Here is a 72089-nt window from a genome sequence, read left to right on the forward strand (position 1 = left end):
GACAGTATCTTCTTTTGTCACGTGAAAGTTTCCGCAGTCTTGTCAACTCTACCGACCACTGTAGTTAGTTTCCACCTGGTATTCTCTCGTGGAATGCCTGCTGACTGCGCCGTTTGCAGCAAGCCTGTTAAAACATGTATTTCGTAGTCTGTGTACCTTGGATTGCGTGTAGGGGAAAATCTTCTACTATGCCTCTAATATTCTCCCTGTTAGCCCTATCTAAAATGAATCACTGATGTTCTGCGGTCGTGATGTGTGTTAAGTGTGAATGATTATGGCGTCATGGTAGCATTGATTTGTGTATGCTAGTCAGTTTTTGTTTGCTATTGGTATGTCTACAAAGCGTGACCCAGTTCCATCAGGACTGTGGCTATGAAAAATAAACGTAATGCATTTTAGAATGAAAATTTCACTCTACAGCGGAGTGTGCGTTGATATGAAACTTCCTAGCAAATTAAAACTGTGTGCCGGACCGAGACTCGAACCATTTGCCTTTCACAGGCAAGTGCTCTACCGACTGAGCTACCCAAGCACGACTCACGCACCCTCCTCACAGCTGTACTTCCGCAAAAGGCAATGGTCCCGAGTTCGAGTCTCGGTCCGGCACACAGTTTTAATCTGCCAGGAAGTTTCGTAATGCATTTTGTTCACAAAGTCACTTTACTTATCCAAAATAGTCTCCCCCTGAATAAAACATTACTGAAATCATTTTAAAGTACTTTAAAAACCACTGTAGTCCTTTTTCGATGATGCATTTAGTACTACAGTACAATTTCTTGGATGTCCTTAATAGCGTCATAATCATGTTCTTTCAGTGCCAACTTCAATTTGGGAAACAAACAGAAGTCGGCTGGGGCGTAATTCGGCGAATACGATGTGTGATCCAGGACTGTGATCCATTTGGTAGCTAAAAACTCGCGCACAGTCTTCGCTTTGTCGTCTGTGGTGTTGTCATGGAGCAGCAAGCACGAATCCACATCTCGGTATTCGAGTCTACTTCTACGAACTCAAAAACGCTGGAGGACTCGAAAAACTTGGTACTTATATGAATATGGTGTCTGTTCTTTCGGACATGTGTTGGGGTGGTACACTACGAATGTAGTGTGTGGACATACAAGGTGAGAATGTGGGTCTCGCAGGAGGCGTGCACCAGATAGTCCCTGCAGTGGCGCTATTCTCTGTGTCCTCGGTGGCTCAGGTGGACAGAGCGTCTGCCATGTGAGCAGGAGATCCCGGGTTGGAGTCCCGGTCGGGGCACACATTTTCACCTAACGACCGTTAGCAGCTGAAGTTATTAATATAATTCTAATTTCGAAAAACTTGGTGTTGCCTCACTGCGCCACTGGAATTTTCCGACGAGTGTCGGAGACACGGCTAGGATACTTAATGCAGCAGCACACAGCTGTTTTTGAAACTTCAAGGATCGTAACGCTGCAGTTCGCCACGAGATAGCATTGCAGTTTCCAATTTCACACAAGCAGTCCTATGGAACTGGGACAAACTATGTATGTTACTCTCTCCTCCAGGGTTACCACAATGTGTTGGTGCTTTTCCTGCCTTGTTTAGTAAAAAGAGGTTGTACTGATTTATAATGTCGTGACGTTATGCTGGCTGCGGAAGAAATTAGTGCCGCACCATCTCACCGTGCAAACTATCGAGGGTAAGATGTTTGCGTAGTAGAGAGCTCTCGCGTAGTTCGTGGCTGGCGGCCAGAGGCTGTGTCGCCTGGTTAAGGGCATCGTCGGGACATTCCACGTGCCTATGGTGGAGGTCTGTGGCAGGAATGCCAGCCGGGATTAGCCGGCAGGGTGGGGGCGGCTGATGCTGTTGCGGCGGCGGCGGCGGCGGCGGCGGCGGCGGGTCGCGAGTTTTTATGGGACTGCGGGAAGAGGAAGGGAAGAGGAAGGCGTAATTAACGGCTGCCTAGCGGGACGCACGGAATGCTGGGAGCGCAGCGAGGCATGCGCCGCCACAGGCGCCCACGTACAGCCACTGACGGGGGTGCTCGCCTTAAACACACGCCACAGCTGCCAGGAGAGCAACCGCGGCGGTTTCAGTCGCAGTGTCAAGGTTTCACTAGCTTTCTGTGTAACGGATCTGCTACTTCATAAATTAACTTCTGAGTGCCTATTAAAGAAAGGAAACGTGGATGACAGCTTGAGGTGACAAAAGTCAAGGGATACCTTCTAACATCGTGTCGGACCTCTTTTTGCCCGGCGTATCGCAGCAACTCGATGTGATATAGACTGCACAAGTTCCTGGAACTTACTCCCTTAGAGAAATATTGAGCCGTGCTACCTCTATAGTCGACCATAATTGCGAAAGTATTGTCGGTGCAGGATTTTGTGCAGGAACTGACCTCTCGATTACGTCCCCTGAATGTTCGATGAATTGAACAACTGTCGCCCGCTGACATGGCGCACTGCCATCCATAAAAATTTCATCGTTCTTTGGGAACATGAAGGCCCTGAATAATTGCAAATGGGCTGCAAAAAGCCAAATATAACCATTTCCAGTCAAAGATTGGTTCAGCTGGGCCAGAGAACCCAGTCCATTCCACGAAAACACAGCCTACACCATTATGAAGTCACCGCCAACTTGCATAGTCCATGACTTCGAGGGTCTTACCAACTGAAATTTGGACTCATGGGACCAGACCAAGGTTTCCCAGTCGTCAGGATCGAACCGATATGGTCACGAGACCAGGACAGGCGCTGCACACGACGCCGTGTTGTTAGCAAAGACACTCGTATCGATCGTCTTCTGCCGTAGTCCATTAACGTCACATTTCGCCGCGCTGTCCTAATGCATACGTCCCACGTTGCTTTCGGAGGTTATTTCAAGCTGTGTTACTTGCCTGTTAGTACTGATAACTCTGCGCAAACACCGCTGCTCTCGATCGTTAAGTTAAGGCCATCGTCCACTGCCTTGTCCGTGGTAAGAGGTAATACTTGAAATTTGGTATTCCAGTATTGACACTACGGTTCTCAGATTACGCATATGAAGTCTGGTAATTCCCGCCGCGCTGCCATAATCGCGTCAGAAGCCTTTTGACGTGAATCACCTGAGTATAAATGACAACTCCGCTAACGCACTGCGTTGTGTACGCGATACGATCATCATCTGTATATGTCCATGTCGCTGTCCCATGATTTTTGTCACCTCAGTGTACGCAGCACGTAAATTTTCGCCACATGCATGTTTCATTAACTATAAAATCAACTCATGTACAGAACTGCGAAGTACAAAAACATAGGAACATGTCTCGAACGTTTACCTTATTTTGAACAAAAATATTTTATTTCTTTTAGTGCGCAGAACCAGTAATGACTATAAAAGGAGGCTACAGCAGGTAAGCAAGGAAATATTAAGGAGGCGTCTCAAATTAGTACTGGTTTGATTTAATAAACTTTTTTAGATAATGCTCGTAGCTGGTTGCTGTTTGAAATCAACAGCCTCATAATAAAGGCTCTCACGAATGGATGTCTTGTGTTCCGCGTTGTATGCTGATGATCAGTGTAACATTTCCGCCCCCAACGTTTCGTCCAGAGCTGTGGTGGACGTCATCAGAGGTGCTCTTACTTCCGCCGAGTCTTTCTCTGACTGACGAGTTGGTCGTTGGAGACCGACATAAATACTGAGACAAATGAGGTTGGTAGTTCACTTGTGATCGGCAGAGATAATCCTCGTCAGAGATAAAACATAGCTATCGACAGTCGTCTGTCAAAGAAAAAACAAAACATGTCGATACTGTACTGATACTGTGCATACATCGTTAGTTTAATCGCTTAGTATCCTCTGTTAAAATTATCCCCACGTTTATATAAATTATTTCGGTGGCTTTTCTATATAGCTGTGGATAATAGCTCGCGAATGCAAATAAAATTTTGGTTTCCGAAAACTTCAGTTGATGATTTCCCAACTGAAAAGCATGCTCTCCGAAAGCTGCTTTTTCTTCTTTTCCCTAGTGACAAAGGCTTTTATGTTCCTTGAACCGCGTATTCACCCTTCTACTGGTAGTTCAGGTGCAGGCTTTCTGCATGTACATGGAATCCGATCTATGAAGGATAAACGCCCTCCACAGTCAGACTGCAAGATATATCAAATTCTGTGTGTGTCAGGTACCCATCGCTAAAGCGCAGTGTCCTCTGGTTACCTGTTATCTGCCTCTGAAGGGGAACTACGCTGCAACAACGTATCTAGAGTTGTTAAGTCTTGCTCCAAAGCTGATATACTGGGAGTCTCTCCCAAGAGTCGGCAAGCGCATTTTCTTTGGCAGATATTTACAATTTCGTTTTGCAATCAGTAGCTGGAGTCAGCCTCTTTCATTCAACGCCCACTGTCGACGGCAAGCGTCGCTTTGTTCACAGTTGCAATCAAAATGATTTTTAAAGTGGGATTTCATGTGCTCATTCGATTAAGCGGCCTCAAATTTTTTTATGTCGATACGTATTAGTAGGGACGGTAAAACACAAAGAATAACCAGTACTCTAACAACGATAGCACCACCTTGGCCCATGCTGGCTGCTACGGACATGCAGCAGCGCTCCACACTCGCTGGTGGAGTACTGGTTATTTGTCGTGTTTTATCGTGCCTGTTAACACATACCGATAAAACGAATATCTCATTAGACTAATGTAGGACGGCTCTGTCAAGTGGGACCCTAAAATTCCGTTTTAAGAACAATTTTGTTTGTAACGGGAATCAAACCGACTCTTTCCGTCGACCCTGGGTGTCGCATGAAAGATGTGATGAGTAGTATTTGCTTGGGCTGACTCCAGCTACTGATTGCAAAAACTAAATTGCAAATATCTCCTAAAACACGGGATGAAATGTGCCTGACGACTTTTCGGAGAGACACCAAATCTGCTATACGAAACTTGTGATATACAACGCGAAAGAAAACTATGTATACAAAATTTTAGAACCTTTTGAGGAAATAAAAAGAAACATTTCTCTATGTTACAAAATGTTACGTGTCAACCATTTCCCCGGTATATCCATGAAGATTTTACGCTGGTGAAGTTCAGGGACCGTGTTCTAAATGTCATGCGAGTAATATTATTTTAGAGATGTTATCCACCTCCTATGGATATGCTTTTTGTGGGGAGGGGGGCTGGGGTCAGCAATACTTTAAGCGCCTGTAATCTAAAACAGGAGCAAATGAATTAATACATGACATTACACGAACTCGAAGCAAACAGCAGACAACAGTGTACTGCGGCAACATTAGGAAATGCAGCACGGTCTGCGGTAATCGTGTGGCGCGATTGGTAGCGCTCAAGTACATGGAAAACCCTCGAATTTAGTATGAGAGAGGACTTAAAGAGAAAAAGAAGACATTGTATGTCATTTGTGCCTGTTTCGTTGACAGCGCGTGTAAAGCAAGGCATGTCAGGAGCCAATAACATTCACTGTTTACACATCCAGGTTTCCGTGAATTACTTCGAAGATCTTGGTTTGGAAACTGGGATATTTCAGACCCGACCTTTTGTTAGTGCCAACGACACAATAATCCCATTCGCGACAGCTTTCAATTCGTTTGGCAGATATTCTGGTATAAACTTTCCTGATCTATGTACATTACTCTGGATGAAATCCAGGGTTGTTACTGAAACAGATTCAAAGCTAGAAATTTCCTGAACGATCGTAGTAATAGCCAAATGGAAATTGGTTATTTGCAGCGTTGGTAAATGTGTGCCACAGAACCACATACTGTTTCCTGAAAGCCTAATTATGTTATGGAAAACCCTTCACTTACCATAAGCACACTATCATAACTACCGGTCGATTTGGGTCAAAAATGTAACTGGTACTGTTGAATCTTGTCCACTCGTCGCTTATAGGGTGCCTAAAGGATACAGCGTTCTCGGAATGCTATACAGCAACTCAAAAAAAATAACATTAGTCGTTTTATTTGCATGAAGCAATTGACGATACTTTACTTTGGAGATACATCGGTGTCACAAGTAACATGCAAGCAGTAATAGTCCTCGCTATAGACAAAGTCCAGAGAAGTAACTGATAAGGATCGCAAGTTGTTGTTCTTGTAGCACGCTCCGCAAATACGTTCCACTAATGTCAGCCGGCCACTGTGACCGAGCGGCTCTAGGCGCTTCAGTCCGGAACCGCGCTGCTGCTACGGTTGCAGGTTCGAATCCTGCCTCAGGCATGGATGTGTGTGATGTCCTTAGGTTAGTTAGGTTTAAGTAGTTCTAAGTCTAAGGGACTGATGATCTCAGATGTTAAGTTCCATAGTGCTTGGAGCCATTTGAACCATTTGAACTAATGTCAGTACACAGAGGCGATCTGAGCGGCCAAGGCTGGCAGGAGCGGCGCTTATGTTCACTTCTTTCAGATATCGCTCCTCGTGCGGCGCGGTCCATTTCCACACACCATTGGCCGACGTTTCCTCGACGTCTTCTCTGGTCTTACGTTCGTCGTCTTCGTTCCGCCGCTTGTGGTTGCGCCAGAACAGGTACAGACCCCAAAATGCTTCGTAACGGTTTCGCCTGCATCTCATCTCAGCAGCTACAGCTTTTGCATACTGAAAGCTATTCATCCATTTGCTGAAAAACACGTACAAACGGAAAGTCATGTGTATTATCAAGTGGGCTTCGTCGTTAAACCAAACCATACTAATTCCCATCATACCTTGAGCCCAACCCCGCAGTTTGAACGTTCTAACGCACACCGTTCACAACCATTTCATACGGTTCAATAATTGTCACCCTGGATGAGATCACAAAAGTTCAAACAATGTCGTCGCCATTTACGTCGTGACTGAATTGGAACAGCGTATGTTAATTGATATTCTCAGGCAGACAGATACAAATACTTTAATGTAAGTCATATTGCATACAGTTATTCACAGCACGGCATTTACACTGTTAAGCCAAAACATTATGAGCACTGCCCACCACGACTTCGGATCCCGGTGGCGTTGCGGGCATGTGACGCGGTAACAAAATTATGTAAGCGGAGCAGACACGGATGGGGAATCACCCTAGCGAAGATATGGACTGCAGATGGGAAAATCCATTGAGATTAGCGACTTTGACAAAGCGCACATTATTATTACACAGAGCCTGTGATCGAGTATCTCGAAACGGGCGAAGCTGGTTGGATGTTCACGTGCTGCCTTCGTGAGCATTTATGGAAAGAACTAAAACTACCACTAGGCGTCAATGGCTGGATGTCCACGACTCTTCACAGAACGCACGGTTCGGAGGTTTGCCTACTCTGTAAAGTAGGATAGATGGTGATCTGCGGCATTTATGGTGAAAGAGCACAATGCTGGTGAACCCACAAGTGTTTCGGAGCACATCGTTCATCCTTTATTGTTGGATATGGAGCTCTGCAGACCACCCCTACGTGTTCACATGTTGACCCAATGACATCATCAATTACGATTGTAGTGAGCACAGGACAATCGGGATTCGACCGTCTGTCAATGGAAACGTGTTGGCTCATCGGGTGAATTATATTTTTGCTGCACCAAGTCGATGGAGCCGCCCGGGGTGGCCGAGCGGTTCTAGGCGCTACAGTCTGGAATCGCGCGACCACTACAGTCGCAGGTTCGAATCCTGCCTAGGACATGGATGTGTGTGAAGTCCTTAGATTATTTAGGTTTAGGTAGTTCTAAGTTGTAGGGGACTGATGACCTCAGAAGTTAAGTCCCATAGTGCTCAGAGCCATTTGAAACACTTTTGAAGTCGATGATCGTCTCCACAAACGCTGTCATTGAGGTGAACGGCGGCTCGAAACGTGCAGCGCACCACCGACGTAGGCTGGTAGAAGCACTATTGTTCTATGGGAGACATTCTCCTGTGCTTGCATGTCACCTGTGGTAGTAAGCGAAGCACCCTGACAGCGAACCATCTGCACTCCTTCATGCTTGATGGCTTCCCCGACGGCGATGTCATCTTTCAGCAGGATAACTGTCCGTGTGTCGGAGCCAGAACCGTCCTTCAGTGGTTTGAGGAGCACTGTAGTGAACTCACATTGATGTCTCGGTGACCGAATGTATATTCTGTGAAACCCATCTGGGTGGTACCGGGTGCGATCAATGCGTATGCAAATCTGCGGCCCCCTTATTTACACGAATTACATGAGCTGTGCGTAGATAATCAGACTGTCGGATACCTGATACGCAGAGTCAGTGATATGTTTTGTTCCGAAGCCTGATAAACGAACTGTTAAGCAGGTGGTCAGAATGTTTTGGCTATTCAGTGTAGTTTGGATTCAGGTCCACAGAACTAAAAATGATTCGCTTAAGAATTAATCTTTTCAATAGAGTTCAAAAGAAGAAACAAATGTTCAGTCAAGGGTGAATGAACAGTTAATTAATCATTGAGACTAAGTCAAATAGAAAGTTTATCAAAAATGGTTCAAATGGCTCTGAGCACTGTGGGACTTAACAGCTATGGTCATCAGTCCCCTAGAACTTAGAACTACTTAAATCTAACTAACCTAAGGACATCACACAACACCCAGCCATCACGAGGCAGAGAAAATCCCTGACCCCGCCGGGAATCGAACCCGGGAACCTGGGCGTGGGAAGCGAGAACGCTACCGCACGACCACGAGATGCGGGCAGAAAGTTTATCACTGAGGCTAACTTCAGCTAGGAAGTCCACCTGCAAGTTTACTGTACATTAGTTCAACGAGAAGAAGTCATTGTTGAGAGCAACGGCTTCACGCTTGTAGATGGCTGGGCTGCTTGCTGAACGTACTGGAGTTAAGGTTATCCCAGGACTGCTCCGCAACTGGCTGTCTGGGTGCAGTGTGGGCACTTGAATACTCGCTGTGTGGAAGGTTATTCGTTCCGTTCCTAAACGCGCCTGTGACTGGCTTAGTCAAATAATCGTGCGGAGTCTTTCGCAAGACAGCTAGTAAACATATTGATTTTTACTGGTGATGGAGGCCAGCTGGTGTTACTTGACGCATGCTGCTGGGACAACTCATCAGTTCAAAATGGTTCAAATGGCTCTGAGCACTATGGGACTTAAGTTCTGAGGTCATCAGTCCCCTAGAACGTAGAACCACTTAAACCTAACTAACCCAAGGACTTCACACACATCCATGCCCAAGGCAGGATTTGAACCTGCGACCATAGCGGTAGCGCGGTTCGAGAGTGTAGCGCCTAGAACCGCTCGGCCACCCCGGCCGGCTCAACCCATCAGTCATTGCGGTATTACAGCGTAGGCTTCTGCTGTTTAAGTACTCAGCCAGCTATCGAAAAACTTGTGTTCTGCTGTCATACGTCTCAGCAAATTTTTCTTTAGTAAAATGAGCAGTTGCGTTTCTTTTATGGCATGGTAGTATGCCTATCAGTGATGAGACGTGGTCTTTATGAGGGGCCTAAGAACTTTATTTACCAGTATGCGTGTGTGGCCATTTTCCCCAGTAACTGTGCAGCTTTTTGTTATACCAATTCCAAAGCATTTTTCCTCCTGTGCAGCAAAACCGTCAAAGTGTTTCGCACTACGAAGCATACTTTCCAATGTCACTTATGTGTTATCTTTCCTTGTCCTACGCCTTATGCTGTCGGCACACGGACCGTGCATCAGAACGTTGAACGTTGAGCGTCACTTAGCCGGCACGGTAGCTCAGCGTGTTCGGTCAGAGAGCCGGTTGGCCTCTGTATAAAAAAACTGTGTGGTACGATCAACCACCGAACTTGAACAGGATGTCTTGTGACGTCCGCAAGGACCAAACACAACGATCATAGCGTGGAATAACACGTTCGGGAGGCTTTCCGAACGTGCAGAGCAGTATCTGACATATCAGATGTTCTGAGCGAGGGTCTGAGCGTTGACCAATGAGATGGCACAACGCCACCTACGTCGCACGCACGTCGTCTCCCTTCAGTACAGAGTTGTGAGGCGCCATATTGGCATTCATTTCAAGCTTATATGTATATATGCCGTTTCTGAGCACCAGCAAATTCAGAATCATTGGAAAACCATTTGTTAACTGTGTGATTCGTTCCAATAAAATAACGGTAAACATCATATTCATGGTAAAAGAATTATTGCAACTTGCGTATTATGAGAGTAGGCTATTTGAAGGCAGTGACACCCGGAAGATCCATCGAAAACGCATTGTTCTTGAAGCCGGCACAGTAACTCAGCGTGTTCGGTCAGCTAGCCCTCTGTAATAAAAAAAAAAATTGAGTTAATGGATCAACAACGAACTGAAACGGGTGTCTCGACATCCGCCCCGAGCAGATACAAAAAACGAAAACGACCAAAATGAGATTAGAAAAAAAAGTTGCGTCACTGTTTCGTATTGATTTGTTAGATGGGGCGGAGGTTCGCGTCTTGACACTCCTAAATTTTATTTCCTAAAATTATCGTTTGTATTAGGTTCTGATACTTTATTATTAGTTTAATATAAGTATATACTATGATATTTGATGTTATGTAAATATATGTTTTAAGGGGTGACTTTATTCGATTGGCTTAATCTACAGGACAGCTTGCGCTACTTGTATAAAGATATTTTGCTCCTTTTTCTTTTACGCTTCGTAATTCACATGTAGCAAAGATTCTGCTATTGGGTAGGAACAGTGATTACGTAAGACTGACCTTGGGGTTTTAATAAAATGTGGGAATGATGATATAATGTTTATCATATGCGGAGAAGTATTCTAAATTTGTACCGCACTGTTTGTAATGGAACTTTTATATGTCTCTGTCCTTATTGATTGGACATGGTACTTTCCTTTTCGTGGACTATGGAGGAAATGTGCGTTTTAATAGAGCTAACGTGGGAATTTTACGCGCGCGCGTTGAGCAAACAGTGTGATTTACGAACTAGAAACATCCCTCAACTGCCGCTGGAGTGCGTTGCGATCGCGTATACCACGTTGGGGCCCACGTACCGTATGCACAAGTCGCATCTTTTCTGAGCGTTCGGCAGCACGTTGAACTTGGCACGCTCAACGTTAACGTTCGGCAGCACGGTCCGTGTGCCGACGGCTTTACAATCCTGTCGGATAACTGGCAGTGCTGGGTTAAATGCACATTTCTGCTTCTGACACTCCTTATAAATACGTATATGCTCGGAAAACTACCACTGTCATGAAGTTGTACTTGTGGTCTCTATTGTATGACTTTCATAATGAACACTGCTTTGTCTAAATGCAGTCATTATACTTAATTTAAAACGGAAATCTGCGCTACATGTTCCATGTGGACCCCACAAACGCACTCTAAAAACAGACTCGATCAAATGACATTGGCGGGCGTGTTCGTGGTACACTGCTCCTTGCCATTGCGCATCGTCCCGCCACTGTAATCTGCTATCATCCGAGAGCAAACGGAGATGATGAGAGGAGAGACAGATACATGACAAAGTCATTGAATATGAAAGGTGAAATGCTTCTGGAAATTATATTGCAGCAACAAATGGGCATTTTAATTTGTACAACGAATACTTTACGTTCTTTCTCATTCCTATCGCTGACAGAGGGAAAGGTCTGGAATAATCCTAGGATGCTGATTGCAGATTGTATTTCGCCTCCAGAACGTCTTTCAGGTGTGTTACAGTTTACTGCGATCCGGACAGCTTTCTGGTCTGTCGTTTCAGTGGATTCTTTCACCTGCAAACACTTCGACACGGTCGGGTGTTGTTATATAGGTACGTGAATAGGAAGCGTGGGCCAACGGATTGTTTGGAAAGCTTAATCGGTATTGGCAGTATCTCAGTTCTAGGTCACTGCAGGCTTTCGACTGTCAACGAAAATGCGAAACCAACATGAAGCGTCCTCCCACTGCTACCAAACTGGTATTGCGAAGTGAAGTAGCATTCATATGTGATGAACACTTCGAGTTTATTCATGTACTCCACAATATTAGTACATGCGCCCATCTCACCGATGCTCTGAGCGGGACACACATTTGTCCATTTGTGGCGTTGGGGTCGGTGTCCTGAACCTCCAGTAAGCAATTATTTTTGATACTGAAATTTCTGAGCAACTATAAGTTCTCCAAATGAAATAACAGAGTTAATTTGGTCGTACAGTTGAAACAGACTTCAGTCCTGTTGTGTGGTCGTCCCTCTTGGTCGTTGTGTTACTCATAGAACGTCGCCGAGACTGTGTTCAATGTCACACATCTCTCTGGAATCTACGTTGTGAATTAATTTCACCAAAGGAAACTCTGCTCTGAACAAAGGGCAAACACGACTGGCGTGTTACCTCCGAATCAGATGTCTATGCGATGTAGTAAGTACTTGTTTGGAACACAGACGACACACCTTTGGTCTTTGGCGAAACCATTATGGTCATTTTCCGGTCGCACCAATTATGGCTGACATTTGTACAGTACTTCATTGTTAATACTGCATAGATCATGTTCCAGTCCCTCACAGATAATTGTGAGTACGTAGATCGGCGAATTTTTTCTGCATTAATTGTGACGTGTTTTTCGCTCGTGATAGTTACACCATTTTTAAGTCTCGTAGGAAATAGATCTGTGAGTCCATTCGTTTTAAGGTTTGAAAAATAGATGTATTGAAATGAAAATAAATTCTACTCAAAGGAACGTGTATTAAATGAGAACAAAAACGAAGGAAAATTAGTGTTCCGCGTCCCACCGCCAAAGAGGCTGTTAGAGACGGAGCGAAGGGACGAAAATCGTCTGAGTTCGGAGCCCTGCAAACTGTGATTGTTATCGTGTTCAAAGCAATTAAAGTAAGCGCCGACGTGAAATGACAAAATGTTAAATGAGAAGGCAGCGTAGCGTAGTAGCTCCGAAGCGACACCGCTTCTCTAAAGGAAAATATTTCACCAGTTCACACAGGAAACAATGACGTGAAGCGGACATCACATGTTCGTAACAGCCGTCGGGCTTTGTAATTAAAAGTAACAGCTAATTAGAGGGAGAGAGGAAATGTCGTGAGTGGGCATCCTCCACACACCTACCACGGTATCCCCGCTTCACTCTGACATTTTTTATTTTTTTTTTACCGACGCCATACCAAACAGTCGCTGGTACACAAGGATGAAATATCTACCGTCATTTTCAGAAACTGCTGTTTGAGACAGCAAGTCATTTCTGGGATGCTTACGCATTTTTGAAAGTCTTTTGTCTTGGAAGAACATGTAGGGAGATGTGTATGAGTTTCCTTTACTACCAAGCACTACGTATTTCCGTGGTTTTAGAAAGCTGTAATTGGTTGCTTGTGTAGATACTTCAGCCTATTCTGCAGCCGGCGTCGCTATCGCATACTTCAGCAATTTCTTCCACTCGAATGTTGTCGGTTCGAATCCTCGTGGTGAGAAAAAACTTCGCGGCCGTTATTTGGCCGGAAAATGGAGGACAGGTGATGGTGACAAGATTCAGGACTCCAGACTAAGCGATAACCTCCTTGATTGAGTTCCTAATCTCTCCACAGTGTCTCGTAGGGTGGGGGCTGGTGGCTCTGATGTTGGTGATGTTTCGTCGGACGGGGACGTTGAGCTCGACGGCTCCCCTGTTGCTATTGGAGAGGAGCAGTCTCTGTACTGGCCCATGGTTTCATCGTCTTCCTTCCCTTATCTACAACACACTGACCCATGTGACCTGGTTACACACATGACATTTCACAACAGATCGGCGGAAGACATCGGGAAACCACCCCGATTAGAATTTCTCGAATATGAGTTCGACCTTGTCTTTGGACATTCTCAGCAACGTGCAAGAAGAGAACTGTAACTTTACTTGCTCAATTATTTCCACTGGTCGTTCCTCGAAGAGAACCGCTCTACAATTGCAACATCAAAAGCACTATTCCACCTGCCTACGTAGACCAAGTCTCTAACCCAGGTAGTGTAGTGGACTGGTCGGAAACCTGTTTGGTTCAAATGGCTCTGAGCACAATGGGACGTAACATCTGAGGTCATCAGTCCCCTACAACTTAGAACTAGTTAAAGATAACTAACCTAAGGACATCACACACATCCATGCCCGAGGCAGGATTCGAACCTGCGACTATAGCGGTCGCGCGGTTACAGACTGAAGCGCCTAGAACCACTCGGTCACAGCATCCGGCAGGAAACCGGTTTAAATCATAAAGTAAGAGGGAGAAAATGGTAGTGACATGGCATTCCTAACCACCGGGCATTGCACAAATACTTCTGTCAAATCGCAGTAACCGTAGTATCAGGAAATGTAGCTCTACGGTGAGTACATCTGATGAAGCTTTTAGCTCGGCGGCTCCCTTTGTATTATTGCAGAGTGAGCAGGTTATTAGAAGGACTCGTGATTCGTCATCTCCCTTTTTTCATTGCGTTATCATCTTGGTTAACACAATCAATACATTATAATTTACGAACACTACTAGTCATCCACATGACACTGATATGCACTTACGCCTTTAAATGTCTTGGTAAAGAAACAACGGTAATTCGCCTGCACCAGGTCGTTCCTCTAAATAACTGTGCCTGACCATAACACTGATTTTGGTAGCTCTTGCATTTCTTAGCATCTCACAGAAGCTAAAGTGGACTGTCCAGAAGGTAAGAGAACCATTGCTCTGTGGAACGAAAGGGCTAAATGTGCACATGCTACCTCTTGGAACTGTTGAGTTCAACGACGATAGAGGTTACACCAGTGGTAAGGAAACCGGTGAAGAATCTTCCACTTATTTTTTTGTAGTGATGTTAAGAATAAAAATACAAGCGTTGAAAGCATAGCGGTATAAGTAAAATAAAATTTATTTTTATGTTGCTCATAGAAATAGAAACGTCCTCTTGGAAAAATTTATGAATTACTATGCTGGTAAACCCCTTACGTTATTTGATTTTGCCGGCCTGAGTGGCCGTGCGGTTCTAGGCGCTACAGTCTGGAGCCGAGCGACCGCTACGGTCGCAGGTTCGAATCCTGCCTCGGGCATGGATGTGTGTGATGTCCTTAGGTTAGTTAGGTTTAATTAGTTCTAAGTTCTAGGCGACTGATGACCTCAGAAGCTTAGTCGTATAGTGCTCAGAGCCATTTGAACCATTTATTTGATTTTCAAACAGCTGAGCAAAACTGAACGTACTCAGACATTTCTCTCTTTCCTTATCCTGATCATCACTAAACTGACACACAATATTTTTAGCGCCACGCAATCTGATTTTCAATAATCCCTACAAAAGAATGGCCCTGACTAACAATAACCTATACCTTTCATGAATCACTTACCTCACAAAAATCTTCGTTACTCGAACTACTACAATACAGCGAGCGCCAATACCGCCAGATAAATAAAGGATTCTGACTACTGAAGGCATAGTTGGCAAATGAAAGATTTGATTAGGAACAAAAAATGTGTTTACCTTAATAGTGTTCAAAAGTCATGAACCATGGACCTTGCCGTTTGTGGGGAGGCTTGCGTGCCTCAACGATACAGATAGCCGTACTGTAGGTGCAACCACAACGGAGGGGTATCTGTTGAGAGGCCAGACAAACGTGTAGTTCCTGAAGAGGGGCAGCAGCCTTTTCAGTAGTTGCAGGGGCAACAGTCTGGATGATTGACTGACCTGGCCTTGTAACACTAACCAAATCAGCCTTGCTGTGTAGGTACTGCGAACGGCTGAAAGCAAGGGGAAACTACATCCGTAATTTTTCCCGAGGGCATGCAGCTTTACTATATGATTAAATGACGATGGCGTCCTCTTGGGTAAAATATTCCGGAGGTAAAATAGTCCCCCATTCGGATCTCCGGGCGGGGACTACTCAAGAGGACGTCGTTATCAGGAGAAAGAAAACTGGCATTCTACGGATCGGACCGTGGAATGTCAGATCACTTAATCGGGCCGGTAGGTTAGAAAATTTAAAAAGGGAAATGGATAGGTTAAAGTTAGATATAGCGGGAATTAGTAAAGTTCAGTGGCAGGAGGAACAAGACTTCTGGTCAGGTGAATACAGGGTTATAAACACAAAATCAAATAGGGGTAATGCAGCAGTAAGTTTAATAATGAATAAAAAAATAGGAGTGCGGGTAAGCTACTACAAACAGCATAGTGAACGCATTATTGTGGCCAAGATAAACACGAAGCCCACGCCTACTACAGTAGTACAAGTTTATATGCCAACTAGCTCTGCTGATAGTGATGAAATTGATGAAATGTATGATGAGATAAAAGAAATTATTCAGGTAGTGAAGGGAGACGAAAATTTTATAGTCATTGGTGACTGGAATGCGACAGTAGCAAAAGGAAGAGAAGGAAACGTAGTATGTGAATATAGATTGGGGCTAAGAAATGCAAGAGGAAGCTGCCTGGTAGAATTTTGCACAGAGCATAACTTAATCATAGCTAACACTTGGTTCAAGAATCATGAAAAAAGGATGATTCACGGAAGAACCATGGAGGTACTAGAAGGTTTCAGATAGATTATATAATGGTAAGACAGAGATTTAGGAACCAGATTTTAAATTGTAAGACATTCCCAAAAGCAGATGTGGACTCTGAACACAATCTATTGCTTATGAACTGTAGATTAAAACTGAAGAAACTGCAAAAAGGTGGGAATTTAAGGAGATGGGATCTGGATAAACTGAAAGAATCAGAGGTTGGACAGAGTTTCAGGGAGAGCATAAGGGAACAATTGACAGGAATGGGGGAAAGAAATACAGTAGAAGAAGAATGGGTAGCTTTGAGGAATGAAATAGTGAAGTCGGCAGAGGATCATGTAGGTAAACAGACGAGGGCTAGTAGAAATCATTGGGTAACAGAAGAGATACTGAATTTAATTGATGAAAGGAGAAAATATAAAAATGCAGTAAGTGAAGCAGGCAAAAAGGAATACAAACGTCTCAAAAATGAGATCGACAGGAAGTGCAAAATGGCTAAGCAGGGATGGCTAGAGGACAAATGTAAGGATGTAGAGGCTTATCTCACTAGGGGTAAGATAGATACCGCCTACAGGAAAATTAAAGAGTCCTTTGGAGAAAAGGGAACCACTTGCATGAATATCAAGAGCTCAGATGGAAACCAAGTTCTAAGGAAAGAAGGGAAAGCAGAAAGGTGGAAGGAGTATATAGAGGGTCTATACAGGGTGTTACAAAAAGATACGGCCAAACTTTAAGGAAACATTCCTCACACACAATTAAAGAAAAGATGTTACGTGGACGTGTGTCCGGAAACGCTTAATTTCCATGTTAGAGCTCATTTTAGTTTCGTCCACCTACGCTCAATGGAGCACGTTATCATGATTTCATACGGGATACTCTACCTGTGCTGCTAGAACATGTGCCTTTACAAGTACGACACAACATGTGGTTCATGCACGATGGAGCTCCTGCACATTTCAGTCGAAGTGTTCGTACGCTTCTCAACAATAGATTCGGTGACCGATGGATTGGTAGAGGCGGACCAATTCCATGGCCTCCACGCTCTCCTGACCTCAACCCTCTTGACTTTCATTCATGGGGGCATTTGAAAGCATTTGTCTACGCAACCCCGGTACCAAATGTACAGACTCTTCGTGCTCGTATTGTGGACGGCTGTGATACAATACGCCATTCTCCAGGGCTGCATCAGCGCATCAGGGATTCTATGCGACGGTGGGTGGATGTATGTATCCTCGCTAACGGAGGACATTTTGAACATTTCCTGTAACAAAGTGTTTGAAGTCACGCTGGTACGTTCTGTTGCTGTGTGTTTCCTTTCCATGATTAATGTGATTTGAAGAGAAGTAATAAAATGAGCTCTAACATGGAAAGTAAGCGTTTCCGGACACATGTCCACATAACATACTGTATTTTCTTTCTTTGTGTGTGAGGAATGTTTCCTGAAAGTCTGGCAGTGCCTTTTTGTAACACCCTGTACAGGGGCGATGTTCTTGAGGACAATATTATGGAAATGGAAAGGGAGGTAGATGAAAATGAAATGGGACATATGATACTGCGTGAAAAGTTTGACAGAGCACTGAAAGACCTGAGTCGAAACAAGGCCCCGGGAGTAGACAACATTCCATTAGAACTACTGACAGCCTTGGGAGAGCCAGTCCTGACAAAAGTCTATCATCTGATGAGCAAGATGTATGAGGCAGGTGAAATTGCCTCAGACTTCAAGAAGAATATAATAATTCCAATCCCAAAGAAAGAAAGTGTTGACAGGTGTGAAAATTACCAAACTATCAGTTTAATAAGTCACAGCTGCAAAATACTAACGCGAATTCTTTACAGACGAATGGAAAAACTGGTAGAAGCCGACCTCAGGGAAGATCAGATTGGATTCCGTAGAAATGTTGGAACACGTGAGGCAATACTGACCCTACGACTTATCTTAGAAGAAAGATTAAGGAAAGGCAAACCTACGTTTCTAGCATTTGTAGACTTAGAGAAAACTTTTGACAATGTTGACTGGAATACTCTCTTTCAAATTCTGAAGGTGGCTGGGGTAAAATACAGGGAGTGAAAGGCCATTTACAATTTGTACAGAAACCAGATGGCAGTTATAAGAGTTGAGGGACATGAAAGGGAAGCAGTGGTTGGGAAGGGAGTGAGACAGGGTTTTAGCCTCTCCCCGATGCTATTCTATCTGTATATTGAGCAAGCAGTAAAGGAAACAAAAGAAAAGTTCAGAGTAGGTATTAAAATCCATGGAGAATAAATAAAAACTTGGAGGTTCGCTGATGACATTGTAATTCTGTCAGAGACAGCAAAGGACTTGGAAGAGCAGTTGAACGGAATATACAGCGTCTTGTAAGGAGGGTATAAGATGAACATCAACAGAAGCAAAACAAGGATAATGGAATGTCTACATCTACATCTACATTTATACTCCGCAAGCCACCCAACGGTGTGTGGCGGAGGGCATTTTAAGTGCCACTGTCATTACCTCCCTTTCCTGTTGCAGACGCGTATGGTTCGCCGGAAGAACGACTGTCTGAAAGCCTCCGTGCGCGCTCTAATCTCTCTAATTTTACATTCGTGATCTCTTCGGGAGGTATAAGTAGGGGGAAGCAATATATTCGATACCTCATCCAGAAACGCACCCTCTCGAAACCTGGCGAGCAAGCTACACCGCGATGCAGAGCGCCTCTCTTGCAGAGTCTGCCACTTGAGTTTATTAAATATCTCCGTAATGCTATCACGGTTACCCTGTGACGAAACGCGCCGCTCTTCTTTGGATCTTCTCTATCTCCTCCGTCAACCCGATCTGGTACGGATCCCACACTGATGAGCAATACTCAAGTATAGGTTGAACGAGTGTTTTGTAAGCCACCTCCTTTGTTGATGGACTACATTTTCTAAGCACTCTCCCAATGAATCTCAACCTGGTACCCGCCTTTCCAACAATTAATTTTATATGATCATTCCACTTCAAATCGTTCCGCACGCATACTCCCAGATATTTTACAGAAGTAACTGCTACCAGTGTTTGTTCCGCTATCATATAATCATACAATAACGGATCCTTCTTTCTATGTAATCGCAATACATTACATTTGTCTATGTTAAGGGACAGTTGCCACTCCCTGCACCAAGTGCCTATCCGCTGCAGATCTTCCTGCATTTCGCCACAATTTTCTAATGCTGCAACTTCTCTGTATACTACAGCATCATCCGCGAAAAGCCGCATGGAACTTCCGACACTATCTACCAGGTCATTTATATATATTGTGAAAAGCAATGGTCCCATAACACTCCCCTGTGGCACGCCAGAGGTTACTTTAACGTCTGTAGACGTCTCTGCATTGATAACAACATGCTGTGTTCTGTTTGCTAAAAACTCTTCAATCCAGCCACACAGCTGGTCTGATATTCCATAGGCTCTTACTTTGTTTATCAGGCGACAGTGCGGAATTGCATCGAACGCCTTCCGGAAGTCAAGAAAAATAGCATCTACCTGGGAGCCTGTATCTAATATTTTCTGGGTCTCATGAACAAATAAAGCGAGTTGAGTCTCACACGATCGCTGTTTCCGGAATCCATGTTGATTCCTACATAGTAGATTCTGGGTTTCCAAAAACGACATGATACTCGAGCAAAAAACATGTTCTAAAATTCTACAACAGATCGACGTCAGAGATATAGGTCTATAGTTTTGCGCATCTGCTCGACGACCCTTCTTGAAGACTGGGACTACCTGTGCTCTTTTCCAATCATTTGGAACCCTCCGTTCCTCTAGAGACTTGCGGTACACGGCTGTTAGAAGGGGGGCAAGTTCTTTCGCGTAGTCGAATTAAGTCGGGTGATGCTGAGGGAATAAGCGTTTCTGAAGAAGAGAAATTTGGTAACATCGAGTATAGATTTAAGTGTCAGGAAGTCGTTTCTGAAAGTATTTGTATGGTGTGTAGCCATGTAAGGAAGTGAAACATTGACGACAAATCGTTTAGACAAGAAGAGAATAGAAGCTTTTGAAATGTGGTGCTACAGAAGAATGCTGAAGATTAGATGGGTAGATCACATAACTAATGAGGAGGTATTGATTAGAATTGGGGAGACGAGGAGTTTGTGGCACAACTTGACCAGAGGAAGGGATCGGTTGGTAGGACATGTTCTGAGGCATCAAGGGATCACCAATTTAGTACTGGAGGGCAGCGTGGAGGGTAAAAATCGTAGAGGTAGACCAAGAGATCAATACACTAAGCAGATTCAGAAGTCAATGTTAAAAAATATATCGGCTCAACCACATGTTTATAATGTAAAACACTAAGATTGACGCGTTTCGGAAGTCAAGCTTCCATCATCAGAATAATAAAAAGTAAAAGAACCTGTTAAAACTCGCTAAAATGGAACATGCACCAGGCACAATAAAATTGATAATAAAATTTAAACATCGTGGCTACTTCCCTAATTTTATTATCAGTTTTATTGTGCCTGGTGCATGTACCATTGTAGCGAGTTTTAACAGGTTCTTTTACTTTTTATTATTCTGATGATGGAAGCTTGACTTCTGAAACTCGTCAATCTTAGTGTTTTACACTATAAGCAAGTGGTTGAGCTGATATATTTTTTAACATCGACATTCACAACCACGACCTCTCATCCAGTATGGATAAAATCAGATTCAGAAGGATGTAGGCTGCAGTAGGTCTGGGAGATGAAGAAGCTTGCACAGGATAGAGTAGCATGGAGTGCTGCATCAAACATCAAACCAGTCTCAGGACTGAAGACTGATGATGGAAGCTTGACTTCTGAAACTCGTCAAACTTAGTGTTTTACACTATAAGCAAGTGGTTGAGCTGATATATTTTTTAACATCGACATTCACAACCACGACCTCTCATCCAGTATGGATAAAATCAGATTCAGAAGGATGTAGGCTGCAGTAGGTCTGGGAGACGAAGAAGCTTGCACAGGATAGAGTAGCATGGAGTGCTGCATCAAACATCAAACCAGTCTCAGGACTGAAGACCACAACAACAAAGGTGGATGTGGGGCGAGAGATGGCAGGATTTTGAGAACGGACGATCTGGACGAGTGTCCGTTCCGTCAGGAAAACTAAATTTGTAATACTGGATGTCATGACTGAATATATATTGTAACCTCCCCGCAAAAAATTGAAGAATCATAATGGAGCCAAGTGTAAACTCCCCACACAAAAATTAATGAATGAAAATTTACCATGAACCACACAATACCAAATGTAACCTCCCAACAGAAATAATAATATCTGGTAAATTTTAATAAGGACAGCAGCACTGACCTTCGGCCCTGTATTCTGAATAAAAAAGCAAAAATTCTTACCCCAATAAAAACTGCAATTATATCTGCTCTTAATTATACATTCTTCGACACAGCTTCGTGCAATGCTGGCGTATATTTTTTTTTATTATTATTCTTGGAAGCAATGGTAATGCATTGGAAAAAGTCTTTAAATTGAAATGAATGCTTTTTTTTTTAAAAGAATGACTTTATATTATAAAACTTATTATTGGGCCATTTTTTCTGAACAAATTAAATTACAATTAACATACATTATTAATTATGCGCAAGGCTGCTTCTTTACCTTCTACAACAATACTCATCCTCCAGAGTCCTGACCAGAGTCGCGAGCAGAGCACACAGCCGACGCATGCCGACTCCCGCAGACTACTACTGTCCACTCGCTACTACTGTCGACTCGCGCAGACAAGCGCAGACTCGCGACAAGCAACAACTAACATTAAACTACTCTCTGGTCAGAGATTGTCATGCCTCGCCCATCGCTGGCAAAGCATACGTCTTACATAACCCTCCACTGGGGGGGCAAAAATTTGGCAACGATGGTGAGTCAATTGGACTTGCCATGAGCAGCAAATTTTTCGTAATTAACTAAGTTTACAATCACAAAATATTTACATATATATAAGTGCAGAACATGAAATAAAATGTAGTGCACATGCACTGACTACAGAACATATCAGGCAATCACAAATGTATAGGCAACGAGTACAAATCATATTGAGAAATGACACAAGTGCACACGCACTGTAGTTCAGAACATATCAGCAAATCACAAAATGTATAAGCAATGAATACAAATCATGTTAACAAAATGACGAAAGTGCACACGCACTGCAGTAAAGAACATATCTGGGAATCACAAAATGTATACGTAATGAGTACAAATCATATTAACAAATGGCATAAAGTGCACACGCACTATAAAACTCTCTAATATTTTTACAACAAATAAACATATCAAGGAGTGAAATAAAGTGCACACGCACTATAGTACAGAACATATCAGGAAATCACAAAATGTATACGTAATGAATACAAATGGCATAAAGTGCACACGCACTGTAAAACTCTCTAGCATTCTTACATAACATATCATGGAATGAAATAAAGTGCACACGAACTGTACTACAGAACATATCACAAAATGTATACGTAATGAGTACAAATGGCATAAAGTGCACACGCACTGAAAAACTCTCTAATATTTTTAGGACAACTGATCTTGTTAACAAATGAAATGAAGTGCGCACGCACTGTATATGTCTTTATCATTTTACAAGAATTAGGAAAGGAATGGGAAGGATTGCGTCATGGTTGTAGCACTTTAGGTTGCATGCAGCTGCACTGAAAGTCCATATCTTTCTACAGAAGCACAACACCAAGTGAGACAATCTGAAGTTTTTTTCCTTGAAGTGTAGCCAAGACACTGAAATGTCGTAATAATATTCCATGCTATCATTTTGGTAGTACACTAGGCACACCAAACAGTGGGACCATAATAACATCTCCATAGTTCAAGGTGGTGGACAGCATGATGTGTCAACACCACACTCTTGTAGAATCCATACTCTTTCACCAACGTAGACTTAGTGCAAAATCCAAATATAGTGCTCCATGATCATGAGGATGGACAGGACAAACGGATATTGCAGTAATGTCTGGTAATTAGGTCAGAAGGTGAAGGACATTAAGTCTTATGCTAGTCATCATTGAGAATTACACTAGTCTAACAACTGATTTGAGTAATTGGTGGCACTCATCGCCCAGTTACTGAACATTTCTGTACCATGTATGTAGTATTACAGAATAATTAAACTTCCTGGCAGATTAAAACTGTGTGCCCGACCGAGACTCGAACTCGGGACCTTGGAGTCTCGGTCGGGCACACAGTTTTAATCTGCCAGGAAGTTTCATATCAGCGCACACTCCGCTGCAGAGTGAAAATCTCATTCTGGAATTACAGAATAATGTTCATAAATTATCTGAATATAGTAATTAGTGGCACTCATTGCCCAGTTACAAACCATCAGAAGTCATCATTCAAAACAGAAGCTAATGAATGGCATAGTATTAACATAATTCACTTAATTATAGTAATCATTGGCATCAAAGATCATCTTATTACAGTAATCAGTGGCATTCATTGGCCAGCTACAAAGCATTTTTTTTTGCATTTTTCAGAAGTCATTATTCAAAATGAATTAATTATTCGCATAGCATTCATACGTAATTAATCTAATTATAGTAATCATTGGCATCATAGGTCATCTTATTACAATAATCAATGGCATTCATTGGCCAGTTACAAAGCATTTTTTTTTGCATTATTCAGAAGTCATTACTCAAAATGAGTTAATTATTGTCATAGCATTTATACATAATTAATCTAATTATAGTAATCATTGGCATCAAAGGTCATCTTATTACAATAATCAGTGGCATTCATTGACCAGTTACAAAGCATTTTTATGCATTATTCAGAAGTCATTATTGAAGTGACATACTATTCAGAGCTGATCAGTATTACTCAGAACTCTCTTAAACTAGTAGCATTATTTGGGATTGGTAATTCCTTTGTTTGCTTTTGAGTTATTGCTGCAAATGAAGATGTGTAACGTCGTTCGTCATGAGTCAGCTGTAGCAAGGTTATGAAACAAGTAGAGTATATGTGATCACATTCATAAACGACATGGGTTTAATAAACAACTGCTTATAGCACATTAATTTCATGAATAATTTCTCCTGCAAAATATACAAAATCGATTATTAAACTGAAAGAAGAAACGCATATTATGCTGAAAAGTAGTGAACTTCGAATTAACAGGTAGTGAAATGTGTATAAAAAATATATATGTTCTCTAGCTGTCGTTTCCAAAATCTTCAGTCATCGTACCATGCGATATAAGACATACTGTCAAAATGAACTGCAACAAATACTTAAATAACTACATAGCATCTCTTAACTAACAGCAAATATATAAACTTCATCATTATTTTCATCTGCAAAGAAAAGCTTCACTATCCATATCACCATAACTCCATTATTATCATCACCTGTAAAGAAAAACTTCATTATCCATAGTAGCATATTCTTCATCATTATTCATCACCATTCATTATCATCTGCAAAAAAATCACTTCATTACTCATTATACAACTATTCCTTATTTCTAGCGTATTTCATCACTAATACTAAGATGTGTAGTTCTGTCTGACAGCCTGCATCAATCGCCTCGTATTCTGAAAGAAAAAATTAGTTAAGACTGCTATTCTACGATGTGTATAGTATATTCTTGTTAATGCTTGTTAATTCTGATTCATTTACTCTTCATCACGAGGTATTGCATCCTCTTTCGTTCATTCCGAAGGTGAAATTCCCATTTCTGTTTAATTTATTTCGTTTGCACGTTATTTCTTTCTGAAAATGATGAACAAAGATTAATGTCTTGCATTTAATTCATATACCCATTAGATAAAAACTGGTTTATAGTAACATAATTGAGCATACAGCATAGCATGACAGAAAACGTAATATGTCAAAAACATCGACAGTGTTCAGAAGCAAAAATGTACACAGTGTATCACAATGTAGCAGCAAAAAAAAAGTAAAATAGTCACGATGTTTAGCTATCATAAGGCAAAATCTTAAAGTCAACTGGTGTTTGTTATATCTTAAATATTTCATAGTGAATACAAACAAAACAGGAAAACAATCATACATACATGAAAAATGGAAAATATGCACGGTCTGATGTGTAACGACAAGAAAAGCGACCTGCTAACCTTACCTTGCCGGACACTTGCCAAGAAAAAACACGATAATCATCAGTAAGTAGTCACATAAATATAATTGCATAAGTGGTCAAAAAAAATTAGGAAATGGCATTACAGTGTGATAAATCATAAACTATGTTCATTCAATAAAAGGTTTGATGTTGGATACGTGGTGGTTCCCTTTGGTTTTTCTGGTTCTCAAAGTTTCGACGTGTACTACATTGGGGTGAGGAATGCTGCGAATTCGATATGGACCTGCGTATAGATACTCAAATTTACTGCATCTACTCTTTCCTTTTTTTGGATAAATAGTGTGTACGTACTAATATCTTCTGTCCAATGTGAAAGTCACGGCATGTACAAAACTGTTTTTGCTGTCTTCTCCGGCGCTCTGCGGCACGTTTGATGTTGTTCAGCGCAATGTCAATTATTTCATGGCGTCGAAGTCGACGAGATGTAGGAAAGGTTACTAATTCCTTAATTTTGTTAGGTGGTTCAACATTTTTCAGTATAACAGACGGAGATAGCATAATAGATTCATTTGGTATGGTATTAATTACATCCTGGAATGAGAGTATGTGTGTGTCCCGGTCAATATGTTTTTTATGGCAGTATATTCTACACAGTTTACCAATTTCTTTCATTAATCGTTCACAAGGGTTCGAAGAAGCATGGTACCTGGATAATAGATCGGAGAAATGTTTCTAGCTCGTAACATACGTGTCCATATAGCAGATTGAAACTGTGATCCATTGTCGGAAATTACTTTCAACACATGCCCTACATGAAATAGAAAATGTTTTATAAATGCTTTCGAAACAGTTTTAGCAGTAGGTTTGCGTAACGGAGTGAAGGTAGCAAATTTTGAAGTGAGTTCAACAGCGACAAAGATGTAGCAAAAACCTCTATTAGTTCTGGGAATCGGACCAAAAATGTCTACAGCGGCCATATGTCTCAATTTAACAGGTATGTAATGGAGGAATATGTGAAGTCGTGTCTGATTTAGCTTTCTGGCAGATTTTACATTACGCTAAAACACGTCGTATACGTTTCTCCATGTTGGTAAAATAACAGTTCTGTCTCAGTATAAGAAAACATTTTCTGGCCCCGTAATGTGCGTAACATAAATGAGTATACCAGATTAATTTGTTAACAAGTTCGTAAGGAATGTATAATAACCAACTGTTGCTGTCAGGATGAGAGCGGCGAAACAGAATGTCATTGCGTACAGTGTAATGGTTTCTAATGGTAACATTATTCCTATCTTGCCAAAGGTGTTTAATTTCTTTCCACACGTTGTCTTTACTCTGCTCTTGTGCTATGTCTTGTAATGACGACGAAATAAAATTTTCAAATGCAACTTGTTGAATGTACGTGACGCTGAAATTTGCTTTGCAGAAGTTGGTTGCGATGTCTTGCTGATTGTTGCTGAGAGAACGGGATAGTGCGTCTGCTACAACATCCTGTGTGCCGGGGATGTGAACAATTGTAAAATCGAATTCCTGTAAATAAAGTTTCCATCTGCTTAATCTGTCGTGTGTAAATTTAGCCGAAAGTAAAAACTGTGTTGCTCTATGGTCTGTGTAAACGGTGGTATGTCTTCCATAAAGAAAATGCCGAAATCTCGTAAATGCCCATACAACACATAATGTTTCAAGTTCTATGACAGAATAATTGCGTTCAGCAGGTGACAGAATGCGACTCGCAAAGGCTATGTTTTTAATTACTGTAGTCCCATCTTCTTCAATTTCCTGAAAAATGTGTACGCCTAAAGCGGTGTTAGAACTGTCGGTGGCAATGGAAAAATTTCTAGTAAGATCTGGGTGCGATAAAAGTGGTGCATTCAACAAAGCATGTTTCAAATAACACTTTCGTGAACAAGATTCTGCGTGTCAAAAGTATTGCTTGTGTTACTGGAGGATGCAACCTGTACTGTATTTAGTCAAATTCTATCTGACGTGCTATTATTCTCAGGAGGAATGTGTGGCATTTCCACTATTTGTACTGTTCTATTATTTCTTCCTGATGTATTACGTTTGGGATGATATCTACTGTCTGGTTCATTCATGATAATATGTTGTTATGGATGTTCTTGCTGCTGATAAGACCGACTGTTATTAAACGTACGCTGAAAATTGTGCTCATTATTTTTACGTCTGTCATGATAGTCATTTCCATACGGCGCGTTGCGATACGAGTTAAAATGATGTGTTTTCTGTACGTACTGATTTCCTTGTTGCTGTGCGTTACTATTTGTTGAAGCTGACGCTATACGTGCAGGCGGCGAAACATTAAAGCTTGGTTGACCTTGTACATTACATTGTTGGTTAGGTATGCTAACCGGCTGGCTTTCATGCTGTTGCGGTGAAAAACGTCTATTGTTACCAAAATGTGTTTGCTGTTGCTGATAATTTTACACAAAATTATGATTAAATTTTTGTCTGATATTAAAGTTCTCATGGTTGTCATTTCTGGAGCGTCTAATGAAAAATGTCACTTTCGGTAAAACTTGTCGTATCAGGTTTTCTTTATTCATTCTTAATTCTAGGTAGAGCGCTAGTTGAAGAGCTGTTTCAATAGATGTAAAGGATAGTAGAAGAGAAGGCAGCAGTGCAGAAAACTAAAGATGAAACAGCACTACTACGGCTCGGGGCCTTGTGCACACTACGGCACACACTCATTAAAGAGTAATGAATCCCCTGAGGTCGATTACGCGCTGCAAATAAATTTTAGCTTTTGCGTTACAGGCAGTGCCGGCGAAAATTCAAAAGCAAATTGCTGTATCCATGCTAATTCTAATTTCTGCATTACAGGCAATGGCGGTGAAAGTACAAAAATAAATCGACGTATCCAGTTCAAAGCGTGTACCTGTGCTCTGTCATTTTCAAATACCTTAGATTTTTTTACAGATACAAAGTGCTTATAGTCAACGTTCTCGTCACTGAATGTGTGAACAGGTTCACGATTACATAAGAATCTGTTTGTCTGTGACTGTTCGAAATCTAGGTCACGTACTCTCTGCAAATTACCTAATTTATACTGGCTGTGTGAGTCTGACAAATGTTCACAAAGTGGCGTCTGCTGTGATGTATTAAACGCTGAAACATTTTTCATCTCTGTTACCTCTTGCTGTAAAGTTGACAATTTTCTACGTAATGTATTATGAGACGAATCTATCTCACTGATCGTCTGCTGTAAATTTTGGAATTCAGGTGTTTGATTAAACGAATTCGGTGAAGTATCGTCTGATTTGCTGTCATTATTACTTTCAATAACTTCAATACGACTGGCCAATTCATCATATTTTTCAGTCAGTATTTTTACCTGATCATTGTTTTTAGTGTCAGAAGCATTAATCTGTTTTTGTAATTTACGTGTGGTTTCATTCAATTTTTTAATGTCAGCTTTGATGACATCGGGATCCTGAATTAGTTCTAATTGTTCAAGTCTGTCGATCACTGTCTGAAAATCTACTGCGTATGTGTCTGTTTTTGTTTTAAGATCGGAAATTTCATCACGCAATTCTGTGTTCAACTGTTTGATAGTATTAATTTCGTCTGATACTGTAGCAATATTGTTGTCTACGTATGTTTTTGCTTTTGTAAACAATTTACGTTTATCTTCCTGTCTCTGTGCGGTAATTGTTTCCATGACTTGTCGTTTTACTTTATTTTGTTCCTGTATGAACTTACAGTAACGCGTTTCACTGTTTTGTAGGTGGTGATTAATACGTTCGTCAATTTGACTGTTCTGTTGGTCGAATTTCGCGTCTACTTTGGCATCCAGTGTGCGCGAAAGTTCTGCTGACATTAATTTAAACTCCTCGCGTAACTGTGTTGCGTTTTCAGAGCATTGTTTACCGATTGCACTAATTTCGCCGCTAAGTGATTCTGTTGTAGCTGTTTGCATATCCCTTAATTCTTGAGCAACAGATCTAATTTCTTCACTACTTTTCCTAGCGCAAGCCTCAATTTCCTCACGTAATTGTTCTTTAGTATCATGACACTGCGTGGCAACGGCTGTAATCTGTTCACTAAGCAGTCTGGAATTGTTGTCTAATTTTTCATTAAGGTTATCATGTTTTTCATTAAGTTGTTTGAAATTTTCATTAAGGTTGTCTTGTTTTTCATTAAGCTGTTTGATCTGTTCACTAAGTTGTTTGGAATTGTTGTCTAATTTTTCATTAAGTTGTTTGTGATTGTTCTCTTGTCTTTCATTCTGTTGTATGGAATTGTTGTCTAATTTTTCATTCAACGGTTTGGAATTTTCGTCTTGTTTTTTAATACGTTCATTGATTTGTAGCAACAATGCCATAATTTTATCCGAGCCAAAATTAGCAACTCTATTCTCTGTACTGTCTGATGGTGTATCTGCTTTTGTCGTGCTTTCTGTAACCATTTGGTCATTCTGTAATTCTTGAAAAGGTTTGCCAATCGGATGTACACTGTTGGTCACTACACCGGAATTAAATAAAGCTGTCGTACTTTGAGTACACTGTTCATTGCCGTTAGAAAAAATTATCTGTTCATTACGTAAATTTTGCAAATTGGATGTGTCAAGCTGGGCAGCGTTCATTGTAACAGAACGTCCCGCGTCATCAATTGTCGTCAAATTAACAGAGGACACAATTGAATTTGTTTCCTCATCATTAGTAATAAAATCATTACCGGTGATCAGTACGCACTGATTGTCTGTAAATGGGGAACTGTCATTATTACACTGCGTGTCGCAAGTACTATCGGTGAAGTTATTTGAGTTGGCTATTTCACTCATAGTACATCGCAATGTACTATTAACAGTTTTTCACGGCATTTTTACACAAATCAAAATTATTCACAAATGTAACAAAGACAATGCAAAAATGCAACAAACACAATTATAACAAAGAACAACAAATTGCCGATGATCTCTGGAAGAAAGAGTGACAAATTAGTAAATGCGTTGCGCCAAATGCTAATTACATTTAAGTAAATAAGAGCAGATATATGACTACTTATCAGAAGATTCACAAAGAAATACGATCCTGGCCGGATGTTGCCAAGTGTAACCTCCCCGCAAAAAATTGAAGAATGATAATGCAGCCAAGTGTAAACTTCCCACACAAAAATTAATGAATGAAAATTTACCATGAACCACACAATACCAAATGTAACCTTTCAACAGAAATAATAATTATCTGGTAAATTTTATAAGGACAGCAGCACTGACCTTCGGCCCTGTATTCTGAATAAAAAAGCAAAAATTCTTACCTCAATAAAAACTGCAATTATATCTGCTCTTAATTATACATTCTTCGACACAGCTTCGTGCAATGCTGGCGTATATTTTTTTTTATTATTATTCTTGGAAGCAATGGTAATGCATTGGAAAAATTCTTTAAATTGAAATGAATGCTTTTTTTTAAAGAATGACTTTATATTATAAAAATTATTATTGGGGCATTTTTGCTGAACAAATTAAATTACAATTAACATACATTATTAATTATGCGCAAGGCTGCTTCTTTACCTTCTACAACAATACTCATCCTCCAGAGTCCTGACCAGAGTCGCGAGCAGAGCACACAGCCGACGCATGCCGACTCCCGCAGACTACTACTGTCCACTCGCTACTGCTGTCGACTCGCGCAGACAACCGCAGACTCGCGACAAGCAACAACTAACAATAAACTACTCTCTGGTCAGAGATTCTGTCATGCCTCGCCCATCGCCGGCAAAGCATACGTCTTACAATATATATATATATATATATATATATATATATATATATATATATATATATATATATATATATACGAACCACACAACACCAAATGTAACCTCCCAACACAAATAATAATATCTGGTAAATTTTATAAGGACAGCAGCGATGACCTTCGGCCCTGCATTCTGAATAAAAAAGCAAAAATATATAGGACTGATAAGTTCTGAGAGCAAACGCTCCTAGAACAATCCACAAACATCTTGCTTTCTCATTTGAGTAACTCGCGAAAAGACCAAGAACATAAAATTAGAGAGATTCGAGCCCACACGGAGGCTTACCGTGCTTCCCACGAAACATTCGCTATTAGAACGGGAAAAGGGGGGGAAACAAATGGTACACAAAGTACATCTACATCTACATGGATACTCTGCAAAATACGTTTAAGTGTTTGGCAGAGGGTTCATCGAACCACCTTCACAGTAATCTTCCATTATTCCAATCTCGCACAGCGAGCGGAAAAAACAAAGACCTACTTCTTTCCGTGCGATCTCTGATTTCCCTTATTTTATAATGACGATTGTTACTCCATAAGTAAGTCGGCCTCAACAAAATATTATCACATTTGGAGGAGAAAGTTAGTGATTCAAGTTTTGTGAGAAGATTCCGCCGCAACGAAAAACGCCTTTGTTTCAATAATTTCCATATTAAATCCTATATCATGTCAGTGACACTCTCTCCAATATTTCTGCCCTTCTTTGATCTTTCTAGATGTATTCCGTTAATTCTGTCTGGTAATGATCCCACACGGCGCAGCAACACTCCAAAAGAAGACGGGCAGTCTCTTTAGTAGATCTGTTCCATCTTCTGAGTGTTCTGCCATTAAACTGCAGTCTTTGGCTCACCTTCTCCACAATAATTTCTGTGTGTTCTTTCAAATTTAAGTTGTTCGTAACTGTATTCCCTAGGTATTTAGTTGAATTTACGGCCTTTAGATTAGACTGATTTATCGTGTAACCGAAGTTTAACGAGTTAGTTTTAGCACTCATGTTGATGACCTGACACTTTTCGTTATTTAGGTTCAACTGCCAATTTTTGAACAATACAGATATCTTTTTTAAATCGTTTTGCAATTTGTTTTCTTCTTTTGATGACTTCACTAGTCGATAAACTACAGCATCATCTGTAAACAACCTAACACGGCTGCTCAGATTGTCTCCTAATTCGTTTATATAGATGAGAAACAGCAAAGAGCCTGTAACACTACCTTCGGGAACACCAGAAATCACTTCTGTTTTACTCGATGACTTTCCGTCAGTTACTGCTAACTGTGACTTCTCTGACAGGAAATCACAAATCCAGTCACATAACTGAGATGATATTCCGTAAGCACGCAACTTCCACGACGAGCCGCTTGTGTGGTACAGTGTCGAAAGCCTCCTGGAAATCTAGAAATAAGAAATCAATTTGAAATCCCTTTTCAATAGCACTCAACACCTCGTGTGAGTAAAGAGCTAGTTGTGTTTCACATTAACGATGTTTTCTAAATCCGTGTTGAATGTGTGTCAATAGACCATTCTCTTCGAGGTAATTCATAATGTTCGAATATAATACACTCCTGGAAATGGAAAAAAGAACACATTGACACCGGTGTGTCAGACCCACCATACTTGCTCCGGACACTGCGAGAGGGCTGTACAAGCAATGATCACACGCACGGCACAGCGGACACACCAGGAACCGCGGTGTTGGCCGTCGAATGGCGCTAGCTGCGCAGCATTTGTGCACCGCCGCCGTCAGTGTCAGCCAGTTTGCCGTGGCATACGGAGCTCCATCGCAGTCTTTAACACTGGTAGCATGCCGCGACAGCGTGGACGTGAACCGTATGTGCAGTTGACGGACTTTGAGCGAGGGCGTATAGTGGGCATGCGGGAGGCCGGGTGGACGTACCGCCGAATTGCTCAACACGTGGGGCGTGAGGTCTCCACAGTACATCGATGTTGTCACCAGTGGTCGGCGGAAGGTGCACGTGCCCGTCGACCCGGGACCGGACCGCAGCGACGCACGGATGCACGCCAAGACCGTAGGATCCTACACAGTGCCGTAGGGGACCGCACCGCCACTTCCCAGCAAATTAGGGACACTGTTGCTCCTGGGGTATCGGCGAGGACCATTCGCAACCGTCTCCATGAAGCTGGGCTACGGTCCCGCACACCGTTAGGCCGTCTTCCGCTCACGCCCCAACATCGTGCAGCCCGCCTCCAGTGGTGTCGCGACAGGCGTGAATGGAGGGACGAATGGAGACCTGTCGTCTTCAACGATGAGAGTCGCTTCTGCCTTGGTGCCAATGATGGTCGTATGCGTGTTTGGCGCCGTGCAGGTGAGCGCCACAATCAGGACTACATACGACCGAGGCACACAGGGCCAACACCCGGCATCATGGTGTGGGGAGCGATCTCCTACACTGGCCGTACACCACTGGTGATCGTCGAGGGGACACTGAATAGTGCACGGTACATCCAAACCGTCATCGAACCCATCGTTCTACCATTCCTAGACCGGCAAGGGAACTTGCTGTTCCAACAGGACAATGCACGTCCGCATGTATCCCGTGCCACCCAACGTGCTCTAGAAGGTGTAAGTCAACTACCCTGGCCAGCAAGATCTCCGGATCTGTCCCCCATTGAGCATGTTTGGGACTGGATGAAGCGTCGTCTCACGCGGTCTTCACGTCCAGCACGAACGCTGGTCCAACTGAGGCGCCAGGTGGAAATGGCATGGCAAGCCGTTCCACAGGACTACATCCAGCATCTCTACGATCGTCTCCATGGGAGAATAGCAGCCTGCATTTCTGCGAAAGGTGGATATACACTGTACTAGTGCTGACATTGTGCATGCTCTGTTACCTGTGTCTATGTGCCTGTGGTTCTGTCAGTGTGATCATGTGATGTATCTGACCCTAGGAATGTGTCAATGTTTCCCCTTCCTGGGACAATGAATTCACGGTGTTCTTATTTCAATTTCCAGGAGTGTATATGTTGCAAAATACTGTTGCATATCGACGTTAATGATACGGGCCTATAATTTAGCTGATTACACCTACTGCCTTTCTTGAATATTGTTGTGACCTGTGCAATTTTGCAGTCTTTGGGTACGGATCTTACGTCGAGCGTGCGGTTGTATAAGATTGTTAAGCATGGAGCTACTGCATCAGCATACTCTGACAGGAACCTAACTGATATACAGTTTGGACCGGGAAACTTGCTTTTATTAAGTGATTTAAGCTGCTTCACTACACCGACGATACCTACTTCTAGGTTACTGATGTTTGCGGCTATTCTTGATTGGAATTCTGGAATATTTACTTCGTCCTCTTTGGTGAAGGAATTTGGGAAGGCTATGTGTAGTAATTCTACTTTGGCAGCACTGTTGTCAATAGTATTTCCACTGCTATCGCGCAGAGAAGGCATCGATTGTGTCTTGCCACTAGGGTGCATCACATACGACCAGAATCTCTTTGGATTTCTGCCATGTTCCGAGACAAAGTTTCGTTGTCCAAACTGTTATAAGCCTCTCGTATTGAAGTCCGCGGTAAATTTCCAGCTTCTGTAAAAGATCGCGAATCTAGTAGACATTGCGTACGTTTAAATTTGACATGTTTTTTCGTTGTCTCTGCAACAGTATTCTGACATGTTTTGTGTACCAAGGAGGATCAGCTCCGTCGTTTGTTAATTTATTTGGCATAAGCTCTCAATTGCTGTCTATACTATTTCTTTGAATTGAAGCCACATCTGGTCTACATCTACATTGTTAATTTGGAAGGTGTAGAGGTACTCTGTGAGGAAGGCGTGTAGTGAATTTTTATCTGCTTTTCTAAATAGGTATATTTTTCGTTTATTTTTGGAGGATTTGTTGATCGCAGTATTCAGTCTCGCTACGACAATCCTGTGTTCACTAGGCCCTGTGTCCGTTTTGATGCTTCGTCAAACACAACAACGTGGCTTGCGGTGTGTAGATGTAGTTATAGATGAGAATAACTAAACTGTATTTCACAAAATGTTTTCACCCTGGAAATGGCTGTAGTCCGTGACCTTTGGTGTTTGACGAGATCGATATGAGCTCTCGAGCAGCGATGGCCGAGCGGTTCTAGGCGCTTCAGTCCGGAATCACGCGGCTGCTACGGACGCAGGTTCGAATCCTGCCTCGGGCATGGATGTGTGTGATGTCCTTAGGGTAGTTAGGTTTAAGTAGTTGTAAGTCTAGGGGACTGATGACCTCAGATGTTAAGTCCCATAGTGCTTAGATCCATTTCAATCATTGGAACACTAGATCAGTGGATCCCAACCGTTCTGAGACCCTTACGTTTGAGTGGAATCTGATATTAGCCAGTAACCCTTTCGCTCTGTACTGTCATCAACATCAGCGCCTAACTGTACTTCAGAAAGAAAAGTAATTTCTTTGGACGCTTTTACTTTTAAAATCATGAAATATGAGTGATATTTAATTTCTCGAGGTTTCTAATTAAGCCGCGAACTAATGACTCAGTTGGACGAATGGTACTGCTTATTTTTAACATCCTTTATTCATAGAATGAAGAAGCAATTTTCAGCGCATCGTGAGTGCTATCTACAACTCCCCCTCAGAAAAGAGAGCCAACTGTCCACATTGAGGGTAGTCATTTGTTGCACAACATGCTTCCCCCACACCACTCCTCTCCCTAGCGAGACTTGCTTCACCCTCACCCAGCATCCCCATTTTAAATCAACTAAGTTAAAATCTGAGCACTATACTTACTGAAAGTTCCTGTAAGATTAAAACTATGTGCCAGGCCGAGACTCGTACTCGGGACCTTTGCCTACCCTGGGTAAGTACTCTACCGAATGAGCTACTCAAGCGCTACTGACGGCCCGTCCTCATAGCTCTACGTCCGCCAGTACCTCGTCTCCTACCTTCCACTGTAGGTACATCACTGTATTGCTCGATTATCCACTTCTCAAATGGCAGAAATTGGAAGAATTCAGGCTGCCAACGCTTTGTGTCTGAGTAATGCCACTAACAATAATAATAACATTAATAATAACAATTATGTTGTGTAGGTCCCACAGCAGTGTATTAGCCCATGCATAGTTACAGGCGTGTTGAACTGTTAATTAGTTCATTATCGTTGTGAATAATGAAGCAATTTATGGTCTATTGTCGGAATTAGCTACAACTTGGGGAAGGGTGTTTCACAAGATATTGAAGCATATGTGATATATACGCCTCAATTCTACTATCATAGATGCATGGTACTAAGTACAAAGTATTGGTATTACATTTTTACGAAATACTAATAATAAAAATGTATATATATATATATATATATATATATATATATATATATATATATATATACAGGGTGAGTCACCTAACGTTACCGCTGCATATATTTCGTAAACCACATCAAATACTGACGAACCGATTCCACAGACCGAACGTGAGGAGAGGGACTAGTGTAATTGTTTAATACAAACCATACAAAAATGCACGGAAGTATGCTTTTTAACACAAACCTACGTTTTTTTAAATGGAACCACGTTAGTTTTGTTAGCACATCTGAACATATAAACAAATACGTAATCAGTGCCGTTTGTTGCATTGTAAAATGTTAATTACATCCGGAGATATTGTAACCTAAAGTTGACGCTTGAGTACCACTCCTCCGTTGTTCGATCGTGTGTATCGGAGAGCACCGAATTACGTAGGGATTCAAAGGGAACGGCGATGGACCTTAGGTACAGAAGAGATTGGAACAGCACATTACGTCCACATGCTAACACCTTTTTATTGGTCTTTTTCACTGTCGCACATGTACATTACCATGATGGGCGAGGTACACGCACACACGTGCTTTCCGTTTTCAATTACGGAGTGGAATAGAGTGTGTCCCGACATGTCAGGCCAATAGATGTTCAATGTGGTGGCCATCATTTGCTACACACAATTGCAATCTCTGGCGTAATGAATGTCGTACACGCCGCAGTACATCTGGTGTAATGTCGCCGCAGGCTGCCACAACACGTTGTTTCATATCGTCGGGGGTTGTAGGCACATCACGGTACACATTCTCTTTTAACGTACCCCATAGAAAGAAGTCCAGAGGTGTAATATCAGGAGAACGGGCTGGCCAATTTATGCGTCCTCCACGTCCTATGAAACGCCCGTCGAACATCCTGTCAAGGGTCAGCCTAGTGTTAATTGCGGAATGTGCAGGTGCACCATCATGCTGATACCACATACGTCGACGCGTTTCCAGTGGGACACTTTCGAGCAACGTTGGCAGATCATTCTGTAGAAACGCGATGTATGTTGCAGCTGTTTGGGCCCCTGCAATGAAATGTTTGTTACAACACGCAACTGAACGTCGGAGGTTTCAAGCGTCAACTTTAGGTTATAATATCTCCGGATGTAATTAACATTTTACAATGCAACAAACGGCACTGATTACGTATTTGTTTATATGTTCAGATGTGCTAACAAAACTAACGTGGTTCCATTTAAAAAAACGTAGGTTTGTGTTAAAAAAACATACTTCCGTGCATTTTTGTATGGTTTGTATTAAACAATTACACTAGCCCCTCTCCTCACGTTCTGTCTGTGGAATCGGTTCGTCAGTATTTGATGTGGTTTACGAAATATATCCAGCGGTAACGTTAGGTGACTCACCCTGTATATATGTTGTTGTTGTGGACTTCAGTCCTGAGACTGGTTTGATGAAGCTCTCCATGCTACTCTATCCTGTGCAAGCTTCTTCATCTCCCAGTACCTACTGCTACCTACATCCTTCTGAATCTGCTTAGTGTATTCATCTCTTGGTCTCCCCCTACGATTTTTACCCTCCACGATGCCCTCCAATACTAAATTGGTGATCCCTTGATGCCTCAGAACATGTCCTACCAACCGATCCCTTCTTCTGGTCAAGTTGTGCCACAAACTCCTCTTCTCCCCAGTCCTATTCAGTACCTCCTCATTAGTTATGTGATCTACCCATATAATCTTCAGCATTCTTCTGTAGCACCACATTTCGAAAGCTTCTATTCTCTTCTTGTCCAAACTATTTACCGTCCATGTTTCACTTCCATACATGGCTACACTCCATACAAATACTTTCAGAAATGACTTCCTGACACTTAAATCTATACTCGATGTTAACAAATTTCTCTTCTTCAGAAACGCTTTCCTTGCCATTGCCAGTCTACATTTTATATCCTCTCTACTTCGACCATCATCGGTTATTTTGCTCTCCAAATAGCAAAACTCCTTTACTACTTTAAGTGTCACATTTCCTAATCTAATACCCTCAACATCACCCGACTTAATTCGACTACATTCCATTATCCTCGTTTTTCTTTTGTTGATGTTCATCTTATATCCTCCCTTCAAGACACCATCCATTCCGTTCAACTGCTCTTCCAAGTCCTTTGCTGTCTCTGACAGAATTACAATGTCATCGGCGAACCTCAAAGTTTTTACTTCTTCTCCATGGATTTTAATACCTACTCCGAATTTTTCTTTTGTTTCCTTTACTGCTTGCTCAATATACAGATTGAATAACATCGGGGAGAGGCTACAACCCTGTCTTACTCCCTTCCCAACCGCTGCTTCCCTTTCATGTCCCTCGACTCTCATAACTGCCATCTGGTTTCTGTACAAATTGTAAATAGCCTTTCGCTCCCTGTATTTTACCCCTGCCACCTTTAGAATTTGAAAGAGAGTATTCCAGTCAACATTGTCGAAAGCTTTCTCTAAGTCTACAAATGCTAGAAACGTAGGTTTGCGTTTCCTTAATCTTTCTTCTAAGGTAAGTCGTAAGGTCAGTATTGCCTCACGTGTTCCAGTATTTCTACGGAATCCAAACTGATCTTCCCCGAGGCCGGCTTCTACTAGTTTTTCCATTCGTCTGTAAAGAATTCGTGTTAGTATTTTGCAACTGTGGCTTATTAAACTGATTGTCCGGTAATTTTCACATCTGTAAACACCTGCTTTCTTTGGGATTGGAATTATTATATTCTTCTTGAAGTCTGAGGGTATTTCACCTGTTTCATACATCTTGCTCACTAGATGGTAGAGTTTTGTCAGGACTGGCTCTCCCAAGGCCGTCAGCAAAGAAGGGAAAGCAGAAAGGTGGAAGGAGTATATAGAGGGGCTATACAAGGGCGATGTACTTGAGGACAATATTATGGAAATGGAAGAGGATGTAGATGAAGATGAAATGGGAGAAACGATACTGCGTGAAGAGTTTGACAGAGCACTGAAAGACCTAAGTCGAAACAAGGCCCCCGGAGTAGACAACATTCCTGTATATATATATATATATATATATATATATATATATATGTCTGTTCTTTCAGGCATGTCCAAAAGACAAGGACGGCCAACGATATCTTCAGTGCGGATGCACACCACTCTCGAACTCTTTCGGAAATCGGCGTAATGACGATAATGGGCAAGGAGGACTACATTAGTAGTGTGTGGATAAGTGAAGGGTTTGGGTCTGACGGGAGGTGTGCTAGGGTTGTCCGTGCAGTGATGATGACCGCTGTGTTCGGATAGCTTAGTGGTTTCAGCATCTGCCTAGTAAGCACGAGACCCTGTCTCCAATCCGGGTCCCACACAAATTTTCAACTTTCCCCATTGGCTTAAATTAATGGCCGCCGCAGGTAATGTCTGTAATTCCTTTGTGTCTAAATAATAACAATATTAATGATTTTCAAAAATAATATAGTTTTATGACCGAAACACAATTGAAGGCTTTTGTTTCCGCCTCGCAGAAAATTTAAATATACCTCTCAGGAATAATTACTGCCTTGATAGGAGTCGCTGGACTAGATCTAACAGACTGAACGATTGCCAGTTGACTTCTTCCGATGACTTCATCGGCTTCAAGCATCTTGAAAAATTTACCGTATCATTAAAATAAAGCACAGTTACGCCGGGTACAGGGGCACCATAGAATGAAAGTAGGATTTCTAAGAGCAGGTGCTCCACAAGCGAAATTGCGCGCAGCTCTGCAACTTGGCGGCAGTAAGTGGCACGGCAGGAGAGTGCTCCACCACCAGAGAGCGTCTCGCCGTGGAAAGCGAGTGAAAATTGGCGACCATTGCGACAGTGGTGATTACCTGTTCTGCCAGTGTTCACAAACTACGGGTGCTAGGAAAAGCTTCCTCTGTCGCAAAACTGCTGGTTTGTCCTAAATGGCGCAGTGACATTCTTCGTGAGGCTGCCAAGCAGCCTCGCCATATTGCCTTCCGGTGAAGTGAAAGACGGTTTCGTTGCTGAACTGCTCATACATTGCTACTGAGTTCATCGAGTGCGATGTAATTTCTCACAGCTTGAATATCCGCCTGAAATTCATAAACTAGTCCAATTTTAAGAGACTGTGATAAATAGTAAACTCTACTCAAGATCATGGAATAAGGGCCGTACTAATGTTACACATACCGGTAAAAGTCACACAAAAAGACTCTAAACGGTATTTTATAGCAGGGAGTCAATTTATACAATTACCTAACGAAATGAAAGAGATAACTGAAAACAATGTGTTTAAACATTACACACTGCACAGTAAAGGATTACATCAGTAACCAAAACATTTAAAAAAATTAGTGTGTCAGTCCACATTACGTAGGTTCTGTCGAAAAGATGCCCACTCTTAGCTTGCTGGTATTTATCTGAAACAGAGCATCTCATGTTCTGTATCAGTGAAGATAGAAATTTGGGATAAATTTTAGGTTACATACAGGACTACAAAGTTTTTAACTGAAAAATGAATCAACCGAATTTACACTGGTATACCTTTTAGATGCATGCACATACGACGTTGGGATACTTTTTACATTTATGTTTCGGATCAAACTTTTAATCTACCTTTTACAAGTGATCATTGTGCCCATCACTCTGGCACGACAAACATCCAAACGAAACCCAATCTCGTCCCATCCTTTTTGAGTGTGTCTGAAGCTACTGGTTCATTGCTGCTGATATGTGTGTATGTGTGTGTGTGTGTGTGTGTGTTGGAAGGTGATACACAGGGAGCTTTTTTTTAAAAAAAAGGGTGGGGGGGGGGGAGGAAGCCCTCTGAGGTAAGGCATTCTTGGAGGATACTGGTGCAATGCAAGATTCGTGTCCCTTATGGCCGATTAATCGCTGAGCTAGCTCATAGTTAACAGAAGCTCATATCTCGGGTGACACGTTCCCGACTCGGCGCACATTGGGTAACGAAAGAACGACAGAACGAACTAGCAGCTTCAAAAAATGGTTCAAATGGCTCTGAGCACTATGGGACTTGACATCCGAGGTCATCAGTCCCCTAGAACTTAGAACTACTTAAACCTAACTAATCTAAGGACATCACACATATCCATTCCCGAGGCAGGATTCGAACCTGCGACCGTAGCGGTCGCGTGGTTCCAGACTGAAGCGCCTAGAGCCGCGGCCGGCCATAATATACAGTTCAACTTGTTTTTCGCCCACGGGATTTAGTTGTTTTCGTGGTTCTGATGACTAAGAACATTTTTTTTAAGAAAGGAAGAAAAGTGTATGTGTGAGGCTTTATTTTTCGTCAATTTTATTTGCAATTCTTTGCTTTTCACTATTTTTCGAACTTCGCCGTAAGTTGTTAACTTCGTCTTCGTCTTGCATATTTTATTTTTATCTGGAGAAGCTTCTTCCCTGTTGACTATCCCTTTCTTCAGACTTTTTATTTCACCATGTGTGCTAACTGCAAGCTATTGAACTAAGAGTTTTTTTCTTTATTGTATTTCAGTGCCGCATTTGGGGCGGGCTGGCGGCAGCATATGAGCTGCTCTTGAGGCGAAAGACATTAATTATATAAAGGAAGACATTTGAAAGCACAGAAGGGAGAACATATGGTGTACATACATGAAGGGTAGATGTCATGGCAAAGTTCAACATCAGGGAGGGGGAGGTGCTGGAAATTGCCCTGATGAAGGAGATGGAGGGTGTGGAGGTGGAGGGAGGGAGGGATACAGTGATAGAGGTGCGGCAGCAGGCGGGGGATGGAGAGGAAGGAGGAAACCAGGGGGTGGAGGGATCAAACATGCTGACAGTGTAAAGCATATGGGAAGTTGGCGGCAAAGGAGGAGGTGGGGGAAGGGGATGAGGTCATACAGGAGCCATGTGGGGGAAGGAAGGTGGATATGGAGGCAAGGCAGAGCGCATGGCATTCAAGGGTATGGAGGGATTTGTACATGTGGAGGATGGTGGATGGATGCAATTCCCATGTCCAGTCAGACAGGAGTTTCAGGAGGTGGAGGCGGGAATGGGCTTTCTGCTGGTGGTCAGGAGGTGAGGGGTCCAGGTGAGGTCACAGTCGAGGGTGAGGCCAAGGTATCTTAGGGTGGGGGTGAGCTGGATGGGATGACCATAAATGGTGAGGTAGAAATCATGGAGACAGAAGGAGTGGGTGGTGTAGCCTATGGTGATTGCCTGGATTTTGGAGGGGTTGAGACAAAGGAATCACTGGTTACACCAAGTGGTGAACTGGTCAAGGTGGGCTTGGAGGGTGCATTGGCACTATTGAAGGGTAGGATAGAGAGCAGGGAAGGTGGTGTCATCAGCATATTGAAGAAGGTGGAAAGGTGGGGGTGGCTTGGGCATGCCAAGGGTGTACAGGAGATAGAGGAAAGGGGAGAGGACAGGGCTCTGGGGGACGCCAGCAGTGGGATAAAAGCTAGGGGATTTGGTGTTGATAGGCACGTCATAGGTTTGGAGATTAAAGAGGAGACCGGAATGCCATATGCAGTCATAGGTATTTTGGAGGTCGAGGGAAACAAAAATGGCAGAATTCAAATGGTTCAAATGGCTCTGAGCACTATGCGACTTAACTTCTGAGGTCATCTGTCGCCTAGAACTTAGAACTAATTAAACCTAAATAACCTAAGGACATCACACACATCCATGCCCGAAGCAGGATTCCAACCTGCGACCGTAGCGGCCGCTCGGTTCCAGACTGTAGCACCTAGAACTGCAGGGCCAATGACATAGTGAGAGGAGTTAAGCTGGAGGAATTGAAGGTGGAGGGGTTAAAGAATTGGTCATCAGTGGGGAAGGAGGGTCGGAAGCTACACTGGGTAAGGAGGAGGCAGTGGTGTTGATTAAGGTGCAGATGGATACAACGGGAGATGATGGTTTCGAAGACCTTGCCAAAGACAGAGGTGAGGCAGATGGGACAATAGGAAGAGGTGATGGAAGGGGGTTTGTTGATTTTGAGGAATAAGAGGACATGGTAAGTATTTCACAGGTTAGGGTAGAAGTCAGTAAAGAGGATGACGTTAGAGACATTGGCAAGGACAGTCAGGAAGGAGAACAGGCTTTCTCTAAGGTGGCAGTAGGTGACAAAATCGTTATGAGAGGCTGTATTGCATTTGGACCAGAGGATAAGTTTAATGTCTTGTTCTGTGATTGAAGTGTTGGCGTCATAGGAGGACAACCGCCCCAAGTACTGGAGTCTAGGAGCAAATGGAGCGACCGAGGTATCGGCGCATTCCATGACCATGCGGGAAAGAGAATAATCAAAGTGAGAATCATCAGGGACGGAGAAGACCTCGGAAAGGTGGGAAGCGAAGTGGTTGGCCATACTGAGGTTGTTGGGAAGGGAGTTGTCGTTTTTAAGAAGGGAGTAATGGGGTATGGAATGGGAACCAGAAAGGCGATGGAAGGCAGACCAATACTTGGAGGAGTTGATAGGGAGAGTGGCGTTGAAACGTGTAGGGGTCTGGCGCCAGTCCCAGCGTTTTTTGCTGTTGTAAGCTTCCATACGTGTCGCTGTATTTGCCAGTGGCATTGGAGTGTATCCCTGTCATGAGTGCACAGGAAGGAGCGATAGAGGCGGCGGGATCCACAGAGGAGGAGGACAGTCCGTGGAGGGATTATGGGATGGTGCGGGTGGGTGGTTTTAGTAAGAAAATGGGCCTGAAGCAAAAACGAGGTGTGGATGATGGCGTCAGGATGGTGATAGCTAAGAGGGTGGCTTTGACCTGGGTGGCGAAGGATTCCCGATGCATCCCAGTTGGCATGACGGTAGTCATGGATGACCTTGGGAGGGGATGCAGGGTGGGGAGCCGGAGGGGGGTGGTGAGCAGACGTTATAGTGAGAAGGATGGGGTGGTGGTCGCTGCCTGGGGGGACAAGGATGTCGACAGTGATATGCCCAAGGAGGTTGGCAGAGGCAGTGACAACATGGGGGGTGGTGTCACTTTCGGGATGGGTGTGTTGGGGAAGGGGAACAAGGTCACCTTGGATCGTGGAGAGGAACTGATGCCACCACCAAAGGGCGGCAGGGGAGCGGTTATGGATGTTGATGTTGGTGGTAATCACATAGGTGGAGAAGGTACAGTCAATGTGGGACATGAAGCCATAGGGAAGAGGAGCAGTGGTGTGGACATAGATGGTGGCGCAGGTAATGGTGAGGGAGGGGAAAGAAGACTCTGAGGTTAAGGTGTTCGGCGGGGTCTTTGAGAAGGGTCTGTGGCCGGACTGGGATATGCTTAAGATTGAACTAAGATTCGAGTATTACAGTTTTATTCCTGAAAGTATTCTGCTTAGATGATGATTTAAGTACTGTTTCAAAACTGGCTTCCACTTAATTGCATATTAATATCTTAAATTGAAAATCACAAAATAACATAAATAAGAAAAACCCTCCATAACCAAGTGAAAGTTTCAACTGAATGATGGTAACAATTAAGAAACTGACCAGTGAGTTTGTTTCTCATGATGGCACACTATATGTAAACCGACCAAGGACGTTGATGGCCAACTTGCCGTCACCAGCGGAGATTTTCGACACTCTACTAATGCATGTTATGTCGGTTAATGCTACTACGGTCAGTGGATTTAGACTCATCGGAAAATACAGTAGTACCTCGGCAAAGAACGTGGAGGTCGTTCGCATTTGTTGACGTGCCCATTCACAGAACACTACCCGGTTATAGAAATCGGTCCCACGAAATTCTTGATGTAGTGACTCGTGCTATGGATTATACTTATGACGATGTATTACTGTGACAATACTAGATACCGACATGTCGGCATCACGGTGTAATTACGTGGCGCTTATCCGTGGGTTGTGGTGAACCTCGCTAGTACAGCCATTTCACCGGGCGCTTATCCGTGGGTTGTGGTGCACCTCGGTAGTAAAGCCATTTCACTAACTCCTCCTGTAACACGTTTGCTTCGTTTCCTTTTGAAGGCCTGTAAGCTGCCATCAGACTTTCACAACCTTGTAAAAGAACGAACTGAGTGCGAGCTTTCTCTGGAAAACGCTCGGCATACAAGGCAACAGCAGCCTCAACATTCCTCCTACATTCTTCGTAAATCAGGTTCATTTCAGTTTTGTTGCAACATTCATCGTCCACTTGCACGTCTTTTCTCCAAATAATAGGTAGGTATCGAGGCAATAAACACTGCGCAAGTTTTGTAACGTTTAGAGCCGCTATCTGCTCTATGTCTGCACCGTACGTGAACCCTGGTCGCAGTGTTCTGCCTGCTATGATACGCCGTAGTTAGCTACATGGTCGCGGTGGCGCGTCGATTACTCCCCTGTTCGATGTGTCAGACGAGTACAATGTTGCGAATGGTGTTACCAATTAGTTCTCAAGAAATACTGCCCTGTCCTGCTCTTGCAACGTGGAGGTGGGGTCCCACGTGCCATTCGATATTAATGGTCATTGAGTAGCATTTCGTAAATTAAGAATATGCGCCCATTTCTGTTCATCCGATTACAGCGCCGTCTAAATGAAGACACTCTACGTGTAACGTTACGAGGCTTATGACTCGTGTCCCCAACCCCCTCCCCCTTGTCACAAGGTGTCACGCTTTGTTGACCCACTCCCTTCCCAGAGTTAGAACAACGAACATGAGAGGGCAGTGTTTCTAAAGTGATCGTGAACTACATACGTGTTCCTGTGGCGAAGGTCTATCATGAGTGGATTGAAATCACATATGTTAATAAAAACTGTGGTAATTACGAAATACAACGTGTCTTTGATATCTGAGTTGAACGTTCAGTTGCAAAGTTGCATGAAGAACAGCTGATTTACTGAAAGTGAAACAGCTCATCCATGTCTTATTAGTTAATGGTGTATTAGTTTTGTTTTTTATTAACATTTGGCAGCGTTGCCTATAACAGCAAACAGCGCAATGCTAACTAAATTGTGCGTGGTGCATTGGGAGGTTGAGTAATATCCAACCACAGCTCGACTGAATTGATACCAGGCAACACCCCCCCCCCCTCCCCTCAACGATAGAGAGGCTGCATGGACTCGCTGCCCACACCGGAGCAGATCCCACGTAAAAGCGATAAAACTGTGTAAGCAGCAGATTCCAAATAATGTACGACAAACTCAAAAATACACTTAACATATTCTGAAAAATCTTCTATGAAATAATCAGTCACGCTAGAGATTTGACAACGATTAATCACAATTGTGTAAGCATAATTAAATGACTGTTGTTCATTATTGTACAATTAAGTTCAGAATATTTTGCAGTGTAGTACTGCAATATAGTTTACTAAGTAATGACGCCGTATATACACGTTTATACACAGGAAGCAGAATTCTGTTTAGTAGCGTTACTGAAGTTTCTCAGTGATAAAAGTCACATGCCATGTTTGTGAAATACTGCAGGCACCAGAACTTTCCATTTGATTTTGAATACATTACACTTCTATAAACAAACTTCTGTCTGCTTCTTCACAATGTTTAAGTCGCATTGCTATAAGGCATTATTAAAAATATTAATACTTTCTGCATAACGCAATTTACTTTACGGTAAAGCACTGTCGAATTGCTCACGTGGTTCCCGACGCACGCCGACTGCCCCGTGACCCAATTGGTGACATTTAGCTGCTCCGGCGACAATGCCTTGAAATCAAAAAACTACAAGCGCCGGCGCCCTGCATAAACGTTCAAATACTGCTTCAGGATGAGATAGTGCTACGCTCGCATTGCGAAGCAAATGAATTTTTCACACAATTTCTATGAAAGTTTGAAAATACACTAAGGGAGAAAAATGAAAAAAAACCCATTCACCACAAAGAAGTTTCGCAAATTGGTCACAAATTGATATGAATATGAATATAATATGAATATAAGCTTAGACAGGAAATTTAAAATTGTAAACTTTGGCGGCCGATGGATGAAATTGTCACGCTGCAACACAATTTCACCAAGCAGTTGGCAAGGGTAGTAAACAGGAGACACGTCGATAGCAGTGTATAAAGTCTTTGCGAATATCATTCCGTGTACTCAGTTGGACAGTAACTATGTCTCGCAGACAGGCGCGTGAACGATTTGCGCAGATGACAGAGTTTGAGAGAGGACGTGTAGTTGGGATCAAAGAAGCCTGTTGGAGTAATTGGCGAATCGGTCGACATTTGAACAGGAACGATGCCACTAATCGATGATTTTAGCAGCAGCAGTGGGTGAAACATGGCCGAACACAGCGCAAAGAAGGAAGCAGTCGACCTAGAGAGACGACACAAAGTAACCGTTAGAGAGGCATCAGACCCCGGATTCATTATTGTCATCGATCTGATGTGCCACTGGGTCTTGAGTGAAAACAAGGATCAGCAATAGGCGGCTCATAGAAAGGAGGCCGAGCTTAAGGCGAGTCTTGGGCCGTCAGCCATTGACCTCTATACATCAACAAGCTCGTTTACACTGGTTTGGAGCACATTAGAACTGGAATCTCGTTGACCAGAGCAGAATTTGAGAATAAAAATTTCCACTCTGTAGCGGAGTGTGCGCTCATATGAAACTTTCTGGCAGACTAAATCTGTGTAACAGACCGAGACTCGAACTGGGGACATTAGCTTTTTGCGGGCAAGTGCTCTACCGACTGAGATACTCAAGCACGACTCACGACCGTTCTCACACCTTTACTTCCGCCAGAACCTCACCTCCTGCCTTTTACACTTCACAGAAGCTCTCCTGCGAAGCTTGCAGGACTAGTACTACTGGAAGAAAGGATAATGCGGAGACATGGCATAGCCACAGCCTGTGGGATGTTTCCAGAATGAAATTTTCAGTCTGCAGCGGAGTGAGTTTCGCAGGAGCGCTTCTGTGTAGTTTGGAAGGTAGGTGGAAAGTACTGGCGAAAGTAAAGCTATGAGGACGGGTCATGCGTCGTGCTAGGGTAACTCGGTTGTTAAAGCGCTTGCCAGCAGAAGGCAAAGATCCCAAGTACGAGACCCTGCCCGGCACACAGTTTTAATCAGTCAAGAAGTTTCATGGAATAGAATTTCCTACAGTGATGAGTCCCACTTGGAACTGAGCCCAGGTGATCAGAGAATACGTCTCTAGACGCCCCAAATACCGATGCGACACCAAACCGACATCACGAGGCCACAACCCCGAAGAACATGATCTCACCCCTTTGGAGCGTAGAGTGACCGCAACTTTTGCTCCGGTGTACTGTGTGGAACCACTACGGACCGTTCAAAACCGTTAGAAGAGATCTGAGTGGATCCAGAGCAGAAAAGTGTGTTTATGATTTTTCATAAGGTCTTTCTCGCACCCATCTTTGGCGTGTGCGTGGGGGCTGCGGCATTGACACAAGCGTGGACAAAACGCCAAAGTGAACCTCTGAGGCCCATCAATTCACCGACAGCGTCACCGCCTCCCGCACACCTTTGGTGGGCACTTTAAAATTGTTCCTGTACAGAGGTAGCCATTCACCGATTCTGAGGCACTGGCAGGATACGCACCCTGCTTGATACTCCGCAGATTTCGCATGTTACCAGCAAACGCTAGTGCAGCAGTGTAGCGCCACTCAGCCGTTTGTGTTGATGCACAATCAAATCATTCTGTAGACAGCTCTCGAACCTTGTGATCTGTTTGTTTCTCGTGTTATCATCATTGCGTTCAGTGCATGGTAATGATTCTGTAAATAACGTCCTGTATCTTAAGCACTGGATCAAGTCAGCACAGTGGAAATGGAATGTCTGTTTCGTTTTACAGAATTATGATGGGAAGCAAGCTGTCTTCCACTGAAGTTAGCAAAGCTATTGTTCTGTTTGGAGAGACAGGTCACAGGGATATATTCTGAAGGTGCCAGGTGTGCAACGGAGTATGATATGAAGGGTGCTGCAACGACGTCGGGAATCGGGACATATTACACGATATCCGGGTGACGATCATCACCATTGTACTACACTGCAGAAGGATCGCACCATTTGGTAGCTGGCAGCCTGGGACCAACGAGGAAGTGCATGAACTCTAGCCGATCCCCATGTTACTGCTACCAGTCAAATTATGTCAGCACAGACAGTTCAGTGATGGTTGTGGGAACTGCGCTTCAGGTAAATGAAGGCAACCAACATGACAAATACACATACTGAGGCCAGACTGTAGTTTTACAGACAACACATGTAGTGGGGTGTGGAAAGATGGCGTTGGGTGTTCTTACAGATGAGTCACGGCTCTCCAGGGAGGGATGTAATGGCAGAATCCATGTTTGGGATCGCAGTGTAGGGGTTAGGAATCATCCAGAGCTTGTCTCCCCGCAGACACATTCAAGGGTAGATCTGTCATGATTTTTGGAGGCATCAGTCCAAAAACTGCAACACACCTATTATCGTTGTGTCGCCTCCAGCACTGAACTATCAGTGCAACCAGGATGAGATAGTGGCGCATTTTGTTATTCAACAGGCTGCAGAATTTGGATCGCACTTAAAAGTGATGCAGGACAACGTTCACCCTCACATTGCCTTGGTCATCTGAGGTCATCTCAATGGAATGGGCATCCCACAGGTGGAAAGGCATCCTAACAACTCTAATTTACACCCAACTGAACACGGGGGAGATTTCATGTGTCAAAGACTAAGGCGCTTTGGTCCCCAGCCAGAAACAGTTGAGGAATTGGCTGATGAATTACAAAACATCTCGAACAACTTCCCCCAGGCCTACACGAATTCCTTGATTTGCTGCTGTAGTCGCCCATGCCAGCCTGTCGTTTATGCTAAAAGTGGCCCCACCTGTTACTAACATTTAATTCATATCTTAAAAATCTGAAGATGTACCTTTCTTTGCCTTCAAAGTTATTTGATTGTGCATCAGAACAAAACAGCTGATTGGCACTACGCTGCTACACTGGCATTTGTGGGCTACATGAGAAATATGAGGGGTATGAAAAGGGCTGCCTGTCCTGGTGGCGCCTTGGGTGTTTCTGTATAGGACATTTTCAAAGAGCCCAACAAAGGTGGCTCCAACGGTGTTGCTGAACTGATGGCTCTTAGAGGGATACTTTGCAGTTTTATTCACGTTTGTGTTAATGGCGCACATGTTCCTAAAAGTATCTAATTCTACACACGAAGGTCTCGTGTACACCTTACCATCCCTTCTTGGAAATTTATTTGCAGTCACCAATTTTTATTTCCCTTTCCTTTTCATGCGTTTTTATGAAAATGTTAATAATTACATTATATTGAGTATATTGATATTTATTTGCAACTTAAGTAATGTAAAAACTAAAAAAAAAAAAGAGTTTGTGCATAGCGACTCGAACTCACAATTCTCGTATTACCGTTACGCGCTCTTTCCACTACGCCAACCGCTGCCTGTAAACTATGCTAACATAAATGGCTCGTGCCTCGCCTGACCCACGTCAAAAATGCTATTTTTTTCTAACCGCTTGGCCATCTGGAGTTCGTACTTCTGTCACTTTCATTTCTGTCACTCTCCGCGTACACCATAAATTTGGACAAAATCGACAGTGACAAGTAGGCGTGATCCCCTTGTTAGTCGAAAAGTTTACATGTTAAATACATCATACCAAATAGGACAATATTTTATATGGGAATCAGTGGCAGCTCGTAACAACATATAAGCAATTATCTTGCAAATGGCTTGTTTACTGGAAAGTTTTTGCTTCTGTTATCGTGTACTTTCACCCGTGTCAGATTTTGCTATTAATTATGATACGCCGACTATAAAGGTAGTTAATATCGGCTTATATTTAGCATAAAAATTGAAAAAGTCGTTCTGGCAGTACAAAAAACAACGAAAAAGATACTTACCGCAAGAGAAAACAATGCAGACAAGATATTCCCTTTTTTTCTCCATTTGGTAACGACCTCTGCACTTTTTAAAGACTTGATATAAATTTCCCCTAATTTACCTAAAATTACGCAGTTTAATGGGATATGTGATATGTTATTCAAGAGATGCGATAAGACAGAGGGTGACACGGAAGACAAAGAGCATCGCTTGGTCCTCGGGATCAGAGCGCGTAATTAATATACTTGCCATTGCCACCTAGTTGTAACGCACGGTTAATGAACAAAGTTCAATACAATTGTTTATCAAATGATGAGGTAAGTTCTTGAGTGCATAAAAATCTGTATCGATCAGTTATCGTCTGTAGATCTTTCAAGAGGCTAGAGTGAAAATGTCACTGCAGTGTGTATGAACGTATAAAGCTAAATTCGCGCACATGCAGAAATAAAACAGAGGCACAGAGAGACAAAGACAGAGAGAGAGAGAGAGAGAGAGAGAGAGAGAGATGGGAGATGAGAGACTGTAGAGCAAGAGGGGAGCAGGGTTGAGAAATTCATTGCACGAGAAGATCCAAAACAAATTTTTTTCTTTTGTAACATGTGGAGTGTAAGACTCGCCCAGTTCAAAGTCACACCGCTACTGGAAAACAAACACTGGTGCAGTAGTTGTAAAAGAAAGATCGGCATTGGCCACATGGAATGGAACGGAAATGCGGTCTACAGAGATTAACGTCAGAGAATAATCCTCTTAAGAATTATGCTGCCTGACAGACGAAGACTGTTGTTGGAGACACGCAATTTACAAAAGTTACGTGCGGCAGTTCCAATATAACATAACGTAACACGCAGCAAAGATCGGGGGGCCGCTAGAATATTTACATTTGTGAGTTTCCTTCTACTCGACACTTAATCGTTCATAAATATTTATATACACTAAAAAAAGAAGAACTACCTGTATGCCGACGCTGCAATGAAGCAAAATTCTGAGAAGTGGTCTTGCTACAATTAATTACTTTGCTCCAAAATATACTTAAATTTATTTATGTATGTTCCTACACACACACTCACACACACACACTAATAATATTATTGAGTTGGTTAAGAGCTCCAAGAGGAAAAGCCTTTTCTTTTGTTCTTTTCGCTCACTACGGTGTGTAGCTCATCCAACACGACGTGTTTTAAAAGTTATTTCTTATTAAAACCTGTTTTTCAAATTTGTAACAAGCTGACTGCTATAAGTCAATTGGTGGCCTACAGTTCGGTACTTCACTAGGAATTATTCGCAGGTAAATGAAAGCACATTATACATTTAAACACGTCGATACAGTCGTGGATAGAAAAACAGCGTTATGGAGTTTAACAAACTAAAATTTTTCGCTTTCTTCTGACAGTAACAAATATGAAACGCTAATGGAACATTTCAGCAGATGAGAGCAGAAAAGGTGCGCCTGGCATTTTCTCAGTTATAATTCTGCTTCACAAAACTTGTCCGATACGTTTTCAAAACTTCTCCAAAATATGACATTTTTTCTCTTACTTTATAGGCGGAACAATATATCAACAGTTACTGGAATGGAAGTGCTGTAAACAGTCTTTACGGGTTTGCCGCCGGATCACGTGCCAATTTCACAATATACCCTCGGAGCAACTGTCTGACATCTTCAAGTGGTTCGACCTTGCTGGTGGCTAGGTACGACTCAGGTACGACTGACGGTATCTGCACGTCGACGCACCGTTTCTAGAACACGCACGCGAAGAATGCGCAGGCGCGAAAATTGCGCATGCGTAAATGATTTGCGGATAGATGGTGCCATATTCAAACGCCTTCCGCCGAAAATCGCAGAGCGGCTCTGTCTCTCCTGCGCGTGCGCTGTCCGCTGTGTTTATTAACAGTGCGGCCAGACTTTACTCACCAAAGACCGTAGTAGACTAATGTTACGACGGGTCTGTTATCGAAAAATCTTGATTTTTGCGTCGTGATTTAACAGCAGCCAATGCACGGTTCCAGGCTGTGCTCAGTTAAAATCCCGCATCCCTGTTGATGAGATTAACGGCTGCGTCCTTAAAGAGGCAATCCCATAAAGATGATGCCGGGAATAAAACTTCCGTTTTTTCATAAATCATGCGATGTCCTATTGTAAGGTGTCAGGCAAATCCAACACCTTCCATGAAAACCCTGACATGATAAGCAAATCCAGTAGTATGTCACATAGCTCCGAATAAATCGTGACATTAAATTAACCAAAGTATTTCGAGTAACGAGTGAGCAAATGGAATACCACAGACTAGCACAAGAATGCCTAAATGCATCTCATACCTTCCCACCGTGAGACAGACGCAGTTCCAAGGGGAGAAACGAGAACAGAAGCTGAGAGCAGAACCGTGTTAAGCTAGAAGGCCCTACGATAAGGGACAGACACCCACGTCGCCAGCTAACCACCAGGACCACCCCCCAGCCCATGTTAAAAGCTAGAGCCCTCCAGAAGAACAGTATAGATCTTACGATAACACTAAAAGGGCCATACCAGCTGCAAGTTTTAGCGTGAGACCTTTTCGCGACTCTGTTACGATGCAAACTTTAAAAACATTGCCCCACCACGAAAAGTATAACGTTTCTCATTGGATAGACAGATTTTTGTAGGCGGAGCTTAAGGTTAACATTGAGACCCTGATTGGTCAGATGAAAACACAGCCATATAGTTTTTTTTAAACCAACTTCGGTAAATTGTAGTAAGGAGAAGTGAGGAGAGGGTTGCTTCAGAGTCGGCGAGGTGCGTGGTGCTGTGCCGACCGACGCCCCCTGACACTGCGTAACCAATGACAAGGTAATGAACGCACGCGATGCCGCATAACAGCGCATAAGGCTTCACTCATAACTGCAGAAGTCTCATCTGTTACACCCCCGTTTTGCGTAATACTAGTGTCGATCGTCAATTAAATCTCATGGTATTCACATTTGCTATGTAAGTTAAAATCTGAAACGCGATGATTTCTCTGTTATATAATTATTGAGAAGCCACATCAGCCACTGTAATTTACGACAAGTTAGATAAGTAGTTAAAGATAATTGAGAGTCACTGTAGACCATTTTGATACTTTTCTCTTTTGTGAAACTTAATTTAAACCGAGATTACAGATGTGATATGGCATAGGTCATCCTTCGATCCCTTGTAGAACTTGGAAATCCATTCAGGGAATATTCGTTCACATTTTTGTTGAATGCAGTTGGTTTTTATCATCCTGCATTAAAACATTTCCTTTTATCAATAGTGCAATTTATAAACAATGTTTTGTGAGTAGAATAAAATTTCCAATGGTATACGTAACTGCTTTTTCGACGTTATTTTACCAGCTAACTAAAAATAGGAAAGATTTGAACCCCTTCCACTAAATTTAGTTAGTATTAAGATTCATTTACAGGGAGTGCAGTGGAGCTGGCGCTGAAATCATTAAGTATTTGGTTATATCATCGCTAGTCTCACTGAACTCTTCTGAACTCTACATGTCATGTGTGGTCTGGCGTCTCCTTACCAGCAACAGGTCCCAGGTTCAAACTAGTGAATTCCCTAAAAAACACGCTCAGAGCGTCATTGCGCGAAAGTGTTAGGGAGACACAATATAGAACAACAGACACCACGCAGAATGTTAGAGAATGGCGACCGTGCCAGGATGGTAAAATATCATGATTGAAGGGCGACTGCATGCCTAACTAGGTCATAAAAATATCCTGTTGAAAAATTTTCGTAAGAAAAAATTCTTTCCTAAAGTTATAAATAGTCGAAAACAGTAGCTGCAGCGATAGATTGTAAGAAAGTAATCAATAGAACGTGAGACATTCTAGAGAGACAATAGCATAAATAAGTTATGAATTTTAATATTGTTAGAATTAAGTTTTCTCTCCAATGCAAGCGCACAGCTGGAGGATACATCGTTGACAAGTTGGTTCTGACCCAACAAGTAAGTGAATGGATTGTCAAGTCGTGTGTGCAAAAAGTTTATGAAAAGCGTGAGATCGTATGAGCACATGTTGACTCGAAGTAGGGCGCGTGAATTGCTTTTAAAACAGAAAATAAGGGATTCGGAAAGATTAGCAATGGCAGATCGAGACCTTGACCGAATTGAGGTAGAGACCCAAGATGAAAATGGACAGAGAATAGAGGACAGTACAACAGACGATGCAGTATCGCGAGAAATAGGACAGATAACTCACCATAACGAGGATAATGTACGCCAAGGCACAGAAAACCTAGGTCAGCATACGACAGAGGAGCAGGAAAGTAGAGAGACAGCCGATGAGGATTCTAACTTGCGTCTTGAATACGTAGAACCCATAGTACAAGTAATCAGAGCTCCCTCACCACAGAGTACAAGGAATTCGAGCAGAAACGTGTCACCGCACAGTTCAATGCAATCGGTTGCAAACCAACACTTGGGCGAAAACACAGAGCGTAGGACGTCGGAAGAAAACGCAATAGGACCCCCCAATCTGGCAGAATTATTACAATTAATGACGGAAACCATGACAAGACAAAATAAAGAAATTGCGAACCAAATTAAAATTCAGAATGCAGAAACGACGAACCAAATTGCAGAAATCACGAGACAAATGGGTGAGATTAAAGAACAAAACCAAAAAATTCAGTTACACCTAAGTCATATTGAAGACGAGGCAAAAGAATCTCGACTAGTGATAGGAAACTTAATAACAGGTCACAATCAATTGAGAACAGACATTGACAAGGTACAAGTGGACGTACAAACATTGCGTAATGACATTCAGGACGAGATCAAAACATTACGTAACAACACCCAGGGAGAAGTCAAGAAACTAGTGAAAGAGATAAACGAAATTACTAGACAAGCAGCAGGTACAGCGCGTGAAATTGTTGAAAACAGTGTATTACACAAACGTATCACAAAATCAGCGCTGAAAAGATATGATAACCGCATAGTCTAAATAGAAGCGCAAACGAAGCGACAATTTCAGAAATTGCGAACAGAGTTGTTGCAAACCATTGAAGAGCGTAGTGAACAGGATCGAACGGGCACTGAGTCTGCAACCACATCAGTATCTGTAACAGCACCCGAAAAACAAGCAATTAACGAAGATATTACGCATTTGCAATTCCAATCACAGGCGGAAAGTAACATACGTGAAATGAGAGAGCCTGCACAGCAACAAACACGTTTCGAAATTCTTGATGAACAAACGGCACCACAAACACATGCAGAACCACAAATGTATGTGTCAAGACAGTTTGGATCGTGCAATGAAGCGGCAAGGTTAGCCAGACAAGATACCGAACCAATATATGACAATGGAAAGCCAGGTCGCGAAGAGTACAGTGCATTGCATTCAGCTACACGTTCACAACCGATGGAAGAAAATTATTGCGTACCACTCCAACGATACTATGCAAGGGTACGCGAAAGTTACAGTGGACAATATCCAATGGATCTACCACAACCGGAAAAAACGACAGGAGAAATGATCAGAAACAAAAGTGGCAAAGAATCGTGAATTTCATATGGAACGAAGTACGACAACGATCATTTCCTCACAGTCAGGAAATTTCAACACTTTCGAGAAGGAAACTCATTACATCCACGAACTTTTATTGATCAATTCCGAGTAGGATTACCAGAATACTGGACGCTAGCACACAAATTAGACTTTATATGTGCACACATGTCAGGAACAGTCGCAGAAACCATGCAGAATGTTCCAGCGACATGCCGATCGTACGAAGATTTCAGAGAGAAGTTTCTCTCACGATATTGGTCCAGCGAAGCACAGAACAGAGTGAAGAACGAATTATTACAGAACCCATATTTTGAAAATTCAGTAGAGAAGAGTCCCGTGAAATTTTTCAAATTAATGGCAAAGAAAAATCAATGCTTAGACGTACCATACAGTGACGGAGAGTTGATTAAATTATGCGCGATGAAGTTACCATTGAAATACCAGCTATCATTAGTAGGTCGCGGAGGCAATGACGTCGAAGCATTTAAAGGTATTCTAAGTGAACTAGAGTTCATATTTTCGGAAGATGACGCAAGAAAAAGACGAAGCGCACGTGAAAACGAGAGCAAAAAGCAGTGGAATCTACAAGACACAGTACGAAGGAACAATAATTACGAACCACGTGATAACTTCGCACCAAGAAACGACAATAGATTTCAACAAAGAACCGGTTATGGATTTAGAAGAGAATGTGGCGATAACTATAATTCACCGAGGAACGGCAACAACTATTACAGAGGGAATAACGACAACCGGAACGGGTACTGGAGCGCCAATAGACCGACAAATTATCAACAAAGAAACCAATATCATCAAGCGGAGCAAGAAAAGAGAATACAGATAGAAGAGGTGGAGGTAAGACCACCAAACCACGAAAAACGTTCGAATTGACAGCTAAGCGCCCATGCCAAAGACAATGACGCACCGACCCAGGACAATTGCAGCACCTTGAACAGAGAAGTAAATACCTTATCACGAGAAGAGAAGAAGGAAGAAACAAATCCGCAGGGACCAGATGAAAACGAAGACAGGAAAATAACAATATCGTGTTGGGACAAAATTAATTGGGAGAATACTGATGAGGAAGATGAATTACCAGAGGCATGCACAACGAATGTAGGAGGAAAGGACGCACTAATGAGTATTGCAGAGCTATTTGAGATGGAAACCAGGGAAAGCGAATTCAATGAGGATAATGCGCAGTCGACAGAAGTTGAAAATAAGTTACTAGTTGGCACACAACCCAACGTATATAATGAAGGAAGTTATGAAGCGATAATTAGAGCATTTAGATGCGATTATGTGGAAGTAGCGACGAAGAAGGAGAAGATAGACGAGGATGAGGAAAAAGTAGAGGATGTTGAAGAAAGCGTAAATGAAGGAAGAAATAGAGAAGAGGAAATAAAAGAGAGAGAAGTAGCAGTAGAAGCTTATCCTACAGAAAGTTCGAATTCACAAGGGAAATTCCTAAAAAGACTCATGTATGATTCAGTGGAGGATTCGTTGATGCATGAAGAAGAAGAACAGAACCAACCCTTTCAAATTCAACCAATTGTGAAGGCCATGGTAAAGCATATCCCAGTCAATATTGTAATTGATAGCGGAAGTGAACTGACTGCGATCTCAGAAAATTTATTCATGCAGTGTAATACCAATGAGGAATTGCCAGTTCTGAAAACACGTAAGATTAAAGTAAGAGGTCCTATTAGAAACAATGCTGCGGAAGTTACGAGACAAACAAGGTTAACTCTTTCGTGTCAAGGTCAAAAGCTCGGAGCCAACTTCGTGATTATACCTAAACTAACTGTAGATTTGATTATAGGTGCAGATTTTTTAAATGAGAGACGAGCGATAATAGATATGGGGAAAGGTAGCGTAACATTCGGGAATGTCACACTTCTCTTTGAGCAAAAGCTAAAATTAGAAGAAATACCAGTTATAAACAAACAATTAAGAATGATGCGAGATAAAGAGGATGAAGAATTAGAATGGTATGCACAAAAGGGGGATTCGCCTCAGCTCATGTTAGAAGTCCATAAAGAATTCGAGGAAAAATTGCAAGAAGTTCAAGGTATTTCAGAACACAGTAAAAGAGAATTAGAGGGTATTTTATGAGATAAAGCAGAGGTATTTTTACCTAAGACTGGCAGTATTAAACACTTTCAGTACAAGTTTGAAGTAAAACAGCACAAACCATTTAGAGTGCCACCCTATACAATCTCATTAAGCTACAGGAATAAAGTATTCCAGGGGATATCTAAAATGTTAGATAATGATATTATTGAACCAACTACCTCCACATATAACAGCCTGCTCCATATTGTACAAGAACGAGATGGGAGCATCAGGTTAGTGCTTGATTCCAGACAGATCAACACTATCATAATCGCTGAGACAGATCGCCCAGAAAAGTAGAGGAATTGATACAAAACTTCCACGGTGCTGAGATATTTTCATCAATTGATTTACGGAGTAGTTTCTGGCAAATAGAATTGGCCCAAGAATGTAGAAAATTTACAGCATTTATCGTATTCGGTAGATGTTACCAATTTAAACGATTGCCATTTGGTTTAAACATATCATCAGCAGCGTTTATTAGGGGATTTAATACTATACTCAGTCCTGAAATTTTACAAAAAATTACTTGTTATGTTGATGATGTGATTATAGCAGAACCCTCTTGGGAACATCACAACGACACATTAAATCAGTTTTTACAGATCATGAAAGAGCATGGGGTCACAGTAAATATAACAAAATCCAAATTTGGAAGGCCAGAGGTCAAATTTCTAGGACACATAATTTCAGAGAAAGGGCTAATTCCCGACCCAGAAAAACTAATGGCAATCAAAGAATTCTGTACTCCATATAATAAGAAAACTTTAAGAGGATTTCTAGGTCTCATCAGATTCTATAAAAAATTTTTTTGGATCGACTCTCTCGCAACACCACGCCTATGTGCATTGACTGGAAAAAACACGCCATGGGTATGGGATCAACAAGCCAATGAAGAATTTTTAAAAGTGAAAAACGCACTAACAACAGCACCGATTTTAGCACATCCTGATCTAACACAAAATTTTTGTATGGCCACTGATAGCGCGAAAACAGGTTTAGGAGTTGTTTTATTCCACGAATACGAACAGGCAGGGCTAAGATCATATAGAACAATTGCATTTGGCAGTCGGGTACTCACAAAAAGCGAGAAAAACCATTCAGTCACGGAGCTGGAAGCATTGGCCATTGAATGGGGCTTCCAACGTTTTCGATACTTCTTATTCGGAAGAAAAACAAAAGTATACACTGACCACAAAGCATCAGAATTTCTGGTATCCGCCAAACTAACTCATGGGAGGTTAGCCAGATGGATGCTAATACTACAAGAATTTGACTTCACTATTACACACATACCAGGACCAGCGAATGTATTAGCAGATGCTTTATCACGATGTCCACAGGGTGCATCCAATAACATAGGGTTGGAAGTAGCAGAAGACCAGTTTACAATGTACTATATGAAACAATACCTTTCGAAAACTACATTACGACGGCATTGAAAAACATAGGCAAAGAACAGGACAAGGATCCCGAAATACTAGGAATCAAACACAAGTGGAGAAGTAAGGATTTTCCAGACATTCGACAGCACTATCTCGTAAAAAACAATGTTTTATTTTTTAGACGAAATGTTGCAATGAATGAACGTTTCATTTATATCGCAGATGAACTAATTAATAAGTACATATGGTATACACATTTAAGTAATGGCCACTTTGGAAGGAATAAATTATATGCCACATAGGACTACACTACTACCTCCAGTTACTGTACTTAAAAATATTGAACCCCCAAACATAACCAGAGAAAATGTTAGATTTCCTATTGTACCTCGTAGACAGCACAAACAAGTCGTAGCAACAGCACCCTCCAACATCAGAAAGGCAGCCATTAAAAGAAAAGAAAGAGGAGATAGAACAGCAATTAAAAGAACATTCTCAGTAGGCCAGAAGATATTTGTAAAAGCACATCATCTCTCCAGCAAACAGAAACACAAAATACATAAGTTTTACGCTACATACAAAGGACCTGTCATAATTAGCTGAATTGCTCATGATAATGCTGTGGAACTGATGAACCCAAAAACAGGCAAAACCTTAGGACTTCACCATGTGAGCCATATCAAAAAGTTTGAAGATTAATTTTATTACTGGTAAATAATCAGCACAATATTTCAAGATTATGTTGCAGATAAGATCGTCAGGAGAAAGAAGAATGAAGAGATAGGAAGGTGGGAAAAAGAAAATAGTTTCAATAAAAACAAAAAAAATAACACCAATAGTACCATAGACTAAGGTGAAGGGATAAAGCATAGATAGTCTAACAGCATGAAATACTAAAATGCTATACACCATGACACTACACAAAATAAAAAACGAATTTGACGATTCTTGTAGAAGTTAACACTCAAAATTTTTTTGAATTGTAACATGGAAAGGGAGCCGAAATTTGTAAAGTTTTTTAAGAAGGCATAAAACAATGTAGGTACTACACATATGTTAGATGATTATAAGTAAAACTTTTTGTAAGAACAAGTGTAAAAACTCCAGCAAAGACCAGATGCAACGACCCACAAGTTGCAACGCAAGAAGTATCAAGAAAGAAAAGGACATAATTAGCAAGACACGATTCCTACAAGGCAGAAGTGTCGAGAGAAGGGAAAGGACAGCGAGACCAACAGAGGGCCCTTGTAGCCGAAGTGGGCAGTAAATCTGCTGAACCACAGAGTGGCGGAACCCTGCTGGGACAGAACACGGAACCACAGAGTGGCGGAACACGGAAGGCCAAGAGGGTCTTGGAACGCCCCGGCTCAGTGGAGCGAGCAAAAAATGACCTGACGAGAAGACCGCTTGGGCAAGCCACCAATGGCAAAAAAATATGTGTAAAAGTCACACTACTGCTATTAAACAGCACGCTGATGCACGAAACTGAAGAAAACTTCCACAAAGTAAAAATGACACACCCAAACAATTTATCAAATTGTTTTTAAGAGGAGAACTTCAAACCGACTAGTTATCAATAAATATTTCCATATTCTGCCCAGAGAAGAACCAAGAAGCAAGTAAGAAGCAGAGAAAAAGCAGGAAGTAAAGAAGTTGAAGATTCGCAAGATTGAGACCAAGAAAGAAGATTGGTGAAGAATAGACGACATACCTTCCCAAATCCCTATCCTATTGTAAACTAGTCATCTGCGAAGTATTACAACGAAAAACGACCGCTTTCAGCGACACAAAACGATGACTTTCACACATACAAAACCAGTAAACCACGAGATTCTGCACTCACAGCTCCTTTCCATTATGGGACCTCCACTACAGCAATACACACTTGCAAAGCCAACAAGGAACGGCGAACGAAGCTGTACATCAAATACTTGCCCACATCCATCTCACTCAAGTCCATCACCTTCGTGCAAAAACATTCGCCAACCTCATGCTTATGCTTAAACATCCCCCCCATGAACCATGGACCTTGCCGTTGGTGGGGAGGCTTGAGTGCCTCAGCGATACAGATGGCCGTACCGTAGGTGCAACCACAACGGAGGGGTACCTGTTGAGAGACCAGACAAACATGTGGTTCCTGAGGAGGGGCAGCAGCCTTTTCAGTAGTTTCAGGGGCAACAGTCTGGATGATTGACTGATCTGGCCTTGTAACATTAACCAAAACGGCCTTGCTGTGCTGGTACTGCGAACGGCTGAAAGCAAGGGGAAACTACAGCCGTAATTTTTCCCGAGGACATGCAGCTTTACTGTATGATTAAATGATGATGGCGTCCTCTTGGGTAAAATATTCTGGAGGTAAAATAGTCCCCCATTCGGATCTCCGGGCGGGGACTACTCAAGGGGACGTCGTTATCAGGAGAAACAAAACTGGCATTCTACGGATCGGCGCGTGGAATGTCATATCACTTAATCGGGCCGGTAGGTTAGCAAATTTAAAAAGGGAAATGGATAGGTTAAAGTTAGATATAGCGGAAATTAGTGAAGTTCGGTGGTAGGAGGAACAAGACTTTAGGTCAGGTGATTACAGGGTTATAAATACAAAATCAAATAGGGGTAATGCAGGAGTAGGTTTAATAATGAATAAACAAATAGGAGTGCGGGTTAGCTACTACAAACAGCATAGTGAACGCATTATTGTGGCCAAGATAGACACAAAGCCCATGCCTACTACAGTAGTACAAGTTTATATGCCAACTAGCTCTGCAGATGATGAAGAAATTGATGAAATGTATGATGAGATAAAAGAAATTATTCAGGTAGTGAAGGGAGACGAAAATTTTACAGTCATGGGTGACTGGAATTCGTCAGTAGGAAAAGGGAGAGAAGGAAACATAGTAGGTGAATATGGATTGGGGGGAAGAAATGCAAGAGGAAGCCGCCTTGTAGAATTTTGCACAGAGCATAACTTAATCATAGCTAACACTTGGTTCAAGAATCATAAAAGAAGGTTGTATACCTGGAAGAATCCTGGAGATATTAAAAGGTATCAGATAGATTATATAATGGTAAGACAGATATTTAGGAACCAGGTTCTAAATTGTAAGACATTTCCAGGTGGAGATGTGGATTCTGACCACAATCTATTGGTTATGAACTGCAGATTGAAACTAAAGAAACTGCAAATAGGTGGGAATTTAAGGAGATGGGACCTGGATAAACTGAAAGAACCAGAGGTTGTAGAGAGTTTCAGGGAGAGCATAAGGGAACAATTGACAGGAATGGGGGAAAGAAATACAGTAGAAGAAGAATGGGTAGCTCTGAGGGATGAAGTAGTGAAGGCAGCAAAGGATCAAGTAGGTAAAAAGACGAGGGCTAATGGAAATCCTTGGGTAACAGAAGAAATATTGAATTTAGTTGATGAAAGGAGAAAATATAAAAATGCAGTAAATGAAGCAGGCAAAAAGGAATACAAACGTCTCAAAAATGAGATTGACAGGAAGTGCAAAATGGCTAAGCAGGCATGGCTAGAGGACAAATGTAAGGATGTAGAGGCTTGTCTCACTAGGGGTAAGATAGATACTGCCCACAGGAAAAATAAAGAGACCTTTGGAGAGAAGAGAACTACTTGTATGAATATCAAGAGCTCAGATGGCAACCCAGTTCTAAGCAAAGAAGGGAAGGCAGAAAGGGGGAAGGAGTATATAGAGGGTTTATACAAGGGCGTTGTACTTGAGGACAATATTATGGAAATGGAAGAGGATGTAAATGAAGATGAAATGGGAGATAAGATACTGCGTGAAGAGTTTGACAGAGCACTGAAAGACCTGAGTCGAAACAAGGCCCCGGGAGTAGACAACATTCCATTAGATCTACTGATGGCCTTGGGAGAGCCAGTCATGACAAAACTCTACCATCTGGTGAGCAAGATGTATGAGACAGGCGAAATACCCTCAGACTTCAAGAAGAATATAATAATTCCAATCCCAAAGAAAGCAGGTGTTGACAGATGTGAAAACTACCGAACTATCTGTTTAATAAGTGACAGCTGCAAAATACTAACGTGAATTCTTTACAGACGAATGGAAAAACTGGTAGAAGCGGACCTCGAGGAAGATCAGTTTGGATTCCGTAGAAATGTTGGAACACGTGAGGCAATACTAACCTTACGACTTATCTTAGAAGAAAGATTAAGAAAAGGCAAACCTACGTTTCTAGCATTTGTAGACTTAGAGAAAGCTTTTGACAACGTTAACTGGAATACTCTCTTTCAAATTCTGAAAGTGGTAGAGGTAAAATACAGGGAGCGAAAGGCTATTTACAATTTGTACAGAAACCAGATGGCAGTTATAAGAGTCGAGGGGCATGAAACTGAAGCAGTGGTTGGGAAAGGAGTGAGACAGGGTTGTAGCCTCTCCCCGATGTTATTCAATCTGTATATTGAGCAAGCAGTAAAGAAAACAAAAGAAAAATTCGGAGTAGGTATTAAAATTCATGGAGAAGTAATAAAAACTTTGAGGTTCGCCGTGACATTGTAATTCTGTCAGAGACAGCAAAAGACTTGGAAGAGCAGTTGAACGGAATGGACAGTGTCTTGAAAGGAGGATATAAGATGAACATCAACAACAGCAAAACGAGGATAATGGAATGTAGTCAAATTAAATCGGGTGATGCTGAGGGGATTAGATTAGGAAATGAGACACTTAAAGTAGTAAAGGAGTTTTGCTATTTAGGGAGCAAAATAACTGATGATGGTCGAAGTAGAGAGGATATAAAATGTAGACTGGCAATGGCAAGGAAATCGTTTCTGAAGAAGAGAAATTTGTTAACATCGAGTATAGATTTAAGTGTCAGGGAGTCGTTTATGAAAGTATTTGTATGGAGTGTAGCCATGTACGGATGTGAAACATGGACGATAACCAGTTTGGACCAGAAGAGAATAGAAGCTTTCGAAATGTGGTGCTACAGAAGAATGCTGAAGATAAGTTGGGTAGATCGCGTTACTAATGAGGAGGTATTGAATAGGATTGGGGAGAAGAGAAGTTTGTGGCACAACTTGACTAGAAGAAGGGATCGGTTGGTAGGACATGTTTTGAGGCATCAAGGGATCACAAATTTAGCATTGGAGGGCAGCGTGGAGGGTAAAAATCGTAGAGGGAGACCAAGGGATCAATACACTAAGCAGATTCAGAAGGATGTAGGTAGCAGTAGGTACTGGGAGATGAAGAAGCTTGCACAGGATGGAATAGCATGTAGAGCTGCATCAACCCAGTCTCAGGACTGAAGACCACAACAACAACAACAACATACTTAAACATTCACAGGATTGTGTGAATGTGTGAAATCAAATTATGTGATGTAGGAAATGTGCAAATAGAAACGTGTGAAAAACTAAATAAGTTAAGCACACCAGACAGCTAATAAACTACAAAATAACAGTCATTGACTATGGACTTAAGTAAAAAAAATAGATTATTTCTGAACTGGACAGTACATAAACAACAAAAGTAAGACATAATAAACACTAAAACTATATGCCACTTATTTTATCCTCAAAAAAATAAAAGAATAACTATATTTTACTTATTTTCTCCTTATAAAAACAAAGAATAAAAAATTATCTTGTTGGATGTTTTCTCTTTTTTTTAACATTTGTACCATTTGTTAGGATAATATGTCAATACTTGTGAATGTATATTTCTTTATCAAAGCAATTCTTGGAAATAATTCTTATTTGTTAGTGTAGCAATGTTGAAATGAGTGTCTAGAAACAAAAAAAAAAATTACTTGTACATGAATAACGGGGCTGAACGGTAGGCAACAAAGTTTAGATAAAGGAATAATTTTTGACTGACTTAGACAACGATTCAATCATTGCCTAACTTCACTGCAAAAATTAAGTTCGAAGGGTGGTGATATGTAAGGTGTCAGGCAAATCCTACACCTTCCATGAAAACCGTGACATGATAAGCAAATCCAGTAGTATGTCACATAGCTCCGAATAAATCGTGACATTAAATTAACCAAAGTAATACGAGTAACGAGTGAGCAAATGGAATACCACAGACTAACACAAGAATGCCTAAATGCATGTCATACCTTTCCACCGTGAGACAGACGCAGTTCCGAGGGGAGAAACGAGAACAGAAGCCGAGAGCAGAACCGTGTTAAGCTAGAAGGCCCTACGATAAGGGACGGACACCCACGTCGCCAGCTAAGCACCAGGACCACCCCCCCCCCCGCCCATGTTATAAGCTAGAGCCCTCCAGAAGAACAGTATAGATTTTATGATAACACTAAAAGGGCCACACCAGCCGCAAGTTTTAGCGTGAGACTTTTTCACGTCTCTGTTACGTTGAAAACATTAAAAACATTGTTCCACCACGAATAGTAACCGCCAGGACCACCCCCCAGCCCATGTTAAAAGATAGAGCCCTCAACAAGAACAGTACAGATCTTGTGATAACACAGCTGCTAGTTTTAGCGTGAGACTTTTTCGCGACTCTGTTTTGTTTCAAACTTTTCAAACATTGCCCCACCTCGAAAAGTATAACGTTTCTCATTGGGTGGACAGATTTTTGTAGGCGGAGCTTAAGGTTAACATTGAGACCCTGATTGGTCAGATGAAAACACAGCCATATAGTTTTTTTTTAAACCAACTTCGGTAAATTGTAGTAAGGAGAAGAGAGAAGAGAGTTGCTTCAGAGTCGGCGAGGTGCGTGGAGCTGTGCCGACCGACGCCCCCTGACACTGCGTAACCAACGACAAGGTAATGAACGCACGCGATGCCGCATAACAGCGCATAAGGCTTCACTCAGAACTGCAGAAGTTTCATCTGTTACACCCCCGTTTTACGTGATACTAGTGTCGATCTTCAATTAAATCTCATGGTATTCACATTTGCTACGTAAGTTAAAATCTGAAACGCGATTATTTCTCTGTTATATAATTATTGAGAAGCCACAACTGCCACTGTAATTTACGACAAGTTAGATACGTAATTAAAGATAATTGAGGGTCACTGTAGACCATTTTGATAGTTTTCTCTTTTGTGAAACTTAATTTAAACCAAGATTATAGATGTGATATGGCATAGGTCATCCTTCAATCCATTGTAGAACTTGGAAATCCATTCAGGGAATATTCGTTCACATTTTTGTTGAACGCAGTTGGTTTTTATCATCCTGTATTAAAACATTTCCTTTTATCAATAGTGCAATTTATAAACAATGTTTTGTGAGTAAAATAAAATTTGCAATGGTAAACTTAACTGCTTTTTCGACGTTATTTTACCAGCTAACTAAAAATAGGAAAGATTTGAACCCCTTCCACTAAATTTAGTTAGTATTAAGATTCTTTTGCAGGGAGTGCAGTGGAGCTGACGCTGAAATCATTAAGTATTTGGTTATATCATCGCTAGTCTCACTGAACTCTTCTGAACTCTACATGTCATGTGTGGTCTGGCGTCTCCTTACCAGCAACAGGTCCCAGGTTCAAACTAGTCAATTCCCTAAAAAACACGCTCAGAGCGTCATTGCGCGAAAGTGTTAGGGATACACAATATAGAACAACAGACACCACGCAGAATGTTAGACTGTATTCAGACAATTTCTCGCAACTGCTGACTTTTCCAGTTGACGAATCCGTGTATGACGCTGATGCTCATCGCAGCGTTCTTGTACTGTGCGACATGTCTGGCAGATATATGCCACCCCGCATTGCCAAGGCATTTTGTACACATCACATTTCCTCAGGCCAATATCATCCTTAACCAAACCCAACAAGTTTCTCAGCCAGGAAAGCTTGAAGAGTCACACGGAAGTGTTATTATTTAAATTTGGAAGTCGCAGTTATTTGAGTCATAAATGTGAGTCAATGTATACAGCTAAATTTCAGTTTGTGTGTGGTCCATCATTTGTCGGCACTGATATGTAATTTATGTACTGCGACATAATCTGTACACTGTACTCCCCTCTCACTCAGTTTTAAAGATTGACTACAGCGTCCTCGTTCATGGATGTGTGTGATGTCCTTAGGTTAGTTAGTTTTAAGTAATCCTAAGTTCTAGGGGACTGAAGGCCTCAGAAGTTAAGTCCCATAGTGCTCAGAGCCATTTGAACCATTTGAACTACAGCGACTATCTCATCTAGTGTCATGCTCAATAGTTTCATCGTTGTAATGTTACACGTTTACCGGTGCTGTAAAGCATGTTGTCCTCCTTATAACTAAAAGCGTATCGTTAACTTTGTGTTGAACCAAGTAGAATACTTTTATATTAATGCACTTTAAAATATTTTTGCTGAATCGTAATTACATTTTCGCATAAAATTTACGTACCCAGTCGAAACTGCACTTTTTATGGCATGATCTAAAATGTAACATGCAGTCTGAAACGAGAAAGAATAATTTGCAAGTCATAAACACATAAAATTGGTTATTAAAAAAACTGAGCGACGATCTGTAATCATTACAGATGAATTACGCACCTGTATTTGATATTGGATACAATGAATGGATGTTATAGGTAAAAAACGATAAATTACTGGTAGCGCTGTGATACTGTATGTTACTGTATTCCCCTAAATCAACAGCATAGTGCCTCTGTCATAGATTTCCGTATAAATTCTAGAAGCGCAAGAATATTCTATGACTTCTTCCTGAATTCACAAGGATATATTTTGACCATTTAGATTATGACTAAATGCCATAGACACCGAGCCAAATGGGAGTCACAACAAGTAGTTGGTTTTGATCATGATGGTGATGAAAGTCATAATTATGTAATGCAAGGAACAAGGGCAATATTAAGTAATACATTGGGAAAACAGTAGTATTCATTATTCATCATAGTGCATAGACAGAAAGTAGAGTGGACAGTTCGCAACCTACATCGCGAAATCTGACAGATTGAGCTGATGTCGATAGGGGGTGGCTGGTAGGCACTATTGTGGTGGAAGACTTTTTTGCCTCAGGGGTTTGGATGCCAAGACGACGACAAGTGGAGGTACGTAGATGCGGATAACTGTAACGTCCTAGGTTAAGTCTCGAAGCTCCTTGTGCTATCGTAACGGTGAAGACCGTTAATGATGTATAGTCTTTTGCATGCCGTCTTTAAGTTCAGATGTCTTCATGGTTTTTTTCACTGGAAGAGTAGTTTATTCACTTATGGTTTATATTTATACAGGTAACAAGCGTTCATTGTTGCCATATTCATGACGTACAAATATACAGGGTGATTCAAAAGTCATGTCGCATAGGACAAATAGTGGTGAACTCGAGCTGATTCGGCAAACTTTCAGTGGTGGTAGATTGGACGAAACCAAGAAAAAGGTCTAGTAAAACTGGCGACTCGCGAGAAGCCTTGGGCCGGCGCTGTCTGGCACCGCCATGCAGCATCGCCGCTCAGCCGCTGCTAGAATACTGGTTACACTTCGTGTATTACCGTCCCTCTTAATACATGCTGATAAAACGAATATCGCCCTATAATAATTTGAGACCACATTGCAAATACCAAATTGCAACTATTTAGCGAACGTCTAGCAATGGTATAAGACGTCATGAGGGACAACTTCGGTTACCGACAAAATGTTCCCTGGCGACGCTAGATGTCCTTTTGTGTTGGTCATGCTTCTGAGAGCTGACAGAGCGTAGGTACCCTGCAACATGCACATGACTTACGTGTCATCTGTAATCCAGCCATCTGCTCCGCATGAAAGGGGCTGGGCCGAGCAAAATTATATTTCTAAAACACCTTTCTCTGCATAGAAACACCCATTCTTATTGTTAGGTTGCTCAAAATAACTCCATCAGTTTACTGAGGTAGGTAGTATGCAACACACCTGCTAGTTCGGTAAAATCTCGTCGTCCCAGATCTGGCAAATACTAAAGGACGTCTAGAGTCGCCAGGAAGCACCAGTGAACATTATGTCTCTAACAAAAGTTGATTCCTTAGATGCTTGATGCAAAGACTTTGAAACAATAAATAAAATGATAATGAAATCAAGACCCTAAGCCGTCGACAGGGTTTGATATACATCAACGGGGACAGTTGAAAATGTGTGCTCCAACCGGGACTCGAACCTGGGATCTCCAGCTTACATGGCAGACGCTCTATCCATCTTTTTTTTTCGATATAGTTCGTTTCGTTTGGTCTGGGCGGACGTCACAAGACATCCGCTCAAGTTGTTCGTTGATTCCTTGACACAGTTTTTTTTTTTTTTTTGTTACAGAGAGGACGCAGCGCTTTGACCAAACACGCTGAGCTACTGTGTCGGCATCCATCTGAGCCACCGAGGACACAGGATAGTGCGACTGCAGGGATTTATAAGGCACACTCCCAACTTAATGTCCACACAGTACATTCGTAAGGCCCCTGCCAATTACACTCATTACTCGGGGCAGACAATATTACCGAGTCCCGTAAGAGTTCGGGCAATGCGTGTGCATCCAGCACAGAAGAAGAAGGTCAATGGCCAGTTAGCCTTAGCTATATGAAGATGGTATCTGTTCTTTCGGACATGTCCGAAAGAGTAGATACCGGCTTCATATTTGAAACAGTATGTTGGAAACATTCGCACCGTTAGAAGTATGTTTACTGGCGATAAAATAGGGTTCCACGTTTAAAGTGCAATAATAATGTTTTTTTACGAATAGAAAATCCAGTTTTCCCTCCTGTCTCCCTGTGAGCTGCAGGAATACGTTGACTTCATCATTTTATTGTTACTTGCAGGTTTGACCCATGTTTCCTTCGTTTCTTCTCGTGTTTCAAATGGCACACAGGTTTGTAATGTGAACATCTGTCATGCCATACAATATCTGCCACCCACATACTACGACGTGGCAGTGGACACCATATGCGGTCAACGATAAACATCTCGACGAGTGATCTGAAGTCACAGAATGTGAAATTTTCTTACTCAAAAGTCGACTAACAGCTATATAGAGAATTTAATGTAACGATTTTAAAAGAAAAAGTCGACACAATAATAACACTCGCCGTTTTTACTCGATTGTTTTTGTAACGTGTAATACCTTCCTTCGTACATCCATCTTCAGATAGAGCGAGGGAAGCTAGCGCTTACTAACTTTTTATGTGGTACACGAATAAATCTTTCAGCTATATTTAAAGATTTTGCTTCATTTGCTGTCGATTTTGGCACTACGATGCATCATCTTCGGGCGCTCTGTGATACCCAAGCTCTGCTTACAACCAGTAGTCGCATTGATGTTTTAGCTTTGTCAGTACCACAAGCAGGAAGGAAGGAATTCGTCAATACAAAGCTGAATTTCATTGTGCTCTCTGTAGGAGTGTATAATCGTGGTTATCCAGGTATCCGCATGATTACGTGGTTTATCATACAGGAGCCTGAACCTTGTGGTGTTCTGTGGTGGCGAAGTCGACAGCAAATGAAGCAAGATCATTAAATATAGCTGAAGGTTTCATTCGTACTCTGTTATATAGGGTGGGCAAAAACAGTCTGAAAAGCTTGTAAGGGTGTTGTAGGATCGGTTGCGCTCAGAAATAATTATTAACAAAAAAATCCGACTCGTTGCGTCGTTTCCGAGTTAATTAGCATTGAAGTTAGTCAATGAAGCCGTCGGCCGCGCAAATTCAAGCCACCCGACAAATAGATTTAGTGTCAGATGTTCTCATAGCGTAGATTATAGCGCACGAGAACCAGATCTGGTTCGATCTTGTTCGGATTTATGGAACTGAATGAACAACCCCTTTGGCGACAATTTCACTAGCGGGCCGTTTGAACTTGCACGCACAATGGCCTGGAAGGCAAACTTAAACCGTAATTAACAGAACTTATCGGTTTTTTTCTTAATAACTGGGTCAGCGCAACAGACTGTCAACCCTAAGGGGCCGAGGTCGATTCC

The sequence above is a fragment of the Schistocerca nitens genome, chromosome 2 (genome assembly GCF_023898315.1).
Source record: "Schistocerca nitens isolate TAMUIC-IGC-003100 chromosome 2, iqSchNite1.1, whole genome shotgun sequence".
NCBI classification, from domain to species: Eukaryota; Metazoa; Arthropoda; class Insecta; order Orthoptera; family Acrididae; genus Schistocerca; species Schistocerca nitens.